Source organism: Triticum aestivum, chromosome 5A (assembly GCF_018294505.1).
Source record: "Triticum aestivum cultivar Chinese Spring chromosome 5A, IWGSC CS RefSeq v2.1, whole genome shotgun sequence".
Classification (NCBI taxonomy): domain Eukaryota; kingdom Viridiplantae; phylum Streptophyta; class Magnoliopsida; order Poales; family Poaceae; genus Triticum; species Triticum aestivum.
The window spans coordinates 315854656-315926744 of NC_057806.1; the positions used below are offsets into that span (position 1 = coordinate 315854656).

The following is a 72089-nucleotide window of genomic DNA, read 5'->3' on the forward strand; positions in this document are numbered from 1 at the left end:
TACCTATCACCTGTATTACTATGAAACCCTTGGGAGTTACTTCTACGTTTGCTTATTATGCCATGCTATGCTAGTAGACGTGGATTGGGTGAGTGATATCCATGACAGATGTGAGTTTGTTAATTTTTAATGGTTTATCTAAGGTGGCAACTTAAACACACATCTGGGTGGATTGAGGCACCTGATGTCTATCAGGACTTGCCTGTTTTTTTCGGACCGCCACCCAGGCTCAAAGGGATCATAAGATAATTCATGCTAGAAACTTCCGTGTGCAGCCACATGCTACTATGGGCTCTGGCATAGTTTACTAAGTTGTGCGAACTCTTACGGGGTGGACTAGCATATGTAGGGGTTGTAGGTGGTACGGTCTACCCCACATGTAAGGTGCTAGTGCTTCTGAAAGACTATGTCTCGATCATCCGTCTTCTCAAACACCATGTAGTGCGAGAAAACAAACGGAGGCGATCGAGTCATGTGGGGAAAAGTGCGCAAACCTCTGCAGAGTGTACAGACTAATCATGATTAGCCGTGTCCCCGGTTATGGACAACTTGAGTATCTAGTACTTGAATATCATGTGAATCTCAACATGTTACTTCTAATTAATGTTGTTGGGTTTTAATTGTTCACTTAATTGGGATCGGAATGCTGTCAACCATTCTCGATGTTTCACAACCACCATGATAGTTAAATAAATTTATTCCTTTGCAGTAGGGGAAAACTGGCTTTACGCAAAACTGTAACCATAGAGCTTTCCACCAGCCATATATGCATATAGTATAGCTATTTCATTCCATTACTCTCTATGTGTTACTTTGCCAGCATATTCCATGTGCTGACCCGTTTTCGGGCTGCAACTTCTCATGTTGCTGACTTTTCAGACGACGAGTAAGGTGCTTTTAGGTCGTGGTTCTATACTCAGTGATGCCGCTGGAGTTGATGGACCCATTTATCTTCCGAGTCTTCCGCTGTTATCATTATTAGATGGCCTTAAGCCATTTTTATTGTAATAAGTTCTCTTTGAGACAATGTTGTAATAAGTGTGTGATTGCCACTCTGCTATAAATCCTTCGATGTACTGTGTGGTGTCGGCATTACTTATCCAGGGATGACTCCTGAGCACAGAGCACTTGATCCATTCGGATTGGGTCGCTACATACCACATCATCTGATGCAAGTGCTTATGAAGTCATTGACTGAAGGAGAAGCTCCAAGGACAACATTCCTTGTGAAGGATTTGCTATATGTTCCAAAACAATGTATCTCATTCTGGCCAAAACCCTCAGCCCCATCAAAGGTCACAACTCCAACACTGCAGAAATTGTGGGAGTCATGAAGAATCTGATGTTCCACATCATACATGGTACTCCCATCAACATCCATTTTTTCTTCATGAGGACTTTTGTCACAGTGGCACATTCACCTTTTGATCTGAAGCCGTATGCTCCATCGATCATGAGATTCATCAGATCCCGGTCTTCAATTCATTACAAGGCTGATTGTCAGAATCATCTAAGCTATCTGCCACAAGTTGAAGTTCTTTAGAGCACTATCTCCTTAGTCCTGGCAAGGGCAAGGCTGTAATTGATGAAGGAATTCGTCCCCTTGATGGACAATTTTGCCAGCCTGTCTCAAATTCCACTATTGATGAAACTGCAAGCCAAGACACAACTGCAAAAGCTTCAAGACCATCTTATTCACCAGAAGGTCCATGTGTCATGACTGACCGTGAACTCCTCATAAGCTTGCACCAGAAAGTTGACAAGAATCATCGATGGGTTAAGCGTCAATTTGCTGCAATTCAAGCCAATATGGCTGTGACGCATAACGCCGACCGCAAGAACCATTACTATGCCCATGAGATCTTTGACATAACATGGGCCATACTCTCGCACCTAAAGACAGATGCAGAACTGGCTACAATGGATTTTCATATGAACTTTGATTGGGCCGATCCGCCCAGCAAGAAGTTCAAGAAACTCAAGTTCCTCCTCTCATGCCGAGCTCGGAGTCTTCATCGTGTTTTATTGATGAACATGAAGTTGTTGAAGACACTGCTGCTGGCCCCACTGCTTCATGCGACCCCAACAACATTGGCGCTCCCTTGACTTCGTCATGATGATATTCTTTAGGGGCGTTAGTGTTGGGGAACGTAGTATTTCAAAAAAAATCCTATGATCACGCAAGATCTATCTAGGAGATGCATAGCAACGAGCGGGGAGAGTGTGTCCACGTACCCTCGTAGACCGAAAGCGGAAGCGTTAAGTAACATGGTTGATGTAGTCGAACGTCTTCGCGATCCAACTGATCAAACACCGAACGTACGGCATCTCCGCGATCTGCACACGTACAGCTCGATGATGTCCCTTGTACTCCTGATCCAGCTGAGGCCGAGGGAGAGTTTCGTCAGCACGACGGTGTGGTGACTGTGATGATGAAGTTACCGGTGTAGGGCTTCGCCGAAGCACTACAACGATATGACCGAGGTGTGTTTCTATGGAGGGGGGCACCGCACACGGCTAAGAGAAACTTTGGTGTGTCTTTGGGGTGCCCCCCTCCCACGTATATAAAGGGGGGAGGGAGGAGGAGGCCGACCAAGGGAAGGAGGCGCGCCAGGGGGGGCAATCCTACTCCAAGTAGGATTCACCCCCCCTTTCCTATTCCAACTAGGAGAAGGGGGAAGGAGAGGGAGGAGAGAAGGAAAGGGGGGCCGGCCCCCCTAGTCCAATTCGGTTTGGTCTAGGGAGGCATGCGCCACCTCCTGGCCTTCCTCCTCTCTTACACTACTAGGCCCATGATGCCCAATAACCCCCCGGGGGGTTCCGGTAACTCCCCGGTACTCCAGTAAATACTCGATACATCTCGGAACCATTCCGGTGTCTGAATATAGTCATCCAATATATCAATCTTTATGTCTCGACTATTTAGAGACTCCTCGTCATGTCCGTGATCACATCCGGGACTCCAAATTACCTTCGGTACATCAAAACACATAAACTTATAATACCGATCGTCATCGAACGTTAAGCGTGCGGACCCTATGGGTTCAAGAACTATATAGACATGACCGAGACTCATCTCCGGTCAATAACCAATAGCGGAACCTGGATGCTCATATTGGCTCCTACATAATCTATGAAGATCTTTATCGGTCAAACGGCATAACAACATATGTTGTTCCCTTTGTCATCGTTATGTTACTTGCCCAAGATTCGATCGTCGGTATCATCATACCTAGTTCAATCTCGTTACCGGCAAGTCTCTTTACTCGTTCCGTAATGCATCATCCTGTAACTAGCTCATTAGTTACATTGTTTGCAAGGCTTATAGTGATGTGCATTACCAAGAGGGCCCAGAGATACCTCTCCGACAATCGAAGTGACAAATCATAATCTCGATCTATGGCAACTCAACAAACACCATCGGAGACACCTGTAGAGCATCTTTATAATCACCCAGTTATGTTGTCACGTTTGATAGCACACTAAGTGTTTCTTCGGTATTCAGGAGTTGCATAATCTCATAGTCATAGGAACATGTATAAGTCATGAAGAAAGCAATAGCAGTAAACTAAACAATCATAGTGCTAAGCTAACAGATGGGTCAAGTCAATCACATCATTCTCTAATGATGTGATCCCGTTCATCAAATGACAACTCATGTCTATGGCTAGGAAACTTAACCATCTTTGATTAACGAGCTAGTCATGTAGAGGCATACTAGTGACACTCTGTTTGTCTATGTATTCACACATGTACTAAGTTTCCGGTTAATATAATTCTAGCTTGAATAATAAACATTTATCATGATATAAGGAAATATAAATAACAACTTTATTATTGCCTCTAGGGCATATTTCCTTCAGTCTCCCACTTGCACTAGAGTCAGTAATCTAGATTACACAGTAATGATTCTAACACCCATGGAGTTTTGGTGCTGATCATCATTTGCTCGTGAGAGAGGCTTAGTCAACGGGTCTGCAACATTCAGATCCCTATGTATCTTGCAAATCTCTATGTCTCCCTCCTTGACTTGATCGCGGATGGAATTGAAGCGTCTTTTGATGTGCTTGGTTCTCTTGTGAAATCTGGTTTCCTTTGCCAAGGCAATTGCACCCGATGCACTAGGTATGACACCTTCATCCAGACTCCTTCATTTGCTGCTTCCGAAGCAGCTATGTACTCCGCTTCACACGTATATCCCGCCACGACGCTCTGCTTGGAACTGCACCAACTGACAGCTCCACCATTCAATGTAAACACGTATCCAGTTTGTGACTTAGAGTCATCCGGATCAGTGTCAAAGCTTGCATCAACGTAACCATTTACGACGAGCTCTTTGTCACCTCCATAAATGAGAAACATATCATTAGTCCTTTTCAGGTATTTCAGGATTTTCTTGACCGCTGTCCAGTGATCCACTCCTGGATTACTTTGGTACCTCCCTGCTAAACTAATAGCAAGACACACATCAGGTATGGTACACAGCATTGCATACATGATAGAACCTATGGCTAAAGCATAGGGAATGACCTTCATTTTCTCTCTATCCTCTGCAGTGGTCGGGCGTTGAGTCTGACTCAACTTCACACCTTGTAACACAGGCAAGAACCCTTTCTTTGCTTGATCCATTTTGAACTTCTTCAAAACTATATCAACGTATGTGCTTTGTGAAAGTCCAATTAAGCATCTTGATCTATCTCTATAGATCTTGATGCCTAATATATAAGCAGCTTCACCGAGGTCTTTCATTGAAAAATTCTTATGCAAGTATCCTTTTATGCTATTCAGAAATTCAGTATCATTTCCGATTAATAATATGCCATCCACATATAATATCAGAAATGCTACAGAGCTCCCACTCACATTCTTGCAAATACAGGCTTCTCCAAAAGTCTGTATAAACCATATGCTTTGATCACACTATCAAAGCGTATATTCCATCTCCGAGAGGCTTGCACCAGTCCACAAATGGATCGCTGGAGCTTGCACACTCTGTTAGCACCTATTGGATCGACAAAACCTTTTGGTTGCATCATATACAGCTCTTCTTTAAGATATCCATTAAGGAATGCAGTTTTGACATCCATTTGCCAAATTGCATGGTCATAAAATGCGGCAATTGCTAACAAGATTCGGACGGACTTAAGCATCGCTATGGGTAAGAAGGTCTCATCGTAGTCAACTCCTTGAACTTGCCAAAAACCTTTCGCAACAAGTCGAGCTTTGTAGACAGTAATATTACTGTCAGCGCCAGTCTTCTTGAAGATCCATTTATTCTCTATGGCTTGCCAATCATCGGGCAAGTCAACCAAAGTCCACACTTTGTTCTCATACATGAATTCCATCTCAGATTTCATGGCCTCAAGCCATTTTGCGGAATCTGGGCTCATCATCGCTTCCTCATAGTTTGTAGGTTCGTCATGGTTAAGTAACATGACCTCCAGAACAGGATTAGCGTACCAGTCTGGTGCGGATCTTACTCTGGTTGACCTACGAGGTTCGGTAGTAACTTGATCAGAAGTTTCATGATCATCATCATTAGTTTCCTCACTTACTGGTGTAGGAATCACTGAAACTAATTTCTGTGATGAACTACTTTCCAATAAGGGAGTAGGTACAGTTACCTCATCAACTTCTACTTTCCTCCCACTCACTTCTTTCGAGAGAAACTCCTTCTCTAGAAAGGATCCATTCTTAGGAACGAATATCTTGCCTTCGGATCTGTGATAGAAGGTGTACCCAACAGTCTCCTTTGGGTATCCTATGAAGACACATTTCTCCGATTTGGGTTTGAGCTTATCAGGTTGAAGCTTTTAAACATAAGCATCGCAACCCCAAACTTTGAGAAACGACAACTTGGGTTTTTGCCAAACCACAGTTCATATGATGTCATCTCAATGGATTTCGATTGTGCCCTATTTAACATGAATGTAGCCCTCTCCAAAGCATAACCCCAAAACGATAGCGGTAAATTAGCAAGAGACATCATAGATCGCACCATATCTAATAAAGTGTGGTTACGACGTTCGGACAAACCATTACGCTGTGGTGTTCCAGCTGGCGTGAGTTGCGAAACTATTCCGCATTGTTTCAAATGAAGACCAAACTCGTAACTCAAATATTCTCCTCCACGATCAGATCATTGAAACTTTATTTTCTTGTTATGATGATTTTCCACTTCACTCTGAAATTCTTTGAACTTTTCAAATGTTTCAGACTTATATTTCACCAAGTAGATATACCCATATCTGCTCAAATCATATGTGACTGTCAGAAAATAATGAGCATCAACACTCATCGGACCGCATACATCAGTATGTATTATTTCCAATAAGTCTGTTGCTTGTTCCATTGTTCCGGAAAACGGAGTCTTAGTCATCTTGCCCATGAGGCATGGTTCACAAGCATTAAGTGATTCATAATCAAGTGGTTCCAAAAGCCCATCAACATGGAGTTTCTTCATGCGCTTTACACCAATATGACCTAAACGGCAGTGCCACAAATAAGTTGCACTATCATTATTAAACTTATATCTTTTGGCTTCAATACTATGAATATGTGTATCACTACTATCAAGATTTAGTAAAAATAGACCACTCATCAAGGGTGCATGACCATAAAAGATATTATTCATATAAATAGAACAACCATTATTCTCTGATTTAAATGAATAACCATCTCGCATCAAACAAGATCCAGATATAATGTTCATGCTTCACGCTGGCACCAAATAACAATTATTTAGGTCTAAAACTAATCCTAAAGGTAGATGTAAAGGTAGCGTGCCGACGGCGCTCACATCGACTTTGGAACCATTTCCCACGCTCATCGTCACCTCGTCCTTAGTCAATCTTCGCTTAATCCGTAGCCCCTGTTTCGAGTTGCAAATATTAGCAACAGAACCACTATCAAATACCCAGGCGCTACTGCGAGCATTAGTAAGGTACACATCAATAACATGTATATCAAATATACCTTTCACTTTGCCATCCTTCTTATCCGCAAAATACTTGGGGCAGTTCCGCTTCCAGTGACCGGTCCCTTTGCAGTAGAAGCACTCAGTCTCAGGCTTGGGTCCAAACTTGGGCTTCTTCACTTGAGCATCAACTTGCTTGTCGTTCTTCTTGAATTCCCCTTCTTCCCTTTGCCCTTCTTCTTGAAACTGGTGGTCTTATTGACCATCAACACTTGATGCTCCTTCTTGATTTCTACCTCTGCGGCATTTAGCATCGCGAAGAGCTCGGGAATTGCCTTATCCATCCCTTGCATATTATAGTTCATCACGAAGCTTTTGTAGCTTGGTGGCAGTGATTCAGGAACTCTGTCAATGACACTATCAACCGGAAGATTAACTCCCAGCTGAGTCAAGTGATTGTGGTAGCCAGGCATTCTGAGTATGTGCTCACTGACAGAATTGTTCTCCTCCATTTTGCAGCTGTAGAACTTATTGGAGACTTCATATCTCTCAATCCGGGCATTTGCTTGAAATATTAACTTCAACTCCTGGAACATCCCATATGCTCCATGACGTTCAAAATGTCGTTGAAGTCCGGTTCTAAGCCGTAAAGCATGACACACTGAACTATCGAGTAGTCATCAGCTTTGCTCTGCCAGGTGTTCACAACATCTGGAGTTGCTCCTGCAGTGGGTTTGGCACCTAGCGGTGCTTCCAGGACGTAATTCTTCTGTGCAACAATGAGGATAATCCTCAAGTTACGGACCCAGTCCGTGTAGTTGCTACCATCATCTTTCAACTTAACTTTCTCTAGGAACGCATTAAAATTCAACGGAACAACATCACGTGCCATTTATCTACAACAACATAGACATGCAAAATACTATCAGGTACTAAGTTCATGATAAATTAAAGTTCAATTAATCATATTACTTAAGAACTCCCACTTAGATAGATATCCCTCTAAGCATCTAAGTGATCACGTGATCCATATCAACTAAACCATGTCCGGTCATCACGTGAGATGGAGTAGTTTTCAATGGTGAACACCACTATGTTGATCATATCTACTATATGATTCACGCTCGACCTTTCGGTCTCAGTGTTCCGAGGCTATATCTGCATATGCTAGGCTCGTCAAGCTTAACCCGAGTATTATGCTTTTGCAAAACTGGCTTGCACCCGTTGTATGTGAATGTAGAGCTTATCACACCCGATCATCACGTGGTGTCTCGACAAGACGAACTGTAGCAATGGTGCATACTCAGGAAGAACACTTATACCATGAAATTTAGTGAGAGATCATCTTATAATGCTACCACCGTACTAAGCAAAATAAGATGCATAAAGGATAAACATCACATGCAATCAATATAAGTGATATGATATGGCCATCGTCATTTTGTGCCTTTGATCTCCATCTCCAAAGCACCGTCATGATCACCATTGTCACCGGCTTGACACCTTGATCTCCATCGTAGCATCGTTGTCGTCTCGCCAACTATTGCTTCTACGACTATCGCTACCGCTTGGTGATAAAGTAAAGCAATTACATGGTGATTGTAATTCATACAATAAAGCGACAACCATATGGCTCCTGCCAGTTGTCGATAACTCCGTTACAAAACATGATAATCTCATACAATAAATATAGCATCATATCTTGACCATATCACATCACAACATGCCTTGCAAAAACAAGTTAGATGTCCTCTACTTTGTTGTTGCAAGTTTTACGTGGCTGCTACGGGCTTAGCAAGAACCGTTCTTACCTACGGTATAAAAACCACAATGTGGTATAGTGATTGCTTTTTGATCTTCAAAAAGAACCCTGTTCATTGAATCCGATTCAACTAAAGTTGGAGAAACATACACCCGCCAGCCACCTGTATGCAAAGCACGTCGGTAGAACCAGTCTCATGAACGCGGTCATGTAATGTTGGTCCAGGCCGCTTCATCCAACAATACCGCCGAATCAAGAAACAACTAGTGACGGAAAGCAATATGTATATACCCATGCCCACAACTCCTTTGTGTTCTACTCATGCGTATAACATCTACGCATAGACCTGGCTCTGGTACCACTGTTGGCGAACATAGAATTTCAAAAAATTACCTACGGTCATGCAAGATCTATCTAGGAGAAGCATATCAACGAGCGGGGAGGGTGTGTCCACGTACTCTTGTAGACCGAAAGCGGAAGCGTTAAGTAATGCGGTTGATGTAGTCGAACGTCTTCGCGATCCAACCGATCAAGCACCGAACGCACGGCACCTCCACGATCTGCACACGTACAGCTCGATGACGTCCCTCGTACTCTTGATCTAGCTGAGGCCGAGGGAGAGTTTCGTCAGCACGACGGTGTGGTGACTGTGATGATGAAGTTACCGGCGTAGGGCTTCGCCTAAGCACTACAACGATATGACCGAGGTGTGTTTCTATGGAGGGGGCACCGCACACGGCTAAGAGAAACTTTGGTGTGTCTTTGGGGTGCCCCCCTCCCAGGTATATAAAGGGGGAGGGAGGAGGAGGCCGACCAAGGGAAGGAGGCGCGCCAGGGGGGGCAATCCTACTCCAAGTAGGATTCGCCCCCCCTTTCCTATTCCAACTAGGAGAAGGGGGAAGGAGAGGGAGGAGAGAAGGAAAGGGGCCGCCCCCCTAGTCCAATTCGGTTTGGGCTAGGGGGCACACGCCGCCTCTTGGCCTTCCTCCTCTCTTACACTACTAGGCCCATGCGGCCCAATAACCCCTCGGGGGGTTCCGGTAACTCCTCGGTTCTCCGGTAAATACTCGATACACCTCGGAATCATTCCGGTGTCTGAATATAGTCATCCAATATATCAATCTTTATGTCTCGACCATTTAGAGAATCCTCGTCATGTCCGTGATCTCATCCGGGACTCCAAACTACCTTCGGTACATCAAAATACATACACTTATAATGTCGATCGTCATCGAACGTTAAGCGTGCGGACCCTACGAGTTTGAAAACTATGTAGACATGACCGAGACTCATCTCCGGTCAATAACCAATAGCGGAACCTGGATGCTCATATTGGCTCCTACATAATCTACGAAGATCTTTATCGGTCAAACGGCATAACAACATACATTGTTCCCTTTGTCATCGTTATGTTACTTGCCCGAGATTCGATCGTCGGTATCATCATACCTAGTTCAATCTCGTTATCGGCAAGTCTCTTTACTCGTTCTGTAATGCATCATCCCGTAACTAACTCATTAGTTACATTGCTTGCATTACCGAGAGGGCCCAGAGATACCTCTCCGACAATCGAAGTGACAAATCATAATCTCGATCTATGGCAACTCAACAAACACCATCGGAGACACCTGTAGAGCATATTTATAATCACCTAGTTACGTTGTGACGTTTGATAGCACACTAAGTGTTCCTCCGGTATTCGGGAGTTGCATAATCTCATAGTCATAGGAATATGTATAAGTCATGAAGAAAGCAATAGCAATAAACCAAACAATCATAATGCTAAGCTAACGGATGGGTCAAGTCAATCACATCATTCTCTAATGATGTGATCCCGTTCATCAAATGACAACTCATGTCTATGGCTAGGAAACTTAACCATCTTTGATTAACGAGCTAGTCATGTAGAGGCATACTAGTGACACTCTGTTTGTCTATGTATTCACACATGTACTAAGTTTCCGGTTAATACAATTCTAGCATGAATAATAAAGATTTATCATGATATAAATAAATATAAATAACAACTTTATTATTGCCTCTAGGGCATATATCCTTCAGTTAGTTCTCAGTTGTGTCTCATTTTGGTCATTTGATGACAAAGGGGGAGACGTCTGAGTTAGTCTTCAAGCGGGTCGTTATATGAGCTATTTTTTGCTGAGTTACAACTCTTGAACTTCATTTGATTTGATGTTTGATGAGTTGTAACTTAACTAACTATTTGTGGTATGACTCTTATGCTACTTCATTACGCATGCTCTAATCTTCAATATATCTACCCAAGCATGCACAATCTCGTCAGACACCATTTTTTCATCATCAATCATATTCTTGAAATATCTTATCATATGATCATGCATGATTGGATTCCAAGATATGGGGAAGATCTCCACAATTTCAACCTGTCATGTGCATTTGCAATCCAAATCAAATTCATCATATGCACATCTTCAAGGGGAGTTCCTCAATATCATGTAACCAATTTCTTCATACTTTGTATTTACACTTCAATTATTTACTCCCATTGAAAAGCTAACCAATTTGTCATCAATCACCAAAAATGGGGAGATTGTAGGCGCATCAAGTGCCCCCTCAGTGGTTTTGGAGTATTGAAGACAAATAGGTTGAGGGACTAACGTATTTGTGAGTGTACACAGGAGATATAGTCCCTGAAGATTTGGTTTAACACATGGAAGACGACCCCTAAAAATGGATTTCTTCAAGTGAAGAATTTGGTGATGAAATTGGTATGGCCTTTGAATAAATTGATGTGAAGACTTGAAGCTTGAAGACTTTTGTTTTCGTAGTTTCTCTCTTCTTGTTTTGAGTCATAGGAAAAAATGTATTGTTAAATGGGGTCTACGTGAATCATAGTTCACATTTCCAAAGTGATGCTCAAACCTATACATACACAAGCCGCTTCGAGTGAAGCCTTTGGAAATCTCCAGAACAGCTGACGTATTTGCTAGCGAGAGTGATGAAGTTCATCTGGTCGCTGACGAATTTGGTCAGGCTGAGGAGTTAGGATTTTGGCAGTGTGATCTACCTAAAAGTGAAGAAATTGAGTGCCCCAGCGAATTTGAGAGTTCAAATTTTGACCGTTGCTGCTCCGTGGGCCAGCTATCGAGCGGATGCTTATCTTGACGACTGTCATATCAGATAAGGGCGTTTATGACAATTCATGTCGGGTTGCCACTTGGCTATAAATAGCCATCCCCACAACCACTTGTTGGTTGACTGCTCAGAGAGAACTTGACACTTGTCATTTGAGAGCAACCCATCCTCTAATGACTTTGAGAGAATCCTAAGTGAGGAAAACCCAGAGCCAAAGTGATTAAGCATCACTGAAGAGATTGATTTGTGTGATCCAATGCCTTTCACCTTTGAAGACTGTCATTCTTCCAGATGGTTAGGCGTCATGTTCTAAGCACCCAAGAGTCATTGTGGTGTGCCGGTGAACAAGTCTGTGAAGATTTTGGAAGTCTACGTTGAAGACTTACCACGAGTGATTGGATGAGGTCTAAGTGACCTTAGCTCAAGAGGAATACAGTGAGGACTGTGTGTCCTCTGAGTTCGTCTTAGCCCCCTCAACCAGACGTACAACTGATACAACAACTGGAACTGGTCTACCAAATCGTCGTGTCTTCACCGAGCCAACCTGGTTTCAAATTCCTCACCCACCCCCTTACTTTATTCCGCTGCTGAAGAATTTGTGATCTACTTTCTGAAGAACTTGAACTAAAGACTTTCATTATGTTGTATTCTATTTCTTCAGTTCATCTTCCTCATGCTTGTATGACTATATGATTGCATGTTCTTCATCTGTATATATCTTGAGCCGCCGGCCCTAGGCCTCTACTCCTCTCTCCCCCCTCCCGCCGCCGCCAGAGGCCATGCTAGCGTAGCCTGGCCAGTGATGGTGGTGGCGGGGCCCTCCCCCTCGTGCGATGGTGGCGGTCTCCTATCATCGGTGACGACTCATGGATTGGCAGTGCACCGGCTGCAAGGAGCAGTGGGCACCCGGCGGCGAGTGTGGTGGCAATGACAGCGTAGGCGCGTTATCCCCGCGGTTGAGGAGCACCTGTGGCGGCGGCCCAGATCGCGGGCCTCGTCCGTGGGCCGGCAGATCTGGAGGGCGTCTACAGGCGGGCATGGTGGGCCTGACGGCGCCGGCTTAGGGACCATGGTGATGCCATGGCCGGTCAGGCGGCGGCGGCTTGGATCCATCATCCAGTCCTCGGCAGAGATGGCGGCGATCCGTGCACGGGATGCTTGATGGAGGTCCATCGGACAGATCCGGGTGAAAACTTGCTTTCGGCTTACTGCCAAAGCCGGCGGTGACGACGCTATTTTGCGACATTCCCTTCTTGAAGGCATCGTCGAGGAGAGTTTTAAGGTCACTGTCTGCTACCTCTGGGGGTAACCCTAGATCAGTAGATCGGAAGACAGCGGTGTTCTTATGTCGTTTCCCCCTTGGGGCGTCGTTCTTGGAGGTGTGCACGGGCTTGAGGGACCAGTGGACCACATCTTTGGTGGAGCGGTGCTTTATCCTATACATTAATGGCGACGGATCTCGACGGCGTGGCGCAGTGCAGATTCGGCGTCCGATGTACGAAGATGGACTCGCGCAGGAGGACGACGCTGTCTGGCGTCGTGGTGGCGTCGATGGCAGAGAGACCTAACACGGTAGATGCAACAATACAACTCTGAAGATGGATTGGTGGCAGGTGGATGCGGCGGCATCATACCCGGTAGGCGTCCTGGTTGAGGAGTGCGCCGGACTGGTGGGTGCCCCATACCCGGCAGGCATCCTAGTTGGGACCTCATGTCTTAGATGATAGGTTTGGCTGCGAGGTTTGTTTGGTATAAGGCCCAGACTATCAACATCCCTACATCTACTAGATAGGAATAGCGACAGATGTTGCCTAGACGGTGGCTTTAGTCTTACTGTTGTATGACTTTGTAAGGTCTTATGTGAATAATTAATAAAGTGGCTGCATGCATTGTCCAGATGCAGAGGTCGGGGGTTCTCCCCCATTTCTAAAAAAATTTGTATCTTGTATGTATGCTTTTCATTTCTATGATGACTTAGTTTTCTAGCGTTTCTATTTCTTCACTCTGATCTTTGTCAAATTCATTAGACGAATTTCCAAAATTCTCCCATCCCCCCCTCCTCTGGGAGTAAACATGCGCTTTCAGGATCATACTAACCGGCATGTAATCACCCACATGGGCCGCGTCTGACTTCTTTGGCAAGACCATGATGTTATGAGGTCACACAATCGCCCCAAAGGATTGCCAGCTGAAAGATGGTCAGCGTGATATCTACTTGATAATAACCCAACATGACTTGAAGGAGGGCACAATGAAGTCATCTAGTCCGGTAGCCTTGATAGATGAGAGGATAACACATCATGATAATACCCCCAACATGACTTGAAGAATGGCACAATGAAGCCATCTAGTCCGGTAGCCTTGATAGATGGGAGGGATAATACATCATCCTCGGTTTCATGATCATCAAAATTTGCCTCAAGATCCGAGAGGTCGTGGACCAGGATGTCCAAATTATCCTAGATCAGGCTAGCCTTCCTCCCGATGGGCGTCCCGAGAAGCTCAAGTGAGAGTGCGGGGCCTTCTCCTTGTCCTCGGTGATCGCAATGTCCATGTCAGAATGAATGGTATGAATGAAGTTCTTATACTTGTGACCATTGACCCTCGCATGAAACAGCTTCTGAATTTACGCCCCTACTCGATCCGAATGTGACGTGGTCGTTGCCCAAATTGATCCAAGTGAGATGGGATCGTTATTGTAACTTGATCTTTTGGATGAACAACATACCCTAATAAGAAGACTTTAGGATGCGCCTTAGGTCGCCCTCAACTAGATGCCTAGAGGAGCAACATACCCAAATTAGGAAGACTTCCTTTATGCCTGAGGTCACGCTCGGACAATCATAGGGATATGTGGTTCTTAGCAAGGTCCAGGCACCAGATCACCTTTTTTTCATAACGAGCCGAGTCTTTAGGACACCCACTCACTCATGCTCTCACTTCTTGATGGCCTTGGTCGTACGACAAAGCTTAATATGGACGCGGCGGATGACATCTCATATGTTTCTATTTGACAGTGTCGATGTTGTTCTTTTTCATTTTGAACTTTTTGATTTTGGGTAAAACCTATATGCACTATATTAGTATGTTTTCTATGAAGTTTTCAAAAGTTTGACTTAGGATAAAACTGTATGCACTGTGTTTTTTTAGAATAAAAAGTAGTAGGAGTAGTACATATGGGTGGATATCAAGTGATGCCACCTTTCACATGCTCCCATGTTATACATTTTGAAAAATCACATTTAGATGTTTCAAAAATTTCTGAAAAAACTTGGGGATGTCCACAAGACATGTCTATAACCTCTAAAAAATTTAGATTATAATTCAAAATATACATCAAGAAACAAAAAAATACAAATCTATATGTGAATAGAGTCATTCCTGACACAGGTAATGTTTTGTCTTCTTTTGACAATATTCATTCTAGATTTGTCTTTTTTGTTTCTCAATGAGTATTTTGAATTTGTATCTGAATTTATTAGAGTTTGTAAACATATGTCTGGTGAACATCTACAAATTTTTCCAGATTTTTTTGAAACATCTAAATGTGATTTTTTTTTTCAAAAGTTGGAGCATGGTAGCATACAAGAAATTGATAAATACACATATAGGCGAACCAACTTGTGGTTGGATGGTTAGAGGGACTGTGGTATCTCCATCCCATCAAGGTTCAAATTCTGGTGCTCGCATTTATTTCTGTATTTATTTCAGAATTTTCGGTGACGCGCATTCAGTGGGAGGAGACGTTCCCGTCGACGATGAGGCGCCTACGGTGACTTTGTAAAATCTCAAGATGATAAGCCGGCTCAGTCTTTCGGAGGTGCTCATAGGGGTAGGGTGTGCGTGTGTGCGCTCATAGGGGTGAGTATATGCGCATGTATATGAGCGCTTGTGTCTGTACTGATGTTCAAAAAAAAGATAAATACACACATATGTATGACCAATTAAATGTTGGGGACTGATCGGCCAGCTATATGTATGGTCCAGCTAAGACGAAGGCGTGGGATGAGTTTACGTGCAAATCCTTAGTCTGGTCATAGTGGGGAGTAACTTAGGCTGGTCATTGTAGGTCCGAATCGTAGTCTTGGAGCGTACACTATCACGTGGAAACTTACCTCCTCCAAGAAATTTACGGTCAAGTCCCTTTATGACAAATTGACCGAGGGCACATCGCTAGACATAGCTAGAGGGTTATGGAAGGCCGCGTATCCCTCTTAAAATCAAGATATTTATGTGGCAAATGTTCTGCAACCGCTTACCAACCTCGGATAATGTGGCCAAGTGTAACGGGCCGACGGATGGAACTTGCACCACTTGCGATTTAGGGGAAAACGCAAATCATGTGTTCTCCAGGTGTGCTCTCACTAGATTCGCGTGGAGTGCGGTTAGGGATGCTTTCAAGCAAAACTGGAACCCACAATCTAGTGTTGACCTACTTACATTGATTTCGGCGCAAAGAGGGGGCCAATGCAAGGATAATTTGGAGATGCGTTGGGCCGCTACTTTGGTCGGTCCGGAACAGAATTATGACTGAACACAAGTTCCCGGCTCACCCTGCTGATATTATCTTCAAATGTCACATTTTTTCTTCAGGTTTGGGCGCCGTTGAGGAAGACGCGTGACGCGGATCGCATGAACGAGATCATGGAGCAGATCAAGACGACTAAGGAGTGAAGGAAATATGCCCTAGAGTTAATAATAAAGTTATTATTTATTTCCTTATTTCATGATAAATGTTTATTATTCATGCTAGAATTGTATTAACAGGAAACTTGATACATGTGTGAATATATAGACAAACAGAGTGTCACTAGTATGCCTCTACTTGACTAGCTCGTTGATCAAAGATGGTTATGTTTCCTAGCCATAGACATGAGTTGTCACTTGATTAATGAGATCACATCATTAGGAGAATGATGTGGTTGACTTGACCCATTCCATTAGCTTAGCACTTGATCGTTTTTGTTTACTACTATTGCTTTCTTCATGACTTATACATGTTCTTATGACTATGAGATTATGCAACTCCCAAATACCGGAGGAACACTTTGTGTGCTACCAAACGTCACAACGTAACTGGGTGATTATAAAGGTGCTCTACAGGTGTCTCCGATGGTACTTCTTGAGTTGGCATAGATCAATAATAGGATTTGTCACTCCGATTGTCGGAGAGGTATCTCTGGGCCCTCTCGGTAATGCACATCACTATAAGCCTTGCAAGCAATGCAACTAATGAGTTAGTTGCGGGATAGTGCATTACGAAATGAGTAAAGAGACTTGCTGGTAACGAGATTGAACTAGGTATTGGTATACCGACGATCGAATCTCGAGTAAGTAACATACCAATGACAAAGAGAACAACGTATAGTGTTATGCGGTTTGACCGATAAAGATCTTCGTAGAATATGTAGGAAGCAATATGAGCATCCAGGTTCCGCTATTGGTTATTGACCGGAGACATGTCTCGGTCATGTCTACATAGTTCTCGAACCCGTAGGGTCCGCACGCTTAAAGTTCTGCGACGATCGGTTTTATGAGTTTATATGTTTTGATGTACCGACGGTAGTTCGGAGTCCCGGATATGATCACGGATATGACGAGGAGTCTCGAAATGGTCGAGACATGAAGATTGATATATTGGAAGCCTACATTTGGACATCGGAAGAGTTCCGGGTAAAATCGGGATTTTACCGGAGTACCAGAGGGGTTACCGAAACCCCCCGGAGGCTAATGGGCCTTGTTGGGCCATAAGGGAAAGAGAGAGGGGCCGGCCTAGGGCAGGCAGCGCCCCCCCTCCCCTCTGATCCGAATTGGACTAGGAGAGGGGGGGGGGCGCCCCCCTTTCCTTCTCTTTCTCTCCCTTCCTTTCCCCCTTCTAGTAGGAGTAGGAAAGAGGGGAATCCTACTCCTACTAGGAGGAGGATTCCTCCTCCTGGCGCACCAACAAAGGCTGGCCGGCCTCCCCCTTGCTCCTTTATATACAGGGGCAGGGGGGCACCTCTAGACACACAAGTTGATCACAAAGATTTCTCCCAGCCGTGTGTGGTGCCCCCTCCACCATAATCCACCTCGGTCATACTCTAGCGATGCTTAGGCGAAGCCCTTCCACGGTAGCTTCATCAACATCGACACCACACCGTCGTGTTGACGAAACTCTTCCCCGAGCTCTACTGGATCGTGAGTTCGCGGGACGTCACCGAGCTGAACGTGTGCTGAACGCGGAGGTGCCGTACGTTCGGTACTAAGGATCGGTCGATCGTGAAGACGTACGACTACATCAACTGCGTTGTCATAACGCTTTCGCTTAACGGTCTATGAGGGTACATGGACGACACTCTCCCCTCTCGTTGCTATGCATCACCACGATCCTGCATGTGCGTAGGAATTTTTTTGAAATTACTACGTTCCCCAACAGTGGCATCCGAGCCTGGTTCTATGCGTAGATGTTATATGCACGAGTAGAACACAAGTGAGTTGTGGACAATACAAGTCATACTGCTTACCAGCATGTCATACTTTGGTTCGGCGGTATTGTTGGATGAAGCGGCCCGGACCGACATTACGCGTACGCTTACGCGAGACTGGTTCTACCGACGTGCTTTGCACATAGGTGGCTGGCGGGTGTCAATTTCTCCAACTTTAGTTGAACCGAGTGTGGCTACGTCCAGTCCTTGAGAAGGTTAAAACAACACTAACTTGATGAACTATCGTTGTGGTTTTGATGCGTAGGTAAGAACGGTTTTTGCTCAGCCCGTAGAAGCCACATAAAACTTGCAACAACAAAGTAGAGGACGTCTAACTTGTTTTTGCAGGGCATGTTGTGATGTGATATGGTCAAGACATGATGCCATATTTATTGTATGAGATGATCATGTTTTGTAACGGAGTTATCGGCAACTGGTAGGAGCCATATGGTTGTCGCTTTATTGTATGCAATGTAATCGCCCTGTAATTGCTTTACTTTATCACTAAGCGGTAGCGGTAGTCGTAGAAGCAATAGTTGGCGAGACGACAACGATGCTACGATGGAGATCAAGGTGTCGCACTGGTGATGATGGTGATCATGATGGTGCTTCTGAGCTGGAGATCACAAGCACAGGATGACGTTGGCCATATCATATCACTTATATTGATTGCATGTGATGTTTATCCTTTATGCATCTTATTCTGCTTTGTTTGACGGTAGCATTATAAGATGATCTCTCACTAAATTTCAAGGTAAAAGTGTTCTCTCTGAGTATGCACCGTTGCCAAAGTTTGTCGTGCCGAGACACCACGTGATGATCGGGTGTGATAAGCTCTACGTTCATCTACAACGGGTGCAAGCCAGTTTTGCACACGCAGAATACACAGGTTAAACTTGACGAGCCTAGCATATGCAGATATGGCCTCGGAACACTGAGACCGAAAGGTCGAGCGTGAATCATATAGTAGATATGATCAACATAGTGATGTTCACCATTGAAAACTACTCCATCTCACGTGATGATCGGACATGGTTTAGTTGATTTGGATCACGTGATCACTTAGATGATCAGAGGGATGTCTATCTAAGTGGGAGTTCTTAAGTAATATGATTAGTTGAACTTAAATTTATCATGAACATAGTACCTGATAGTATTTTGCTTGTCTATGTTGATTGTAGATAGATGGCCTGTGTTGTTGTTTCGTTGAATTTTAATGAGTTCCTTGAGAAAGCAAAGTTGAAAGATGATGGTAGCAATTACACAGACTGGGTCCGTAACTTGAGGATTATCCTCATTGTTGCACAGAAGAATTACGTCCTGAAAGCACCGCTGGGTGTCAGGCCTACTGCAGATGCTGCTGAGTTAAGAACGTCTGGCATAGTAAAGCTAATGACTACTCGATAGTTCAGTGTGCCATGATTTACGGCTTAGAACCGGGACTTCAACGACGTTTTGAACGTCATGGAGCATATGAGATGTTCCAGGAGTTCAAGTTAGTATTTCAAGCAAATGCCCGGATTGAGAGATATGAAGTCTCCAATAAGTTCTATAGCTGCAAGATGGAGGAGAATAGTTCTTTTAGTGAACATATACTCAAAATGTTTGGGTATCATAATCACTTGACTCAACAAGGAGTTAATCTTCCTGTTGATAGTGTCATTGACAGAGTTCTTCAATCACTACCACCAAGCTACAAAAGCTTCATGATGAACTATAATATGCAAGGGATGAATAAGACAATTCTCGAGCTCTTCGCAATGCTAAAGGCAGCGGAGGTAGAAATCAAGAAGGAGCATCAAGTGTTGATGGTCAACAAGACCACCAGTTTCAAGAAAAAGGGTAAAGGGAAGAAGGGGAACTTCAAGAAGAACAGCAAACAAGTTGCTGCTCAGGAGAAGAAACCTAAGTCTGGACCTAAGCCTGAGACAGAGTGCTTCTACTGCAAACAGACTGGTCACTGGAAGCGGAACTGCCCCAAGTATTTGGTGGATAAGAAGGATGGCAAGGTGAACAAAGGTATATGTGATATACATGTTATTGATGTGTACCTTACCAGAGCTCGCAGTAGCACCTGGGTATTTGATACTGGTTCTATTGCTAATATTTGCAACTCGAAACAGGGACTACGGATTAAGCGAAGACTGGCTAAGGACGAGGTGACGATGCGCGTGGGAAATGGTTCCAAAGTCGATGTGATCGCCGTCGGCACCCTACCTCTACATCTACCTTTGGGATTACTTTTAGACCTAAATAATTGTTATTTGGTGCCAGCGTTAAGCATGAACATTATATCTGGATCTTGTTTGATGCGAGACGGTTATTCATTTAAATTTGAGAATAATGGTTGTTCTACTTATATGAGTAATATCTTTTATGGTCATGCACCCTTGAAGAGTGGTCTATTTTTGTTGAATCTCGATAGTAGTGATACACATATTCATAATGTTGAAGCCAAAAGATGCAGAGTTGATAATGATAGTGCAACTTATTTGTGGCACTGCCATTTGGGTCATATTGGTATAAAGCGCATGAAGAAACTCCATACTGATGGACTTTTGGAATCACTTGATTATGAATCACTTGGTACTTGCGAACCATGCCTTATGGGCGAGATGACTAAAACGCCGTTCTCCGGAACTATGGAGCGAGCAACAGATTTGTTTGGAAATCATACATACAGATGTATGTGGTCCGATGCATATTGAGGCTCGCGGTGGGTATCATTATTTTCTCACCTTCACAGATGATTTGAGAAGATATGGGTATATCTACTTAATGAAACATAAGTCTGAAACATTTGAAAAGTTCAAAGAATTTCAGAGTGAAGTGAAAAATCATCGTAACAAGAAAATAAAGTTTCTACGATCTGATCGTGGAGGAGAATATTTGAGTTACGAGTTTGGTCTACATTTGAAACAATGCGGAATAGTTTCGCAACTCACGCCACCCGGAACACCACAACGTAATGGTGTGTCCGAATGTCGTAATCGTACTTTACTAGATATGGTGCGATCTATGATGTCTCTTACTGATTTACTGCTATAATTTTGGGGTTATGCTTTAGAGACGGCTGCATTCACGTTAAATAGGGCACCATCAAAATCCATTGAGATGACACCTTATGAACTGTGGTTTGGCAAGAAACCAAAGTTGTCATTTCTTAAAGTTTGGGGTTGCGATGCTTATGTGAAAAAGCTTCAACCAGATAAGCTCGAACCCAAATTGGAGAAATGTGTCTTCATAGGATACCCGAAGGAAACTGTTGGGTACACCTTCTATCGCAGATCTGAAGGCAAGACATTCGTTGCTAAGAATGGACCCTTTCTAGAGAAGAAGTTTCTGTCGAAAGAAGTGAGTGAGAGGAAAGTAGAACTTGATGAGGTAACTATACCTGCTCCCTTATTGGAAAGTAGTTCATCACAGAAACCGGTTCCTGTGACACCTACACCAATTAGTGAGGAAACCAATGATGATGATCATGAAACTTCAGATCAAGTTACTACCGAACCTCGTAGGTCAACCAGAGCAAGATCCGCACTAGAGTGGTACCGTAATCCTATTCTGGAGGTCATGTTACTTGACCATGACGAACCTACGAACTATGAGGAAGCAGTGATGATCCCAGATTCCGCAAAATGGCTTGAGGCCATGAAATCTGAGATGGGATCCATGTATGAGAACAAAGTGTGGACTTTGGTTGACTTGCCCGATGATCGACAGGCCATTGAAAATAAATGGATCTTCAAGAAGAATACATACGCTGATGGTAATGTTACTGTGTACAAAGCTCGACTTGCTGCGAAAGGTTTTCGACAAGTTTAAGGAGTTGACTACGATGAGACCTTTTCACCAGTAGCGATGCTTAAGTCCGTCCGAATCATGTTAGCTATTGTCGCATTTTATGATTATGAAATTTGGCAAATGGATGTAAAGACTGCATTCCTGAATGGATTTCTGGAAGAAGAGTTGTATATGATGCAACCTGAAGGTTTTATCAATCCAAAGGGTACTAACAAAGTGTGCAAGCTCCAGCGATCCATTTATGGACTGGTGCAAGCCTCTCAGAGTTGGAATAAACGTTTTGATAGTGTGATCAAAGCATATGGTTTTATACAGACTTTTGGAGAAGCTTGTATTTCCAAGAAAGTGAGTGGGAGCTCTGCAGCATTTCTAATATTATATGTGGATGACATATTGTTGATTGGAAATGATATAGAATTTCTGGATAGCATAAAAGGATACTTGAATAAGAGTTTTTCAATGAAAGACCTCGGTGAAGCTGCTTATATATTGGGCATCAAGATCTATAGAGATAGATCAAGACGCTTAATTGGACTTTCACAAAGCACATACCTTGATAAAATTTTGAAAAGGTTTAAAATGGATCAAGCTAAGAAAGGGTTCTTGCCTGTATTACAAGGTGTGAAGTTGAGTAAGACTCAATGCTCGACCACTGCAGAAGATAGAGAGAAAATGAAAAGTGTTCCCTATGCTTCAGCCATAGGCTCTATCATGTATGCAATGCTGTGTACCAGACCTGATGTGTGCCTTGCTATTAGACTAGCAGGGAGGTACCAAAGTAATCCAGGAGTGGATCACTGGACAACGGTCAAGAACATCCTGAAGTATCTGAAAAGGACCAAGGATATGTTTCTCGTTTATGGAGGTGACAAAGAGCTCATCGTAAATGATTACGTTGATGCAAGCTTTGACACTGATCCAGACGATTCTAAATCGCAAATCGGATACGTGTTTATATTGAATGGTGGAGCTGTCAGTTGGAGCAGTTCTAAACAAAGCGTCGTGGCGGGATCTACATGTGAAGCGGAGTACATTGCTGCTTCAGAAGCAGCGAATGAAGGAATCTGGATGAAGGAGTTCATATCCGATCTAGGTGTCATACCTAGTGCATCGGGTCCAATGAAAATCTTTTGTGACAATACTGGTGCAATTGCTTTGGCAAAGGAATCCAGATTTCACAAGAGAACCAAGCACATCAAGAGACGCTTCAACTCCATCCGGGATCAAGTCCAGGTGGGAGACGTAGAGATTTGCAAGATACATACGGATCTGAATGTTGCAGACCCGTTGACTAACTCTCTTCCACGAGCAAAACATGATCAACACCAAGGCTCCATGGGTGTTAAAATCATTACTGTGTAATCTAGATTATTGACTCTAGTGCAAGTGGGAGACTGAAGGAAATATGCCCTAGAGGCAATAATAAAGTTATTATTTATTTCCTTATTTCATGATAAATATTTATTATTCATGCTAGAATTGTATTAACCGGAAACTTGATACATGTGTGAATACATAGACAAACAGAGTGTCACTAGTATGCCTCTACTTGACTAGCTCGTTGATCAAAGATGGTTATGTTTCCTAGCCATAGACATGAGTTGTCATTTGATTAATGGGATCACATAATTAGGAGAATGATGTGATTCACTTGACCCATTTCATTAGCTTAGCACTTGATCGTTTTTGTTTACTACTATTGCTTTCTTCATGACTTATACATGTTCTTATGACTATGAGATTATGCAACTCCCGAATACCGAAGGAACACTTTGTGTGCTACCAAACGTCACATCGTAACTGGGTGATTATAAAGGTGCTCTACAGATTGTCGAAGAGGTGTCTCTGGGCCCTCTCGGTAATGCGCATCACTATAAGCCTTGCAATCAATGCAACTAATGAGTTAGTTGCGGGATAGTGCATTACGAATCGAGTAAAGAGACTTGCCGGTAATGAGATTGAAGTAGGTATTGGGATACCGACGATCGAATCTCGAGCAAGTAACATACCGATGACAAAGAGAACAACGTATACTGTTATGCGGTTTGACTGATAAAGATCTTCGTAGAACATGTAGGAACCAATATGAGCATCCAGGTTCCACTATTGGTTATTGACCGGAGACATGTCTCGGTCATGTCTACATAGTTCTCAAACCCGTAGAATCCGCACGCTTAAAGTTCTATGACGATCGGTTTTATGAGTTTATGTGTTTTGATGTACCGAAGGTAGCTCGGAGTCCCGGATATGATCACGGACATGACGAGGAGTCTCAAAATGGTCGAGACATGAAGATTAATATATTGGAAGCCTATTGGACATCGGAAGAGTTCTGGGTAAAACCGGGATTTTAGCGGAGTACCAGAGGGGTTACCGGAACCCCCCGGAGGCTAATGGGCCTTGTTGGGCCATAAGGGAAAGAGAGAGGGGCCGGCCTAGGGCAGGCAGCGCGCCCCTCCCCTCTGGTACGAATTGGACTAGGAGAGGGGGGCCCTTTCCTTCTCTTTCTCTCCCTTCCTTTCCCCCTCCTAGTAGGAGTAGGAAAGAGGGGAATCCTACTCTTACTAGGAGGAGGATTCCTCCTCCTGGCGCACCAACAAGGGCCGGCCGGCCTCCCCCTTGCTCCTTTATATACAGGGGCAGGGGGGCACCTCTAGACACACAAGTTGATCACAAAGATGTCTCCCAGCCGTGTGTGGTGCCCCCTCCATCATAATCCACCTCGGTCATACTGTAGCGGTGCTTAGGCGAAGCCCTGCCACGGTAGCTTTATCAACATCGTCACCACACCTTCGTGCTGACGAAACTCTTCCCCGAGCTCTACTGGATCTTGAGTTTGCGGGACGTCACCGGGCTGAACGTGTGCTGAACGCGAAGGTGCCGTACGTTCGGTACTGTGGATTGGTCAATCATGAAGACGTACGACTACATCAACCGTGTTGTCATAACGCTTCCGCTTAACGGTCTACGAGGGTACGTGGACGACACTCTCCCCTCTCGTTGCTATGCATCACCATGATCCTGCATGTGCGTAAGAATTTTTTTGAAATTACTACGTTCCCCAATGGTGGCATCCGAGCCTGGTTCTATGCGTAGATGTTATATGCACGAGTAGAACACAAGTGAGTTGTGGACGATACAAGTCATACTGCTTAACAACATGTCATACTTTGGTTCGACGGTATTGTTGGATGAAACGGCCCGGACCGACATTATGCGTACGCTTACGCGAGACTGGTTCTACCGACGTGCTTTGCATATAGATGGCTGGCGGGTGTCAGTTTCTCCAATTTTAGTTGAATCGAGTGTGGCTACGCCCAGTCCTTGAGAAGGTTAAAACATCACTAACTTGACGAACTATCGTTGTGGTTTTGATGCGTAGGTAAGAACGGTTCTTGCTCAACCCGTAGCAGCCACGTAAAACTTGCAACAACAAAGTAGAGGACATCTAACTTGTTTTTGCAGGGCATTTTGTGACGTGATATGGTCACACTGGTCGTAACATAGGCAGTAACATCACACATATCTAGATAAAATAGATGATGTGACGAGCAATAAGTGAAGAAAGAGAGGCATGTAGTAACATAGCTAGTTACTACTCCCTCCGTTCGGAATTACTTGTCTCAGAAATGGATGTATCTAAAACTAAAATACGTCTAGATACATCCATTTCTGCGACAAGTAATTCCAAACGGAGAAAGTACTAGTATAAGTAACATCACACATATCAAGGCATGATGAGTCTATAACATAATACATGAAGTGTTGCATGTTACCACACATATGTTACTCCCTACTAGAGAGGTAGTAGTAACATAGAGTAGTAGTATGAGCATGTTACTACTCTATGTTACTATCCATTATGGCTAGTCTTACTCCCACTACGACTAGCCTTACTCACTACCAGTATAAGTAACATCACACATATCTAGATATGATGAGTCTATAGCATAATAAATGAAGTGTTGCATGTAACCACACATATATTACTCCCTAGTAGAGAGGTAGTAACATAGAGTAGTAACATGGGCTTACTATTCTATATTACTACATAGAGTAGTAACCTGGGCTTACTATTCTATGTTACTACCCACTATGATTAGTCTTACACCCATATATGTTACTCCCCATTAGAGAGATAGCAACATAAGTATGTTACTGCTTTATGTTACTACTCATTATGACTAGACATAAACGAAATGAGAAAGTTTCGATAAAGAAAATGAGGGAAGAAAACAAATCGGAGGAAGACGTGCGTATGTGGATCGATCCGAGGAAATCGGAGGATGGGTGCGGGAGCTGGATTGCGAAATTTTCGGCCGCAGCCCACGCCTCGAATGCACGGAAGTAGTATTTTCTGGAACTGATAAAAAGTACTACTCCGTACAACTTTATAATATATGTATGACTAATTAAATGTTCGGGACTAGCCGCCCTCATATGCGGGCAATGACTTCTCTGCAGGGAGAGGGAGGGGTTCGATCATCAATGAATCTCGTCGTGGGCCGTCACCCAACGTGTTCAACTGCTGCGTCGGACGGCCAACGTGCGTACTGACGAGAGCTAGCGACAGTGCCACGATCGGCGAGGTCCAGGCGTCTACGTGCCAGCGCCCAGACCGCGCGCTGCAACCGTGGAACGCCACAGGTTAAGGTTAGCTTGAACCGCGGGGCGTGTAAACGCTGGTGACCAATGGCCGGGCACATATGCCCGATCTGCCCGTCCTGCTCCCCCCTACCAACCAAGAAGCAGAAGGTGCCACAGGGGTAAACTCGTCCTCGCGTCGCATCTACCAGTACCAAGCACGCACGCCCCCGGCACCAGCGAACTCTCTCTCTCTCTTGCCGCCTCCTCTATAAAGACGGCTGCCCGTTGTTAGGCCTGGCTGCGTGTGTCAAATCCGCGCCTTGATCAGATTCTCTCCAAGATTCTACTAGGATAGACGTGGCTGATTCACTGGGCCTTTCAGCCAATGGAGAAGAGGGGGGAGGAGAGCCAGGCCCCGCTGCTGGAGCCCAGGCCGGCGGCGGCGGAGAATGGCGGGAGTGACATGGTCGGCGAGGGAGGGGCGGAAGAAGAGGGGGTGGGGCTGGGGCGTCAGCTGCTGGAGGAGAACCGGAAGCTGTGGGCGGTGGCGGGGCCGTCCATCTGCACGCGCTTCTCCACCTTCGGGGTCACCGTGATCAGCCAGGCCTTCATCGGCCACATCGGCCCCACCGAGCTCGCCGCCTACGCCCTCGTCTCCACCGTGCTCATGCGCTTCAGCAACGGCATACTGGTAATCACCTTCCTGCTTTGCTTCTTCCTTTTCTTTTTCCGAACATCATGATTTTGCTTCAATCTGACAAAGAATTAAGGCTTGACCATAACTGAAGTGCTTAAGTTTTTAGTATACTTGTATATACAAAAAACTGATTAAATTTGTAGAACCAAACCAGGAGCGCGCCCCTGCTTCAGTCTGTAGACAGTTTCAACATCATCATTAACATACAAACAACGGGGCAGAATAAGAATTAAGAACAGTGTTTCCTCGCAAAAATAGAACACGGTTTCTCTATGTGCAAGTAGCGCATTTTGATACCGATGATGTGACACGACATGATATTGATAGGAAATGTGCGGGCAAACATATACGCCAACTGTATCGTGGTCCATGCTTGGCACCGTATTCTTCATTTTTGGCAAATCAAACTCCAGTTTGCTGTCGACTTGTACACCAAAAGTAAAGTAGTTCTGGTACACGCAGTACTTTCAAGTCACTGCTCATGTCAAAGCGGGACAAACCCCATATGATTTTTCTTTGGGCGAAAACAACCCCATTGGATTTTTCTGTCATTTTCCATCCCGAGCCGGTCTAAGTTACTACTTAATACCATTTGCTCTTTGTCCGGTAGACCAGTGGCATTGCACCGGTTCAGACATTTCAGAGTCTTCACTGCATCAGAAGCAAATTTGTATCAAACCAGAAAAGGCTGATGATCTCAAACACAACTACTAATAACGTAAGTGAACTGAATGCAGCTCGGCATGGCGAGCGCGCTGGAGACGTTGTGCGGGCAGTCGTACGGGGCGAAGCAGTACCACATGATGGGCATCTACCTGCAGCGGTCCTGGATCATCCTCAGCGGCTGCGCCGTGCTCATGCTCCCCATCTTCATATTCACCGAGCCGCTGCTCGTCTTCATCGGCCAGGACCCAACGATCAGCGCCGTCGCCGGCACCATCTCCATATGGTACATCCCCGTCATGTTCGCCAGCGTCTTCAACTTCACGCTCCAGATGTACCTGCAGGCGCAGAGCAAGAACATGATCATCACCTACCTCGCCTTCGTCAACCTCGGCCTCCATCTGTTCCTCTCGTGGCTCCTGACCGTCAAGCTGCACCTTGGGCTCGCCGGGGTCATGACCTCCATGGTCATCGCCATGTGGATACCTGCGTTTGGGCAGCTCATCTTCGTCCTCTTCGGTGGCTGCCCTCTCACGTGGACGGGCTTCTCCTTCACAGCACTCACCGACCTCGTCCCTATCTTCAAGCTCTCTCTGTCCTCTGGTGTGATGCTCTGGTATGAACAAACTTGAGCTTTCACTATATATACTATTTCAGCTGCCAAAGTGTACCTACTCACCAAGTGTGGGTCGACATTTTATACTTCACCGTCCTTGTCAATAATGCATGTTTTTCCCTATTTGTCTTTTCAGTTTGGAATTGTGGTACAGCACCATACTGGTCCTCCTAACCGGGTACATGAAGAATGCAGAGAGTGCACTTGACGCTCTTTCAATATGGTAATACATACTTATTACTCTTTACTTCACAGTTCATCATTTCATATTATCATTGCATTGTTTCATATTGTTTCCCTGCCATTGCATATCAACTAATTAGGTACTGTGGTTTCTATCTGTGAAATCTGCAGCCTTAACATCAATGGTTGGGAGATGATGATCTCTATCGGCTTTTTGGCTGCAACAGGGTAACTTGTTGATTTAGAGCTCTCTGTTACTCGTATCATGTGACTGAATCAGTTTTCAGATTTTTGATGATAATGATTTTGTGTCTTATAGAGTGCGTGTGGCAAACGAGCTCGGAGCTGGAAGTGCAAAAAGGGCCAAGTTTGCCATCTTAAATGTCGTCGCGACTTCTTTCTCAATAGGCCTTGTGTTGTTCGTCTTCTTTCTTTTCTTCCGTGGGAAGCTTTCCTACATATTTACCACGAGTGAAGAGGTGGCTGCCTTAGTTGCTGACCTGTCGCCTCTTCTGGCCTTCTCCATCTTGCTGAACAGTGTTCAACCAGTGCTATCAGGTTTGCTTTAGCATTTGACTGAATTCCAAATCTTCTAGTTTGCTTACTTTTTTCAAAACGAGGCAAACGATTTGCCTGTCATACTAATGAAAGGTCCATTTGGTTTACTGATACTATAACTTCGTTTGATAGGTGTTGCCGTTGGTGCCGGTTGGCAAAGTGTCGTTGCCTATGTTAACATCGCAACATATTACTTGATTGGTATCCCTCTTGGAGCGATCCTAGGTTATGTTCTTGGATACCATGTGAAGGTACGATAATTATTTTAGACATTGCTGTTGTACCTATCAGTCGACTACTAGTTACAAATTAAAATCATTGTCCTTGTGTCTCCTGGATCAGTGTTCTGGTCCTAACTCTCATTGGTTGTTGTTACAGGGCATTTGGGTTGGCATGCTGCTCGGGACACTGGTTCAAACAATTGTACTTCTGTTCATAACAATTAGGACCGACTGGGATAAACAGGTTAGCTTGGTTAACTGTTCGTTCATCACTGTAATCAAACATTGCTAAGTAAAGTCTTCATATGACTTATCTACTGAATAGAATTCTTCATGAGTAGGAGATGTACTCAGTTATGGTTTCTATTCTATTTTTTCAGGTGGAGGTTACTCAGGAGAGATTGAAGAGGTGGTACATGGACGGGAACAATGGAAAGTCAGATTCAAGGTCAAGTCCATGAGATTAGGAATCCGGCACAAGTAATGAATCGCCATCAAGGTAGAACATGCATACTCTGCTTGATCGGAGTTCGCGGCGTTTCAGAGGTTAACTACGGTTCTTTCAATATGTGAAGAATGAATGGATGGAACATTTGTAGGCGCAGATGTGTCGGAGGTTGTTCCTCAAGATCGAGCAAAAGGTAACAGTGAGTCAGTAACGCAGGCTCCACTAGAGAATGGAGAACATACTATCTCTGTTTCTGGATATTAGACATTTTGGCAGTTCAATTGAAACTGCAAAAGCGTCTTATATTTAGGAAGAGAGGGTGTATTACTCAAGGGACACTTGATTTTCTGTAATTTCTACCACTGCTTCAGCATGTAAAATATGCCTTGGATTGCTGTGGGCTGGTGGCACTAGTGTTGTTTTGGATTGATTGATTTTGGTTGTGATTAGTAACATGGTGTTTGTATATCCATTGCATTCGCTTGGTCTTGTCATCAGGTATCTTGGTGTAATTATGAAACAATCAGTTAGGCGTAAAGATTATCCGAGATTTCTCTCTGACGGACGAACTTTGCTAAACGTACACGCTGATTTTACAGATTATACCGGGGAGGGCTGACGTGAGATTAGAAGAAATATATTGACCAATTTCTTCTGCTCCTTGTCCGGTTTGACACTGTTACTTATCAAAAAGGGCTACAATAGATCCCCTACACTTATGGGTTGTCAGATACCCTGTCCTTAGAGCCACATACTGATGAATCTGAACTGGAGATTCAGAAGATTATCAATTTGCAACACATCATAAATAATCTGCCAGTTGCATTTAGTGAGTGAGTATATAGGTGTCACAAATTAAAACATTTTCATTGTGAATGTGTTAGTGAGAGTGGATGTGACCCATAGGTCCACTCAGCCACCCAAGAAGAGGAGAAATCTGGACACAATAGGACAAGGCTTCACAAAAGTGTCTAAAAGCAACGAGGTTCGTGACAGTAAATGCATGTCAACTTCCTATTAATATGAACATAGGGTTGAAGAACACCTAAGGGATGTTGAACATTCGGGACCCGGTGCGAGTGTGTGCACAAATTTTTGTGCGGGGACATCGGAAGACCTGGCGTCAATTGTTGTGGGAAATCGAGTCAAAAGGTATTGAATAAATCTTCACTATTTATGTGGATTCAAGGAGAATTATATAATAGAAATACTATATTTTATCGACTCTTGATTTTCCTTCAGAATTGCAAAAGAGTTTGGATTGGATCCAAAACCTAAGTCCATGCATGGTTGAGTGCCGTGAGCGCTTAGGTTGACCCAAAGTAAGGTAGAAATTGAGGATAAATTGTGCTCGCTCTCAAGAAGATGAGTGTTGACTTGATCAGTAATACCCACTCCTCTGAATTTGTTCACTGAGGGGAGCAAAATGAGTTTTTTTGTTCATGAGAAGAACGAACACAATGAGGTGGTAAGACATGAAGCGAGGCTTGTAGCACATGGATTCACGCAGAGACCCATCGTCGTTTTAAGATGAAACATATTCTCATGTTATTAGCGGAATGATGTTCTGATATTTGATATTATTGCAATGAATATTAATTTTGTATATCCAACTGATGGATGTCTTGACTGCATAGTTGCATGAGTCACGTGATTCGGATATACCTATGATAGTTCCTGGGGGAACGAAGATACTTAATTGAAAAGCTAATTGCAACATGTATTGTGTAAAGCTTCAAAAGTCATTATATGGCTTAAAGCAGTCAGGATGAATGTGGTATAACTGACTGAGTGGGTTCCTTTGTTAGAAGAGTTACTCACAAAATGATGATTCCTCATGTATGCATCAAGAAATTCAAAAAAGGACTTTGCGTCATTTGTGTATGTTGATGATCTGATTATCATTGGCACTACACAAGAAATACATCACAAGCAAATTATCTTAAGACGTAGTTTCAGATAAAATATTTGGTTGAGACCTAACTTTGATTGAGTTTGGAACTTGAGCGTATTCCTTCAAGAGTACTTGTTTATCGATCTGCATTTATCCAAAAGATTGTTGAAAAGTTCAACATGGATAAATCACACCATCAAAAAAACTAGACCGTGAGATCTCTTGATTAATACAGATAAATACTCATTTATACCTAAGGGCGGTCATGAAGGGGTATTGGAACTGAGTCTCCATATCATGGTGCAATGAAGCACTAATGTATCTAGCAAACTGCACCAGGTATGAAATATTATTAGAAGTGAATTATCAGATAGATACAATGCATCACCAATGGAAAGGTGTTGGGTTGGTACGAAGAATATTTTTGGATATCTTGTAGAGGCCAATGATCTTGGTTTATGTGAAAAATCAAGATATGATCATGGTTGGATATCATGATGTTGGCTATATATCAGATCTCCATAATCCCATATCATTTTTGGGCGTTGCGCCCATGACAACTTCATGCTAGTGCAACAAACAATGAGACAACTACACAGGCTTAGGTTAGCGCGGGTGGTTCTCAAGCTCGACATCGTGTGGGCATTTGATTCGGTATCTTGGCCATTTCTCCTTGAGGTTCTAGAGCACCTTGGTTTTGGGCCTTGCTGGTGCAAGTGGATCTTCATCCTCATCTCCACCGCCTCTACTTGGGTCTTGATGAATGGTACTACCAGGCCACCAATCCTGCACATGTGTGGTCTCTGCCAGGGTGGTCCCTTATCGTCGATGTTCTTCACCATGGTCATCAATGGGCTTAACTCCCTACTCCAGCACACTATTCAGATTGGAGTTCTCCGGCACCTTACCCCTCGTTACGCAGCATCCAACATATCTCTTTCCATAGATGATGTGGTCATCTTCTTCCTCCCTAACACCGACGAGTTGCAGGCAGTTTGTGCACTACTCAATACCTTTGGTACGACATCCAGTTTGTGCATCAACTATAATAAATGCTTGGCTACGCCAATCTCTAGTGCTCGCAAGTGGTCTTAGAAGACATTGCGACGACCCTTTATTTCCCCGTCACATCCTTCCTGGTGCAATATCTTGGACTTTTGCTCTTTATCGGTAAGGTTCCCTCATCGCAGCTGTTCCCGCTAGCTGGCAAGCTTCGCAAGAAATCGGCGACTTGGAAGGCATCCATGTTCTCCCGTGTTGAGCGGCTGGCGCTTGTCTGGCATGTGCTTTCCGCCATGCCAGTCCAGATTCTTCTTGCCATGGCCATCTCACCTCCCATCCTCAAGAAGGTTCACCAAGTTATTCGTTACTTCCTATGGCATGGTCGTGACGTCAGAGTGGCGCTTTCCTAGTGAATTGGCCCAAGGTTTGCTGCCCTCTCGAGCTTGGAGGCCTTGGTGTCCGAGACCTCCAACGTACAGGTGTCTCGCTTCGCGTTCGATGGATCTGGCTGCATGATACTGATCCATCACATCCTTGGCATCACCTGACGCTACTGCATGATCGGGAGGTCCGCAAATTTTTTCGTGCATCAACCACCTGAACACTCGGGGATGGTCATGTTGGAAATATGCCCTAGAGGCAATAATAAATTAGTTATTATTATATATCCTTGTTCATGATAATCGTTTATTATCCATGCTATAATTGTATTGATAGGAAACTCAGATACATGTGTGGATACATAGACAACACCATGTCCCTAGTAAGCCTCTAGTTGACTAGCTCGTTGATCAATAGATGGTTACGGTTTCCTGACCATGGACATTGGATGTCATTGATAACGGGATCACATCATTAGGAGAATGATGTGATGGACAAGACCCAATCCTAAGCATAGCACTAGATCGTGTAGTTCGTATGCTAAAGCTTTTCTAATGTCAAGTATCATTTCCTTAGACCATGAGATTGTGCAACTCCCGGATACCGTAGGAGTGCTTTGGGTGTGCCAAACGTCACAACGTAACTGGGTGGCTATAAAGGTACACTACGGGTATCTCCGAAAGTGTCTGTTGGGTTGGCACGAATCGAGACTGGGATTTGTCACTCCGTGTAAGCGGAGAGGTATCTCTGGGCCCACTCGGTAGGACATCATCATAATGTGCACAATGTGATCAAGGAGTTGATCACGGGATGATGTGTTACGGAACGAGTAAAGAGACTTGCCGGTAACGAGATTGAACAAGGTATCGGGATACCGACGATCGAATCTCGGGCAAGTACATACCGCTAGACAAAGGGAATTGTATACGGGATTGATTAAGTCCTTGACATCGTGGTTCATCCGATGAGATCATCGTGGAACATGTGGGAGCCAACATGGGTATCCAGATCCCGCTGTTGGTTATTGACCGGAGAGTCATCTCGGTCATGTCTGCATGTCTCCCGAACCCGTAGGGTCTACACACTTAAGGTTCGGTGACGCTAGGGTTATAGAGATATTAGTATGCGGTAACCCGAAAGTTGTTCGGAGTCCCGGATGAGATCCCGGACGTCACGAGGAGTTCCGGAATGGTCCGGAGGTAAAGAATTATATATAGGAAGTGCTATTTCGGCCATCGGGACAAGTTTCGGGGTCACCGGTATTGTACCGGGACCACCGGAAGGGTCCCGGGGGTCCACCGGGTGGGGCCACCTGCCCCGGGGGGCCACATGGGCTGTAGGGGGTGTGCCTTGGCCTATATGGGCCAAGGGCACCAGCCCCAAGAGGCCCATGCGCCAAGAGATGGGAAAAAGGGGAGAGTCCTAAAGGGGGAAGGCACCTCCGAGGTGCCTTGGGGAGGATGGACTCCTCCCCCCCTTGGCCGCACCCTTCCTTGGAGGAAGGGGCAAGGGCTGCGCCTCCCCCTCTCCCTTGGCCCTATATATAGTGGGGAAAAGGAGGAGCAAACATACCTAAGGCCTGGCGCCTCCCTCTCCCTCCCGTGACACATCTCCCTCCTCCCGCAGCGCTTAGCGAAGCCCTGTTGGAATCCCGCTACTTCCACCACCACGCCGTCGTGTTGTTGGATCTCCATTAACCTCTCCTCCCCCCTTGCTGGATCAAGAAGGAGGAGACGTCGCTGCTCCGTACATGTGTTGAACGCGGAGGTGCCGTCCGTTCGGCGCTAGGATCATCGGTGATTTGAATCACGACGAGTACGACTCCATCAACCCCGTTCTCTTGAACGCTTCCGCGCGCGATCTACAAGGGTATGTAGATCCACTCCTACCTCGTTGCTAGATGACTCCATAGATAGATCTTGGTGACACGTAGGAAAATTTTGAATTTATGCTACGTTCCCCAACAGTGGCATCATGAGCTAGGTCTATTGCGTAGTTACTATGCACGAGTAGAACACAAAGTAGTTGTGGGCGTTGATTTTGTTCAATATGCTTGCCGTTACTAGTCTTATCTTGATTCGGCGGCATCGTGGGATGAAGCGGCCCAGACCAACCTTACATGTATGCTTACGTGAGACCGGTTCCACCGACAAACATGCACTAGTTGCATAAGGTGGCTGGCGGGTGTCTGTCTCTCCCACTTTAGTTAGATCGGATTCGATGAAAAGGGTCCTTATGAAGGGTAAATAGCAATTGGCGTATCACGTTGTGGTCTTTGCGTAGGTAAGAAACGTTCTTGCTAGAAACCCATAGCAGCCACGTAAAACATGCAAACAACAATTAGAGGACGTCTAACTTGTTTTTGCAGGGTATGCTATGTGATGTGATATGGCCAAAGGATGTGATGAATGATATATGTGATGTATGAGATTGATCATGTTCTTGTAATAGGAATCACGACTTGCATGTCGATGAGTATGACAACCGGCAGGAGCCATAGGAGTTGTCTTAATTTATGACCTGCGTGTCAACATAAACGTCATGTAATTACTTTACTTTATTGCTAACCGTTAGCTGTAGTAGTAGAAGTAATAGTTGGCGAGACAACTTCAAGAAGACACGATTATGGAGATCATGATGATGGAGATCATGGTGTCATGCCGGTGACAAGATGATCATGGAGCCCCAAGATGGAGATCAAAGGAGCTATATGATATTGGCCATATCATGTCACTATTATTTGATTGCATTGATGTTTATCATGTTTATACATCTTATTTGCTTAGAACGACGGTAGTAAATAAGATGATCCCTCATTAAAATTTCAAGAAGTGTTCTCCCCTAACTGTGCACCGTTGCTACAGTTCGTCGTTTCGAAGCACCACGTGATGATCGGGTGTGATAGATCCTTACGTTCACATACAACGGGTGTAAGACAGTTTTACACATGCAAAACACTTAGGATTAACTTGACGAGCCTAGCATGTGTATAGACATGGCCTCGGAACACAGAAGACCAAAAGGTCGAGCATGAGTCGTATAGAAGATACGATCAACATGAAGATGTTCACCGACGTTGGCTAGTCCGTCTCACGTGATGATCGGACACGGCCTAGTTGACTCGGATCATGTAATCACTTAGATGACTAGAGGGATGTCTATCTGAGTGGGAGTTCATAAGATGAACTTAATTATCCTGAACATAGTCAAAAGGATTTTGCAAATTATGTCGTATCTCACGCTTTAGTTCTACTGTTTAGATATGTTCCTAGAGAAAAATTAGTTGAAAGTTGATAGTAGCAATTATGCGGACTAGGTTCGTAAACTGAGGATTGTCCTCATTGCTTCATAGAAGGCTTATGTCCTTAATGCACTGCTTAGTGTGCTGAACCTCGAACGTCGTCTATGGATGTTGCGAACATCTGACATACACATTTTGATAACTACGTGATAGTTCAGTTAAACGGTTTAGAATTGAGGCACCGAAGACGTTTTGAAACGTCGCGAAACATATGAGATGTTTTGAGGGCTGAAGTTGGGATTTCAGGCTCGTGCCCACGTCAAGAGTTATAAGACCTCCGACGATTTTCTTAGCCTGCAAACTAAGGGAGAAAAGCTCAATTGTTGAGCTTGTGCTCAGATTGTCTGAGTACAACAATCATTTGAATTGAGTGGGAGTTAATCTTCCAGATAAGATAGTGATGTTTCTCCGAAGTCATTACCACCAAGCTGCTAGAGCTTCGTGATGAACTATAATATATCAGGGACATATATGATGATCCTTGAGATATTCGCGATGTTTGACACCACGAAAGTAGAAATCAAGAAGGAGCATCAATTGTTGATGGTTGGTGAAACCACTAGTTTCAAGAAGGGCAAGGGCAAGAAGGGATACTTCATGAAACAGCAAATCAGTTGCTGCTCTAGTGAAGAAACCCAAGGTTGAACCCAAACCCGAGACTAAGTGCTTCTGTGATAAGGGGAATAGCCACTGGAGCAGAATTACCCTAGATACTTGGTAGATGAGAAGGCTGGCAAGGTCGATAGAAGTATATTGGATATACATTGTGTTGATGTGTACTTTACTAGTACTCCTAGTAGCACCAGGGTATTAGATACCGGTTCGGTTGCTAAGTGTCAGTAACTCGAAATAAAAGCTACGGAATAAACGGAGACTAGCTAAAGGTGAGCTGACGATATGTGTTGGAAGTGTTTCCAATGTTGATATGATCAAGCATCGCACGCTCCCTCTACCATCGAGATTGGTGTTTGCGTTGAGCATAGACATGATTGGATTATGTCTATCGCAATACGGTTATTCATTTAAGGAGAATAATGGTTACTCTGTTTATTTGAATAATACCTTCAATGGTCGTGCAACTAAAATGAATGGTTCATTGAATCTCGATCATAGTGATACACATGTTCATGCCAAAAGATATAAGATAGTAATGATAGTACCACCTACTTGTGGCACTGCCACGTAAGTCATATCGGTATAAAACACATGAAGAAGCTCCATGTTGATGGATCTTTGGACTCACTCGTTTTTGAAAGGTTTGAGACATGCGAACCATGTCTAGTGGTGTATATGCATGAAGAAACTCCATGCAGATGGATCATTTGGACTCACTTGATTTTGAATCACTTGAGACATGCAAATCATACCACATGGGCAAGATGACTGAAAGCCTCGTTTTCAGTAAAATGGAACTAGAAAGCAACTTGTTGGAAGTAATACATTTTGATGTGTGCAGTCCAATGAGTGCTGAGGCGTGTAGTGGATATCGTTATGTTCTTACTTCACAGATGATTTGAGTAGATGTTGAGTACATTTATTTGATAAATCACGAGTCTGAATTATTGAAAGGTTCAAGTAATTTCAGGGTGAAGTTGAAAGATCGTCGTGACAAGAGGATAAAAGATCTATGATATGATCATAGAGATGAATATCTGAATTACGAGTTTGGCACATAATTAAGACATTGTGGAAATTGTTTCACAACTAATACAGCCTGGAACACCATAGTGTGATGGTGTGTCCGAACATCATAACTGCACCCTATTGGATATGATGCATACCATGATGTCTCTTATTGAATTACCACAATAGTTTATGGGTTAGGCATTAGAGACAACCGCATTCACTTTAAATAGGGCACCACATAATTCCGATGAGATGACACCGTATGAACTATGGTTTAGAGAAACCTAAGCTGTCATTTCTTAAAAGTTTGGGGCTGCGACGCTTATGTGAAAAAGTTTCAGGTTGATAAGCTCGAACCCAAAGCGGATAAATGCATCTTCATAGGACACCCAAAACAGTTGGGTATACCTCCTGTCTCAGATCCGAAAGCAATAAGGGATTGTTTCTAGAATCGGGTCCTTTCTCGAGGAAAAGTTTCTCTCGAAAGAATTGGGTGGGAGGGTGGTGGAGACTTGATGAGGTTATTGAACCGTCTCTTCAACTAGTGTGTGGCAGGGCACAGGAAGTTGTTCCTGTGGCACCTACACCAATTGAAGTGGAAGCTTATGATAGTGATCATGAAACTTCAGATCAAGTCACTACCAAACCTCGTAGGATGACAAGGATGCGTACTGCTTCAGAGTGGTACGTAATCCTGTCTTGGAAGTCATGTTGCTAGACAACAATGAACCTACGAGCTATGGAGAAGTGATGGTGGGCCCGGATTCCGATAAATGGCTCGAGGCCATATAATCCGAGAGAGGATCCTTATATGAAAACAAAGTGTAGACTTTGGCAGAACAGCTCGATGGTCGTAAGGCTGTTGAGTGCAGATGGATTTTAAAAGGAAGACGGACAATGATGGTAAGTATTACCATTAAGAAAGCTCGACTTGTCATTAAGAAGTTTCCCGACAAGTTCAAGGAGTTGACTACGATGAGACTTTCTCACTCGTAGCGATGCTAAGAGTCTGTTGGGATTATATTAGCGATTACTGCATTATTTATGAAATCTTGCAGATAGGATGTCAAAACATTGTTTCCTCGACGATTTTCTTGAGGAAAGGTTGTATGTGATACAACCGGAAGGTTTTGTCAATCCTGAAAGATGCTAATAAGTATGCAAAGCTCCAGCAATCCTTCTAAGGACTGGAGTAAGCATCTCGGAGTTGGAATGTACGCTTTGATGAGATGATCAAAGATTTTGGGTTTATACAAAGTTTATGAGAAACTTGTATTTCCAAAGAAGTGAGTGGGAGCACTATAGAATTTCTGATGAGTATATGTTATGGATCAGAAATGATGTAGAATTTCTGGAAAGCATATAGGGTTATTTGGAAAGTGTTTTTCAATGGAAAGCCTGGATTAAGCTACTTGAACATTGAGCATCAAGATCTATAAGGATAGATCAAAACGCTTAATGGTACTTTCAAATGAGCACATACCTTGACATGATCTTGAAGGTGTTCAAGATGGATCAGTCAAAGAAGGAGTTCTTGCCTAAGTTGTAAGGTATGAAGTTAAGACTTAAAGCTCGACCACGGCAGAATAGAGAGAAAGGACGAAGGTCGTCCCCTATGCTTAAGACATAGGCTCTACAGTATGCTATGCTGTGTACCGCACCTGAAGTGTGCCTTGCCATGAGTCAGTCAAGGGGTACAAGAGTGATCCAAGAATGGATCACAGTACATCGGTCAAAGTTATCCTTAGTAACTAGTGGACTAAGGAATTTTCTCGGTTATGGAGGTGATGAAGAGTTCGACGTAAAGAGTTACGACGATGCAAGCTTAACACCCATCCGGATAGCTCTGAGTAGAGATACCGGATACGTATAATGGAGCAACAATTTAGAATAACTCCAAGTAGAACAGTTATTTGAAATGGCTCCAAATAGAGCGTGGTAGCTGCATCTAGGAGATGACATAAAGATTTGTAAAGCACACACGGATCTGAAAGGTTCAGACCTGTTGACTAAAACCTCTCTCACAAGCAACATGATCAAACCCAGAACTCTGTGAGTGTTAATCACATGGCGATGTGAACTAGATTATTGACTCTAGTGCAAGTGGGAGACTGTTGGAAATATGCCCTAGAGGCAATAATAAATTAGTTATTATTATATATCCTTGTTCATGATAATCGTTTATTATCCATGCTATAATTGTATTGATAGGAAACTCAGATACATGTGTGGATACATAGACAACACCATGTCCCTAGTAAGCCTCTAGTTGACTAGCTCGTTGATCAATAGATGGTTACGGTTTCCTGACCATGGACATTGGATGTCATTGATAACGGGATCACATCATTAGGAGAATGATGTGATGGACAAGACCCAATCCTAAGCATAGCACTAGATCGTGTAGTTCGTATGCTAAAGCTTTTCTAATGTCAAGTATCATTTCCTTAGACCATGAGATTGTGCAACTCCCGGATACTGTAGGAGTGCTTTGGGTGTGCCAAACGTCACAACGTAACTGGGTGGCTATAAAGGTACACTACGGGTATCTCCGAAAGTGTCTGTTGGGTTGGCACGAATCGAGACTGGGATTTGTCACTCCGTGTAAGCGGAGAGGTATCTCTGGGCCCACTCGGTAGGACATCATCATAATGTGCACAATGTGATCAAGGAGTTGATCACGGGATGATGTGTTACGGAACGAGTAAAGAGACTTGCCGGTAACGAGATTGAACAAGGTATAGGGATACCGACGATCGAATCTCGGGCAAGTACAATACCGCTAGACAAAGGGAATTGTATACGGGATTGATTAAGTCCTTGACATCGTGGTTCATCCAATGAGATCATCGTGGAACATGTGGGAGCCAACATGGGTATCCAGATCCCGCTGTTGGTTATTGACCGGAGAACGTCTCGGTCATGTCTGCATGTCTCCCGAACCCGTAGGGTCTACACACTTAAGGTTCGGTGACGCTAGGGTTATGGAGATATTAGTATGCGGTAACCCGAAAGTTGTTCGGAGTCCCGGATGAGATCTCGGACGTCACGAGGAGTTCTGGAATGGTCCGGAGGTAAAGAATTATATATAGGAAGTGCTATTTCGGCCATCGGGACAAGTTTCGGGGTCACCGGTATTGTACCGGGACCACCGGAAGGGTCCCGGAGGTCCACCGGGTGGGGCCACCTGCCCCGGGGGGCCACATGGGCTGTAGGGGGTGTGCCTTGGCCTATATGGGGCAAGGGCACCAGCCCCAAGAGGCCCATGCGCCAGGAGATGGGGAAAAGGGGAGAGTCCTAAAGGGGGAAGGCACCTCCGAGGTGCCTTGGGGAGGATGGACTCCTCCCCCCCTTGGCCGCACCCTTCCTTGGAGGAAGGGGCAAGGGCTGCGCCTCCCCCTCTCCCTTGGCCCTATATATAGTGGGGAAAAGGAGGAGCAAGAAAACCTAAGGCCTGGCGCCTCCCTCTCCCTCCCGTGACACATCTCCCTCCTCCCGCAGCGCTTAGCGAAGCCCTGTTGGAATCCCGCTACTTCCACCACCACGCCGTCGTGTTGTTGGATCTCCATTAACCTCTCCTCCCCCCTTGATGGATCAAGAAGGAGGAGACTTCGCTGCTCCGTACGTGTGTTGAACGCGGAGGTGCCGTCCATTCGGCGCTAGGATCATCGGTGATTTGAATCACGACGAGTACGACTCCATCAACCCCGTTCTCTTGAACGCTTCCGCGCGCGATCTACAAGGGTATGTAGATCCACTCCTCCCTCGTTGCTAGATGACTCCATAGATAGATCTTGGTGACACGTAGGAAAATTTTGAATTTATGCTACGTTCCCCAACAGGTCACACTTGCAAGTTCTGGACTGGTCATTGGCTAAACGGCCAATCTGTTGCTCTGAAGGCTCCTTTCCTCACGGCCTTGGTCCCACACGACAAAACGCCGCTGCACTCTCTAAGGTGCTCTCTTTAACCGGACTTGGATTCTGGACATCCATGGGGCCCTTGGACTGGCTGCTCTTATCGAATACATCGACGTTTGGCGGCTACTACAACAGGTGACTCTTACGGACCTACCCGACTCTTTGCTATGGCGATGGACGAGTTCTGGTACCTATATCGTGGCCTCCTGCTACATGGAGCTTTTCCTTGGTAGCACTACGTCCCCTTTTCTAGAGGCTGATCTAGAGGAGTTGGGCCCCCTTGAGCGTGATTTTTCTTCTTTGGCTGGCTGCTCGACATCGTTGTTGGACGGTAGATCGACTTGCTCGCCATAGGTTGCCTCATGACCACGTCTTCATCCTATGTCTTAAGATCCGGAGACCCTGGACCACCTTTTGGTTGATTGCGTTGATAACCCACAAGTATAGGGGATCTTTTGTAGCCTTCTTCGATGAATAAGAGTGTCGAACCGAACGAGGAGCTAAAGGTAGAACAAATATTCCCTCAAGTTCTATCGACCACCGATACAACTCTACGCACACTTGACGTTTGCTTTACCGAGAACAAGTATGAAACTATTTTGCAAGGATAAAACTACGAGTACTTTGCGAGAATAAAACTATGAACAAATTGCAAGGTAATAAAAGTGGATAGCTTTTGTCAACAAGAAAGTCATTTGTCCCTAGACAATCGATAACAAGTATCGGTAATCATTCTTGTAATTTTATATGAGGGAGAGGCATGAGCTAACATACTTTCTCTACTTGGATCATATGCACTTATGATTGGACCCCTAGCAAGCATCCACAACTACTAAAGATCATTAAGGTCGTGAAACCCAACCATAGCATTAAGTATTAAGTCATCTTTACTTCCATACGCCATAACCCACTTATCCGTGTTTAGGCTGTTGTCACCCCCGCAACACCGACAATAAGCAAACCATGAACATATTGCAACACCCTACAGCGGGGGGCCCTCACGTTTGCACGAGACAGAGGGCACCGTAGGACAGCACCATAAATAAAATATACAATCATACCAACCAAGATCACGATTAACCCACATGACAAAACGGATCTACTCAAACACCATAGGATAGCCAAATATCATTGGGAAATAATATATGGAGTTGATCACCATGTTTAAGTAGAGATTACAGTGGCAATAAGGGGTGTTACACCACTGCATAGAGGGGTAGAGAGTTGGTGTTGACGGTAGCAAGATTGTTGATGTAGATCGCCTTCACGATCCTAGCCCCGGCGGCACTCCGGCGCCACCGGGAGAGAGGGGGAGAGAGCCCGCCTCATTCTTCTTCTTCCTTGGCCTCCCCCTAGATGGGAGGAGAGTTCTCCCTCTGGTCCATGGTCTCCATGGCGGCGTAGGGGTGGGAGCCCCTCCGAGATTGGATCTCCCTCTCTGTTCTCTTCTGTTTCACATTCTCAGATTTGGCCAAAAACCGTTTCTTATATTACGGGAGATTCGTAACTCCGATTGCATTGATATTTTAACACGATTTTTTTTCCGGATATAAGCTTCCTTGTGCCCGAAGTAGAGCCCCAACTGATGTTCAAGGAGGGCACAACCCACCACCACACGCCAGGGGCCTCTGGCGCGCCCTGATGTCTTGTGGGCTGTGTGGGCCTCCGTTTGTGGTGATTCCAACTCCCAAAAATCGCATATGTTCCAAAATAATTCACCGTAAAATTTTATTGCATTTGGACTTCGTTTTATATGGATTTTCTATGAGACAAAAAACATGCAAAAAACAGGAACTGTCACTGGGCACTGGATCAATAGATTAGTCCAATAAATCATATAAAAAGTTGCCAAAAATATGTGAAAGTTGTATAATATTGGCATGAAACAATAAAAAATTATAAATACGACGGAGACGTATCATGCGTCTTTGCCAGAATAATCTGGCATGATGTGTTATCTTGGTGTTGTCTAACCATACCCCCTTGGATGGTGCTATTGGGTTCCTCAAGTGGCTTTCATTGGCGTTGGATTTGTTAGATTGCCTTGCGCAAGGGCCTTGCCATGCTTTCCATTCTCACGACATGGTCTATTTGGAAGCACCAGGACGCATGTATCTTCGATGGCATGCAACCCTCCTCAACACGCTTACTGGCCACCATCCAAGACAACGCACACGAGTGGGCTCCTGCCGAACTGAATGCAATCAACCCTGTAATCTTAAGTTGTGTATTTGGGGTTGAGCATCCCCCTCTTCTCCTGCTCCCATCGTGTCCATCTACGCCTCTCTGTGTACATAGTTGGGTACGAACCCTGTAACTTCTAACTTCTCTATCAATGCAATGATGTGATCTTGAGCGTATTCCAAAAGAAGAAGAAAATCCCATATCAAAAACTAGTTTTATCTTCTCGAATGAAGTTACAACCTTCTCTTGGAAGTCAAGAAGACAAATTTTAGTGGTTGCATCCACTAATGATTCCAAAATCATTGATTTATATGAAGCAACATGTGAATTTTGTGACTTCGTAGAGTGATGAACTTCGTTAAAAGTTCAACTGAGATCGGTTGGTAGGAACCACCCACCATTATCTATGAAGGTAATGTTGTTTGTATTAGGTAGATGCAGACATGTTATAAAGAGCAATATTAGTATGTGTACTACTATGAAATTAGTTGCAAAGAATTGGGAGCTAAATATTTTTGCAAAAGAAGTCATGTGATAATCTCAATGTTTTGTTCATAAAGTATTTACCAAGTCCTTCATTCCAGAATATGTTAATGGAATTGGTATGAGATGACTTCGTTATTTGCAAGGTTCAGGGGGAGTGCGCTCCTGGAGGATAACTTGTTTGAGATCCTCGAATCTTTGAATTACACTCTCTTCATCTATGAGGTTTTTTCCTAGATGGTTTCTCATGGAAAATTTACAATGAGGCAACAGTAATACAAGCATTGTGATATGTCATTTTCTCCTTATTTCCCACTCTGTTTTTGGAAGAAGTTTTTCACATACACTCCTCATATCTTTCTTGTTGGGTTTTTGGAGGAGACTTTAAACAAGATGATAATCATAAGAAAAAGCACTAATTAGGGGTGTTAAGGGTTAATTAACATCCATCAATTAGGGATAATCCCTGCTTTCCCACTAACCACCAACAATTGTTATTTGGGCAGCAAATGTGACTATTCGCTCGCGTCCTTTCAGTGAAAGAAACCTCTTGTAACACCCTTTGGGAGGGTATACAACTGCAAATACCTAGATCAATGAATAAGAAAACAATGTTCACAATTGCTTCTCTTTCACGTTATTTCTAAATAGTATTATGCATGTTGCCACCATTGTCGTGGGCGGTAGAATATTGCCATGTCAGCGCCCGCATGCAAGCGTAGACCAGGGTTCACTGCCGTTGACCATGGTGATAGCCCATTAACCCTACCATTCTCGTGTATGACAATGGTCTGTTGGGGAACATAGCATGTAATTTAAAAAATTCCTACACTCACGCAAGATCTATATAGGAGATGCATATCAACGAGAGGGGTAGAGTGTGTCCACGTACCCTCGTAGATCGAAAGCGGAAGCGTTTGATAATGCGGTTGATGTAGTCGAACTTCTTCTCGTTCCGACCGATCAAGCACTGAATGTACGGCACCTCAGAGTTCTGCACACGTTCACCTCGATGACATTCCTCGAATTCTTGATCCAAAAAAGTGTTGAGGGAGAGTTACGTTAGCACGACGGCATGGTGACGGTGATGGTGAAGTGATTTGCGCAGGGCTTCGCCTAAGCACTACGATAATATGACCGAAGGCGTAAACTGTGGAGGGGGCACCGCACACGGCTAGGAATCAATGTTGTGTGTTCTAGCGGTGCCCTCCCCACATATATATAGGTGGGAGAGGGAGAGGGGCTGCAAGGGGCGCCCCAAGTTGGATTAATCCTACTTGGGCGCCTCCTCCAAGTTGGCCTCCCCCCTTCCATATCCATCGGAGGGGAAGGAAAGAGAGGGGGGAGGGGAAGGAAAGGGGGAGGCCGAATCCTCCCCTTTCCTTCTCCCTTCACTTCCTTTCCTTCTCCTCCTATTCAGCCTATAGGGGCGCACCAGCCCCTTTTGGGGCTGGTCTGTCCAACTCTTGGCCCATTAGGCCCATATAACTTGCCGGGGGTTGTCCGAAACCCCTTCCGGTGACCTGATACATACCCGGTACCCCCAGAACACTTCCGGTATCCGAATACTATCGTCCTATATATGAATCTTTACCTCTCGACCATTTTGAGACTCCTCGTCATGTCCGTGATCTCATCCGGGAGTCCTAACAACATTCAGTCACCAAATCACATAACTCATATAATACAAAATCGTCATCGAACGTTAAGCGTGCGGACCCTACGGGTTCGAGACTATGTAGACATGACCGAGACACCTCTTCGGTCAATAACCAGCAGTGGAACCTGGATGCTCATATTGGTTCCCACATATTCTATGAAGATCTTTATCGGCCGTACCGTAATGACAACATACGTTATTCCCTTTGTTCTCGGTATGTTACTTGCCCGATATTCGATCGTCGGTATCTTCATACCTAGTTCAATCTCGTTACCAGCAACTCTCTTTACTCGTTCCATAATGCATCATCCCGCAACTAACTCTTTAGCCACATTGCTTGCAAGGCTTATTATGATGTGCATTACCAAGAGGGCCCAGAGATATCTCTTCGATACTCAGAGTGACAAATCCTAATCTTGATCTATGCCAACCCAACAAATACCTTCGGAGATACCTGTGGAGCATCTTTCTAATCACCCGGTTACGTTGTGATGTTTGATAGCACACAAGGTATTCCTCCGGTATTCGGGAGTTGCATAATCTCAGAGCAAAGGAATATGTATAAGTCATGAAGAAAGCAATAACAATAGAACTTAACGATCATTATGCTAAGCTAACGGATGGGTCTTTTCCATCACATCATTCTCCTAATGATGTGATCTTGTTCATCAAATGACAACACATGTCTATGGTTAGGAAACTTAACCATCTTTGATTAACAAGCTAGTCTAGTAGAGGCTTAGAAGGGACACTGTGTTTTGTCTATGTATCCACACATGCATCAAGTTTCCGGTTAAAACAATTCTAGCATGAATAATAAACATTTATCATGATATAAGGAAATATAAATAACAAATTTATTATTGTCTCTAGCGCATATTTCCTTCAGTCTCCCACTTGCACTAGAGTCAATAATCTAGTTCACATCGCCATGTGATTTAACACCAATAGTTCACATCTTTATGTGATTAGTTCACATCGCAATGCGACTAACACCCAAAGGGTTTACTAGAGTCAATAATCTAGTTCACATCGCCATGTGATTAACACCCAAAGAGTACTAAGTTGATATCATGTTTTGCTTGTGAGAGAAGTTTAGTCAACGGTGATAACCCACAAGTATAGGGGATCAATTGTAGCCTCTTTCGGTAAGTAAGAGTGTCGAATCCAATGAGGAGCTAAAGGTAAAACAAATATTCCCTCAAGTTTTATTGACCACTGATACAACTCTACACACACTTGACGTTCGCTTTACCTAGAACAAGTATAAAACTAGAAGTACTTTGTAGGTGTAACGGGATAGGTTTGCAAGAATATAAAGAGCACATAAATAAAAACTAGGGGCTGTTTTAGGTAAATAAGCAATAAAGTTAGTATAGCGAGTGTGGAGAAGTGGTGGTAGGAGTTGCGAAATTATCCCTAAGCAATTGACTACTTTACTAGACCGATAGCAAGTTTTATGTGGGAGAGGCCACTGCTAGCATGTCATCCCTGACATGGAATTCTATGCACTTATGATTGGAACTATTAGCAAGCATCCGCAACTACTAACGTTCATTAAGGTAAAACCCAACAATAGCATTAAGATATATTGGTCCCCCTTCAATCCCGTATGCATCAATTTCTATGCTAGGTTGAAGCTTCTGTCACTCTTGCCCTCCAATATATAGTCCTATCAACATACAACTAACCCTATGGTGTGATCCACGTGCGCACTCATATGATGGGCACCAACGGATAGCAACATAACCGCAAGCAAATTAAACCAATCATAGCAATTCACCAATTACCGATAGGACAACGAAAATCTACTCAGACATCATAGGATGGGAACACATCATTGGATAATAATATGAAGTATAAAGCACCATGTTCAAGTAGAGGGTACAGCGGGTTGCGGGAGAGTGGACTGATGTAGATAGATGGGGGAAGGTGATGAAGATATTGGTGAATATGACGGAGGTGTTGGTGTAGATCGCCATCACAAGATGATAGCCCCGATGGCGTTCCGGCGCCACCGGGAGAGAGGAGGAGAGAGATCCCCCTTCTTCTTTTTCTTCCTTGACCTTCTCCCTAGATGGGAGAAGGGTTTACCCCCTGGTCCATGGCCTCCATGGCCGGCGAGGTGCGGCGGCGGCGGCGCTAGGGTTGCGGCGGCGGTGGGCTCTCATGGGCTGGGGCGTGGCCTCGGCCGGCTTTTAAAGCCCGTTCGGCTCAGGCATGGCCCGTTAGGTCGGTTTGTTTTTTTAAATGGTTCCGCTGAGAAAAATCCTAATTAATTAAATAAAAATCTAAAAATGCCAAAACAAATTTTCACCGTCTAAATAAAATATTTCAAACAAAGTGAACATTTTTCTGGACTAAAAATGCAATTTGAAAAATGCATATTTTTATAATTCAAATAAAATAGCAACAAAATCCAAATAAAATATTTATTTGATTTTAATAATTTTCTTCCAATATTTCATTTATTTTGGAGAAGTCATATTATCCCCTCTCATATATTTTTAATATGAAATATTTTTGGAGAGAAAAATAATAAAACCAAAATGATCCATTTTTTTTAATATTTGAGAAAAATTCGAATATGAAAATAATAAAATCCCCAACTCTCTCTGTGGGTCCTTGAGTTGCTTAGAATTTTAGGATCACAAAACCAAAATGCAAATTAAATATGTTATGCATATGATGACCTATGTATAACATTCCAAATTGGGAATTTGGGATGTTACAAACCTACCCCCCTTAAGGTGAATCTCGCCCTCGAGATTCGCGTTGGCTAGAAAATATGTGTGGGTGGTCTTTCCGTAGATCATCCTCTCATTCCCAGGTGGCTTCATCCTCGGTATGGTGGCTCCACTGAACTTTGCAAAACTTGTTAACCTTACTGCGAGTGACTCGGCTGGCAAACTCGAGAATCTTCACTGGTTTCTCCTCATAAGTCAGATCACTATCCAGTTGAATTGCTTCCAGGGGCACTGTATCCCTCAGAGGAATATCAACCATCTCTGCATGACACTTCTTCAACTGGAAAACGTGAAACACATCATGAACTCCTAATAGTCCTTCGGGTAATTCCAACTTGTAGAAAACCTCTCCCATATGTTCCAAAACTCGGTATAGTCCTACAAATCTTGGGGCTAACTTTCCCTTAACTCCAAAACGTTTAACTCCTCACAGAGGTGACACACGAAGATATGCTCTGTCTCTGATTTCATAGACTACCTCCTTACGTTTTGAGTCTACATAACTCTTCTGCCTGGACTGAGCTACCTTCAGTCTATCTCGAATCAACTTAACCTTCCCTTCTGACTCTTTAATCAGATCCGGTCCAAACAACTGACGGCTTCCAACTTCATCCCACATCAACGGCGTCCTGCACCTCCTTCCATACAAGGCTTCAAAAGGTGCCATCTTCAGACTAGCTTGGTAACTGTTGTTGTATGAGAACTCTACGTAGGGCAAATTATCATCCCAACTAGATCCATATCTAGCGCACAAGCCCTCAACATGTCCTCCAGAATCTGATTGACTCTCTCGGTCTGTCAATCTGTCTGTGGATGAAAAGTTGTATTGAACTCTAGTCTGGTGCAGCTGGTGCCAAAACTTTGAAGTAAACTGTGTTCCCCTATCTGATATAGTCCGCGAAACTCCATGCAGACATACGATCCTGGTCATATATATCTTGGCCAACTTTGCACTTGTATAAGTGGTTTTCACTAGGATAAAGTGGGCCACTTTGGTCAGACGATCCACTACTACCCAAATAGAATCATATCCCGATCGGGTTCTGGGCAATCTGGTAATGAAATCCATGCCAAGCTTGTCCCACTTCCATTCGGGAATCGACATAGGTTGTAGTGATCCTGCTGGCTTCTGATGTTCTACCTTCACTCTCTGACATACATCACATACGGCTACATACTCGGCAATATCCTTCTTCATACCAGTCCACCAGAAACGCTCCTTCAAATCCAAATACATCTTGGTGTTTCCGGGGTGTATCAAGTATGGCGAGTCATGAGCTTCCTGAAGTATCAACTTCCTGATCTCTGCATTATTGGGTACATAAACACAATCCTCAAACCACAAGGTGTCGTGCTCATCCTCACGAAAACCCTTGGCTTTTCCTTTGCTCATCTTATCCTTTATCTCGGCAATTGCCTTATCATCCTTTTGAGCTTCTCGAATTTTCCCCAATAGTGTTGACTGAATTTCTAATGCTGCAACAAAACCTCTAGGGACTATCTCCAAACGTAGCTCCCTGAGATCTTCGGTTAACTCCTTTAGAAATCCTCCACTTACGAGGGTATTGGCGTAACTCTTCCGGCTCAAGGCGTCTGCTACGACATTGGCCTTGCCTGGATGATAGTGCAACTTCATATCATAATCCTTTATGAGCTCCAACCATCTCCTTTGCCTGAGATTCAGCTCCTTCTGTGTGAAAATGTACTTCAAACTCTTATGATCCGTGTACATGTCACAATGATTACCAATAAGGAAATGTCTCCAGGTCTTGAGCGCATGCACCACTGTTGCTAACTCCAAATCATGCGTGGCATAATTCAACTCATGTGGTCGAAGCTGTCGTGAGGCATACGAAACAACTCTCCCGTCCTGCATAAGCACGCCTCCAAGTCCTAAGCGAGATGCGTCGCAATACACTTGCAAATGCGTATATCCGGCAAAATTAGCACTGGGGATGTAACCAGAGGTTTCTTCAACTCTTGGAAACTTGCCTCACATTCATCTGTCCACTTGAACTTGGTGTCCTTTTTCAACAACTCCGTCATAGGCTTCGCAATCTTATAGAAATTCTCAATGGATCTCCGATAATATCCCGCGAGTCCAAGAAAACTGCGGATCTCTCCAACTGAGGTGGGTGCCAACCACTCAGTGACTGACTGAACCTTAGTAGGGTCTACTGCTATACCTTCTCCTGATATAACATGTCCAAGGAATCCAACTTCCTTCAACTAAAACTCACATTTGCTAAACTTGGCGTATAACTGATGTTCCCTGAGCTTCTCAAGAACTATTCGAAAATGCTCCTTGTGTTCCTCTTCATTCTTCGAGTATACCAATATGTCATCAATGAACACCACAACAAAGTTATCCAAGAACTCCATGAACACCTTATTCATCATACTCATGAAATAGGCAGGGGCGTTCGTCAATCCAAATGACATAACCGTGTACTCATATAGCCCATACCTTGTGGTGCAGGTTGTCTTAGGTATATCCTGTTCTCGGATCTTCAGCTGGTGGTATCCTGATCGAAGATCGATCTTGGAAAATACTTTAGCTCCTTGCAGCTGGTCAAGTAAATCATTAATCATTGGCAGTGGGTACTTGTTCTTGATCGTCACTTCATTCAATGTACGATAATCAACAACCATTCTCAAGGATTTATCCTTCTTCTCAACCAAGAGAACTGGGGCTCCCCATGGTGACGAGCTTCGTCGGATGTAACCTTTTTCCAATAACTCCTTAATCTGTTTCTTAGTCTCCTCCAGATCATTCGCAGGCATCTGGTATGGTCCCTTCGATATTGGTCCGGTGCCTGGCAACAACTCTATCAAAAACTCAATGTCTTGATCCGGCGACATGGTCGGTAGTTCCTCTAGAAATACATTCGGGTAATCCTTCACTACCGGCACTTCCTCCTGAACAACTCTCGTGAGAGAATTTACGTGGGTCCTCTTTGGTGTATGCCGGGATACATACTTAATCCTTTGTCCCTCCGGTGTGGTGAGTAGAATTGACTTCCTGGCGCAATCAATGTTTCCTCCATACATCGATAGCCAATCCATTCCCAATATCACATCCAATCCTTGTGACTCCAAAATTCTCAAGTCAGAGGGAAAACATGCCTACCTATGGTTAATGGCACCTGAAAACATCCTTGGCTTGCCATGTGCTCCGCTCCTGGCGAGCTTACTAACATAGGTGTCCTAAGAACTTTGGTGGGCAACTTATACTTATCCACAAATCCCCTTGAAATGTATGAATGCGATGCACTAGTATCAAAAGAACGATTGCAGTAAACGACTTAACCAAAAACTTACCTATTACTGCATTGGGCTGCTCTTCAACCTCCTCCACGTTCACGTGGTTCACCTGTCCCCTATTGAAAGGGTTGGGCATCTTCCCAGAGCTTCCATTGCCATTTCCATTCTTTGCGTCAGAACACTCGGTGGCATAGTGTCTAGTCTTCCCGCACTTGAAACAAGTATTGTGACTTAAATCCTTCTTGGTGGGCGTGCTTGGGTTAGAGCGGTTCTGATTGCTGCCTGCTCCATTCCCGTTTCCATTCTTGGGGCCACTGCGGTTATGCGAACTGCCTCCATTGTGGGTATGGCCTCCATGGTTATGGGTAAATCCTCCCGAGTTCAGGGTGAAACGAGGCTTCTGATGAGCTCCTGAATTGTACTTCCCTTGTCCATACTTCCTCTTGCAACTCTCAATTTGCTGCTACTTCCCTTCAATCATAAGAGCCTTATCTACCAACTCCTGGTAGTTGTTAAATGTTGCCACCATCAAATGCACACTCATTTCATCATTCAGTCCTTCCATAAACTTCTCTTGCTTCGCGGCATCTATGGCCACATCATCCCAGGCATAGCGAGCTAACTTGCTAAACTCCTCCACGTACTGCCGTACAGTACGGTTGCCCTGGCGTAAGTTGTGAAACTCACGCTTCTTCATGCTCATAGCTCCATTTGAGACATGAGCAGTGCGGAATGCTTGCTGAAACTGCTCCCAAGTAACATTGGCTATAGGGAAGGTGGCTGTGTAATTCTCTGATAGAGGCTAAGGTGTCCCGATGTTTCGATGAGATGGTGGCTATCGTTTTCTATGGGAGTCGACCTTGACAGTCCGACTACGAACGTGCGAGACGTCGCGCCTTAGCAATCGCTAAACCAACTTCCGAGGGTTATTGACCACGCCGGAGCACGATCAACCTGACCACGAGGGTCTGTTTCCTGCGAGCAAACGAAGAACAAGCAAAAAACTGAGATTGCAATCGGGATATTGCGAATATAAGATGAAAGCTTTATTGATCAAGGTGGGGTTCTGTGACGTCTTGGTCTGGTCGTTGGACACAAACGAAGTACGCGAAGTTGCAGCTATGGCGAACTTTTAATCTAAACAAAACCCAAAGTCTAAACGACGCCCTAAGGGCTGTATATATGGAGGAAGAGGGGGGGGAATTTCGTGGCCCTTGAGGGTGGGGTCCGAAACCAACCCTAACTCTTGTTTCCCCACACATACGGACTCTAAAAATAGCCTATACTTAAGTATTTCGAAATTACATGGGCATGGCCCATTAATAAGGTGACGCGGCACCTAGAATAGCCTATGGACGAATATTATGAAGTGGCATCTTGTATATTTCGTCCAAGGCTTTAAAGTCCTGAAATCATCACTTGTAACTCCGTTCTTGATCCCCTTGCGCATGCCATCAACTCCATGTGTGTTCTTGCTCCAATGTTCATCCTTCTCCAAGCTAGGCCCTTCATTTGTAAGCAAAACAAATGTATCCAATTTAGGCAGCATCATAATCTCATGAACATTAGAATCATTACCAAGAAACGAAAGTACCTGGTAATTTAATTAGCGTGCGCGAGCTCTAGTAATTGGTCCAGTATATCTAACAGTAGGGGCTGTGGGTGTAACAATGGTATTGATGTCCTCATCATCCTCCCCTTCTTGAAATGAATTCGTCCTCGATGGAAGCGCGTCTTCCTCACCCAAATAAGGCTTCAAATCTGCAATGTTAAAAGTGGGACTAACCCCAAAATCTACAGGTAGCTCAAGTTTATATGCATTATCATTTATTTTCTCTAACACCTTAAAAGGACCATCAACACATGGCATTAGCTTTGATTTGCGCAGATTAGGAAATCTATCTTTATGCAAATGTAACCAAACAAGATCTCCAGGCGCAAACACAACATGTTTTCTACCCTTATCTCCAGCAAGTTTATATTTAGCATTCATATGCTCAATGTTTTCCTTAATTAACTCATGCATTTTTAAAATCAATTCAGAACGTTCTTTAGCATCAAAATTAACCTTCTCTGAAGATGGAAGAGGCAACAAATCAATAGGTGCACGAGGTAGGAAACCATACACAATTTCAAAAGGGCACATCTTAGTAGTAGAATGCAATGAACGATTATAAGCAAATTCAATATGAGGCAAGCATTCTTCCCACATTTTCTTGTTATTCTTCAAAACAGCCCTAAGCATAGTAGACAATGTTCTATTGACTACTTCAGTTTGTCCATCAGTTTGGGGGTGACAAGTAGTACTAAAAAGCAGCTTAGTCCCCAACTTAGCCCATAAACATCTCCAAAAGTGGCTAAGAAATTTAGTATCACGATCTGAAACAATAGTATTTGGCACACCATGTAAGCGAATAATTTCACGAAAGAACAAATCAGCAACATTAACAGCATCATCGCTTTTATGACATGGTATAAAGTGTGCCATTTTCGAGAACCTATCCACGACAACAAATATGCTATCCCTCCCCTTCTTTGTTCGAGGTAAACCTAAAACAAAGTCCATAGATATATCCTCCCAAGGAACACTAGGTACAGGCAAAGGCATATATAAACCATGAGGATTGAGTCGTGACTTAGCTCTTTGACATGTAGTGCAGCGAGCAACAAAACGCTCAACATCCCGTCTCATCTTTGGCCAAAAGAAATGTGTAGCAAGTATATCCTCCGTCTTCTTGACGCCAAAGTGTCCCATTAATCCTCCTCCATGCGCCTCCTGCAACAACAAAAGACGAACGGAGCTAGCTGGAATGCATAGCTTGTTAGCACGAAACACAAATCCATCGTTAAGAACGAACTTGTTCCAAGTTCTCCCTTCCTTACAATTCTGCAATACATCTTTAAATTCAGCATCATGAACATATTGATCTTTGATGGTCTCCAAACCAAATATTTTAAAGTCAAGTTGTGAAAGCATAGTATAACGACGAGACAAGGCATCAGCAATAACATTTTCTTTACCCTTCTTGTGTTTAATGACATAAGGGAAAGTCTCAATGAATTCAACCCATTTAGCATGTCTACGGTTCAGTTTTGCTTGACTTTTAATGTGTTTCAAAGATTCATGATCAGAATGTATAACAAATTCCTTGGGCCATAAATAATGTTGCCATGTTTCTAAGGTCCGAACAAGAGCATATAATTCTTTATCATAAGTAGAATAGTTCAGACTAGGCCCACTCAATTTTTCAGAAAAGTATGCAACAGGTTTTCCATCTTGTAATAACACACCTCCTAATCCAATTCCACTAGCATCACATTCAAGCTCAAAAGTCTTATTGAAATTAGGAAGTTGGAGTAAAGGAGCATGTGTCAACTTATCTTTCAATACCGTGAAGGCTTCTTCCTGTGCGGTACCCCAAACAAAAGGCACATCCTTCTTTGTAAGCTCGTTGAGAGGTGCAGCAATGGTGCTGAAATCTCTCACAAAACGCCTATAGAAACCAGCGAGGCCAAGGAAACTCCTCACTTGTGTGACCGTTTTGGGCTGCGGCCAACTCTCAATAGCTTCAATCTTGGCTTTATCAACTTCAATTCCCTGTGGAGTAACAACATAGCCAAGAAAAGATACTCGGTCGGTGCAAAAGGTGCACTTTCCAAGGTTTCCAAACAAACGTGCATCACGTAGAGCAATAAAAACAGCACGTAAATGTTCCAAATGTTCCTCCAAAGATTTGCTATAAATCAATATGTCATCAAAGTAAACTACCACAAATCGTCCAATGAAAGCACGTAAAACTTCGTTCATTAACCTCATGAAAGTACTAGGTGCATTAGTTAACCCAAAAGGCATGACTAACCACTCATATAATCCAAACTTAGTTTTAAATGCTGTTTTCCATTCATCTCCCAATTTCATACGAATTTGATGGTATCCACTACGCAAATCAACTTTGGAGAATATTGTAGAGCCACTCAATTCATCAAGCATATCATCTAGCCTAGGAATAGGATGACGATAACGAATAGTAATATTATTAATGCCTCTACAATCAACGCACATACGCGACGTACCATCCTTTTTCGGCACTAAAATGATAGGAACAGCACAAGGACTAAGGGATTCGCGTATATAACCTTTGTCGAGCAGTTCTTGTACTTGACGCATAATCTCCTTCGTCTCCTCTGGATTGGTACGGTATGGTGCACGGTTGGGTAGCGAAGCACCGGGAATTAAGTCAATTTGATGCTCAATCCCTCGAATAGGTGGTAATCCCGGTGGCACGTCTTGTGGAAAGACGTCAGCGAACTCCTGCAAAATGTTAGTGACAGCAGGGGGCAAAGAGGAAGGCACGTCCTCGAATGAAAATAATGCCTCTTTGCACACAAAAGCATAGCAAACAGATTTGCTGAAATCTAGCTCATCAATATCAGATTTGGTGGCAAGTAAACATGCACTTTTCAATTTAATTTCAGAAACAACAGTAGATGGTTTATTATTAGGCTTCATTTGGTGCTCAAATTCTTTTGCCACAATCTGATTTTCACTCTTATTTGTCTCCTGTTTTGCTTTATTAGCTCTATTAATATCATCTTTCAAAATGGAATCAGGAGTCATAGGAAGCAAAGTAATATTTTTATCGTTATGAACAAGAGTATACTGATTGTTTCTACCATGGTGTACAGAATTTTTATCAAATTGCCATGGTCTACCAAGTAATAAGGAACATGCTTGCATAGGTACCACATCACAATCAACATAATCAGCATATGTAGAGATACTAAAATGCACACGAACAGTACGTGTTACCTTAACCTTGCCGCTGTTGTTGAACCATTGGATGTAGTAAGGATGTGGATGTGGTCTTGTGGTGAGAGATAGCTTCTCCACCATCTCCATGCTAGCCAAGTTATTGCAGCTCCCTCCATCTATGATCACGCGAACAGAACGTTCCTTCACAACTCCCTTTGTATGGAACAAATTATGCCTCTGATTTTGCTCAGCTTGTGTAACCTGCACACTCAAAACACGTTGAGCAACTAAACATTCATACCTGTCAGCATCTTCAGGAGCCATGTATTGCGTCTCATGATCAGAATCGTCTCCACCGTGTTCTTCACGTGTAATAAGAGCCAAAGTCTCCTCATCATAGTCACTAGCGGACTCATACCCACCATCCTCAGTAACAATCATCACACGCTTAGATGGGCATTCTCTCGCATAATGACCTCCACCCTTGCAACGTCGACAAATAATATCATGTGTTTGCCCTGTTGATGCCATGGATGAAGAAGAGCTCTTTGCAGGCCCAGAAGGTGTGCTCTTGGCAGATAGTGGTGATTGTGCCTGCTTTATTGTATCACGGTTGGAGGTGGCAGCCGACGGAGGCGCCGGTGTAGCAGAACGTGTGGAAGTAGATGATGCACGTGGTGTCCATGATGAAGGTCGACCTGCAGAAAAGTTAGTCCGCGCCAATGCCTGTCGATCCTGCACTTCACGTTCAGCTTTACAAGCAAGATGGAATAAACGAGTGATATTAGTATACTCCTTATACTCTAGAATCGTCTGAATCTCTCTATTTAATCCACCCATAAAACGTGCAAGCATAGCTTCATTCTCCTCAACAATACCACATCTAATCATGCCAGTTTGTAATTCCTGATAATATTCTTCTACAGAATTTTTTCCCTGTCTTAAGCGCTGCAATTTTTGAAGTAATTCACGTTGATAATATGGTGGAACCCAACGAGTACGCATAGCAGTTTTCAAAGCAGCCCAAGTAGCCGGAATAGGATATAATCTACAATGCTCAGACCACCAAACACATGCAAAACTAGTGAATGCACAAACAGCAGCAGGAACACGTCTCTCCTCGGGATATTGTAAACATGTAAATCGTTGTTCAGTTTCTAACTCCCAAGTAAGATATATATCAGGAACATATCTACCCTCAAATGGTGGAATATTCAATTTTAGTTTAGGGAGATGGTCATGATCTCGTACCTGAGGGTGAGCCCTACCATTGCCATTATTTGCATGTGGACGACCTGGTGGTTGCTGTGCTGGTGGTGGCACGTAGTTCTGATTTTGATCAACCTCATCCTCATAATCTCCCACATAATCATCCTCCTCCACATCAGCAGTAGGAGCCACAGAAGTATCAACAGCAGCACCAGCAGTTTGGCCCGACTGAAGAGGGACACGGCTCGCTCGGCGGAGGGCTGTTTCCCGACGTGGAGGTAGTCGGTGTTGTTGCTGTTGTTGCAGAGGTGCGGCAGGAGCAGCCGGTGGTGGTGGTGGAAAACGCGAAAGCAATTCAGCAAACTTGTTATCGAGCTTTGTTTCAAACGTCTTCTCCATGCCATCTATCTTCTCCATGGCCTCTTCAAATCTGTTTATCACATCTTGCACCTGTACACTCATCATTTGCTGAAACGTATCATGAAGCTCCTTGTTCGTCAAGTTCTCCCAGTCAGTCTCGTCGGCTTGTGATCCTGGCATGGTTAGCAGCAATAGAAACACACAAGAATATGATCCTACAGACTACTAACAAGTGGTGGTGGTGGCGGGTGTCACAAATCCGTCAAGCAAATCTCAAATTCTTACCAGTTCTTACCCAGCAGCAGGCGGTGATCGGCAACCGTTGTAGTCAAAACTCTCAAAAGCTTGGATAGAGCGATTGCCAGGGAGAGTCAAACGCACGACGTAGATGTATGTGGAGCTGGGAAGGCTTATAGTATGGTAGCAAAAAGGGTCAGCAATAATCAATTCAGAGATGCAAAGTTGAATAAACGCTCAACGACGGTACTGTGCTGGTCCTAGGCTAGACCGTGCTAGAGACGCGAGCCTAGAACACTAACAAAATCACGGCGCTGCACGTAAATAAGGGAAAAGCACACTCTGGAACTCTTTTTTTCGCTCTTTTTTTTGCGCTCCTTTTTTTGCGCTCCTCTTTTTTTTGCGAAAAATCACTATAATGGCGAGTGTCTCAAAACTCTTCCCTCGTCAAACTGATAGGATGGGCACGAATTTTTTTTCACTTTTTTTCGGAAATCAGGGCAGCGACGACGAAAAAGTGCGACAAAAAATCACTATGATGGCACGTGGCTCAAAAGACTCAGAAAAGCCTAAAAATAGGATAGGGAAAAAAATTGCCCGTGAAAATTTTGGCCTAAAAACTGCCCGGGGGTCTCCAGACTCTTTTTTTTCCGAGACCTACGCAGGCAAGGAAACACGAATCGGAATTTAGATTGATCTCAAGAACAAACCTAATATGAGAAGAACTCGGATTGGTGGTGGATATATGGTTGTGGTATATGGCAGCGGTGGTGGTATATGGTAGCGGTGGTGGTATATGGATACAGATTGGTGGTGGTATATGGATACGGATTGGTGGTGGTATATGGATATGGATTCAGAGCGGTGGCGGATAAGCAAAAGTGGTAGATGGGCGATGATGATGGTGCGGCGGCGGCGTGACAACTTATGACCAGAACTCGAAACTCTAAAAGACTAGACTCTAAGACCAGCAACTTGACACGACGATGCAACCGCAAATTCAACAAAGCAAAAACCCTAAAAAGATTATGCAAAGGCTCAGATTGGTTCGGATATGATGAACTAACCCTAAATTTTTTTGTGGCTTTTTCGTGGACTGTAGGTATGAAGAACAGACTCGATCTAATCTACGAAAAACTGTAAAATCTCACCGAGCAACCTGGAAATCTGATACCACTTGATAGAGGCTAAGGTGTCCCGATGTTTCGATGAGATGGTGGCTATCGTTTTCTGTGGGAGTCGACCTTGACGATCCGACTACGAACGTGCGAGACGTCGCGCCTTAGCAATCGCTAAACCAACTTCCGAGGGTTATTGACCACGCCGGAGCACGATCAACCTGACCACGAGGGTCTGTTTCCTGCGAGCAAACGAAGAACAAGCAAGAAACTGAGATTGCAATCGGATATTGCGAATATAAGATGAAAGCTTTATTGATCAAGGTGGGGTTCTGTGACGTCTTGGTCTGGTCGTTGGACACAAACGAAGTACGCGAAGTTGCAGCTATGGCGAACTTTTAATCTAAACAAAACCCAAAGTCTAAACGACGCCCTAAGGGCTGTATATATGGAGGAAGAGGGGGGAATTTCGTGGCCCTTGAGGGTGGGGTCCGAAACCAACCCTAACTCTTGTTTCCCCACACATACGGACTCTAAAAATAGCCTATACTTAAGTATTTCGAAATTACATGGGCCTGGCCCATTAATAAGGTGACGCAGCACCTAGAATAGCCTATGGACGAATATTATGAAGTGGCATCTTGTATATTTTGTCCAAGGCTTCATGCACTCCTTATGGCGGCTTTAAAGTCCTGAAATCATCACTTGTAACTCCGTTCTTGATCCCCTTGCGCATGCCATCAACTCCATGTGTGTTCTTGCTCCAATGTTCATCCTTCTCCAAGCTAGGCCCTTCATTTGTAAGCAAAACAAATGTATCCAATTTAGGCAGCATCATAATCTCATGAACATTAGAATCATTACCAAGAAACGAAAGTACCTGGTAATTTAATTGGCGTGCGTGAGCTCTAGTAATTGGTCCAGTATATCTAACAGTAGGGGCTGTGGGTGTAACAATGGTATTGATGTCCTCATCATTCTCCCACCATGAGGCTGTAGGTCCATCCAATTGGTGTGCGGCAAAACGCACCTTCTCAGCATCTGTGTAACCTGCAGTGGTCAACTCCCTTCCAATCCTGCGTAGCCAGTCATCAGCAACTATGGGCTCGATGCTACCGTAAAACACCGGTGGCTATAACCTTAGAAAATGGGCTAAGTTGTCAACTGGAGGTGGTGGCAGTGGGTTGTTGTTATTGTTGTTGTTGTTGCCTTGGTTCCGAACTTGCAACTGCATCGGTGTATTCTGCTGTTGAATCAACTGAGTGAGCTTCGGTTGGAAAGCAAATCCGGGGTCACGTCTCAGAGGCATCTGATGGGTTTAGAGGGGAGAGATTAGAATAGAATGAGGTCTAGTGAGAAAACACTACCCATATGCACATGAGACAAACACAATCAATATCACTTCAAAACAATTCAAGCAAGGGCATACATCGATCTAACTATCGTTATAGTGCTCGGACTACTAATATATACATGGGGAAAATACTACTAATAATATGGTGGTCCACTAGAAATTTTGATCGGTAGAAGGCTCCATGATATTTTCTCCAGCTTCGTCTTCACAATCATCATCACTAGGGGCGGAGTTAGTGTTGTCAATTATGATGTAGTCCTTGGGATGGTCGTCATCTCCTCCTGGCGCAGGGTCTCCCATGAATACTCCTAGCTTCCTTGTCAGGTCGTCATTCATCTCCACTAGTACGGTGATTTCCTCCTTGTATCCGTCGTGTGTAGACTTGAGTTCCTCTTCTAGCTCCATGTTCCTAGTCATCAACTTCTTCAGGTCTATCATGCTTGCGCACATTTGGTTCTCCTGGTGTCGAATGTGCTGGTTTAACTCCTGGATGTAAGCTGCAATGGACATGCCCTTTCTGGTGCTGATCATCTCCCATTGCTCATCTCGGCGCGCACATATCTGGTAGGTAGTGTCACTACAAAAAAAGACACATCCGTGACATTTTGGGCCAAACGAATTTTTTTTCTGTCATACATATGACACTTCTATGACGATAATTGTGACAAAACCCGGTATCATCATAGATGTGGTGGGCTCCTACTTCTATGACAAAAAATCATGACAGAAAATGGGCTTTTCGTCCTGGGCGGGCCGGAGACGCAGCTGCATGACATTCTTTGGGCCATCCATGACGGAGAAAACCATGGTAGAAGCGAGGGCGAGGAAAATTTCGTGGAGTTCCTAGTTACGGTGGGAGGTCAGGTCGGGGGCCGAGTGATGCGCGTTTCTCTCGTACACGTACGCGCGTGTGTGCGAGGCGTTGGCTCTAACTGAACCCGAGCGAGGCGTTGGGCTCTAACTGAACCCGAGTGATTGCACTGCAGGCTATGCGTTACTGAACCCGAGCGATCGATCGATGGCTGTTAACTGAACCCGATCGAGCGATTCCTTCGCTACTGCTGCTAACTGAAGCCGATCGATGCTGCCTCTGGATGAACAGTGAGCGTTGCGGGGGGGGGGGGGGGGGGTTGGATGACAGTTCCCAGTGGGGGGTGGATGAACAGGACCACGTGGTGTTGCCTCTGGATGAACAAGACCCTGATCGATCGTGTCGGTTGGGGCTGGATGAATAGGACCCCGTGGAGGGCTGGATGAACAGGACCACCCCGTGGAGGGCAGGATGAACAGTAGACGGTGGAGGTCAGGATGAACAGTAGCCCGTGGAGGGGTGGTTGAACAGGAGCCCCTGGAGAGGGTTGGTTGAACAGTAGCCGGTGGAGTAGCGCGCGGTGGAGGCTGGATGAACAGGAGCCCGTGGATGAACAGTCGCAGGTGGAGGCTGGAGGAGGTCAACGATGGATGAACAGTAGCTCGTGGAGGCTGGAGGGGGTCGACGGTGGAGATGAACAGTATCCCGTGGAGTCCCGTTTTGCGGTACACCACACCCCTCCCGATGAACAGGACCCCCGTTTCGACCGTAGGAGGTCCGTTTCGTCTGTTTTGCGGTACGCCACACCCCTCCCGATGAACAGGACCCCCGTTTCGATCGTAGGAGGTCTGTTTCCTCCGTTTTGCAGTACGCCAGACCCCTCCCGATCAACAGGACCCCGTTCCGAACGTAGGAGGTCCGTTTCCTCCATTGTGCAGTACGCCAGGCCTCGTTTCCATCGCCTGTTCCGTCCAAGCCCTCCCGATGAACACGACCACGCATTCCATTCCAACCCAACCGGTTGGCTCCCACATGTTCTGTTGCCTCCCGATGAACACGATGCATTCCATTGCCCCCATGAACACGACACATTCCGTTGCCTTCCCATGAACACGACGCATTTTTTTAACTCCCCATGAACACGACGACGACGTTGTTTCTCCGTTCCGACCCAGCCACGTACACGAGCCCTCGCCGTACGTATGCGCGAGTAGGCGTTCGAGACCCCACCCGTATGTACACATACGTGGCCGTATTTTCTTTCTTGCACCCTGGCCGCTGTACGTACGTGTACATGCTACGTGCGCGCCTCTACTACGACACGTGCGCGCCTCTACTACGACACGTGCGCGCCTCTACATCGACCAGTATGTACGTACACGTTCACGATCAGAATGACAACGCTACGTATGCTTCGACCAGGTGGGTCCTGACTGTCAGGCACTTCCTTGCCTGCGAAGATGTAGCTGGTGGGTCCCAGCAGTCAGGGGGCAAATCTTTTTTTTGCCCGAACGCACTTCCTTGCGTGCGAAGATGTAGCTAGTGGGTCCCAGAAGTCAGGGGGAAATGTTTTTTCACGAAATACAGTGGCCCGTCCGGTGGGTCCCAGCTGTCAGGTGGAGGAATCATTATTTTCCACGTAATAAGGAGGCACTTCCTTGCTGCGGCCGTGGACCCAGCTGTCAGCCTCTCCACATACAGTCCATGTCCGATGGAAGTCGTTCCTTGACCACGTTGACCACGCCGCGCCGAGAGCACCAGGGCGGTGGACGACGGCGAGGCCTAGGAAGGGGACGACACGGAGGCAGGGAAGACTCAGTAGTTCTTTCCCACGCGGAAGGGGGGTACAACTGTACGAGGGTTTACCGGTTCGTCTGCCGTCGCCGGAGAATAACAGCAGGTGCGGGTGAGTAGAGGGATGGCTAGGCCAGCGATGGGGGTACGGTCGGGCGGTGAGGCCTGCGCGGCAGCACAGCCGACAGCGAGGAGGAGGGAGCAGGCAGTCCCACCGGCGCTTGTTTGAGCGGCTGGAGCAGGAAGAGCAGAGATTGAAGAAGCACGACGGCCATTGGATGGACATCCAACAGTCAATGCTTGTGCGTCAACCTTTTTTTAGGAAAGCCTCAAATCTGTGGAAAACAGCATACAGCCCATCTGCCATTATTTCTAATAATTTACAGCCCATTTGCTAATTCTTAAGGTTTTTTTGGAGCCCATATTCTTTTTGTTAGCATTACAGCCCATATTGTGGCAACGGTTAAAAAATTATAGGAAATTTTGCATATTTCGGTGCGGTCCGAACTGTTTTTAATCCCGAAATTTGGACTCACATTCAAATTGATTTTAAAAATAAATGTATATCAATATAAAATCCAACAAATTCTCCACGCATAAAAATTAATGTAATTTAAAATCTTGAAATGAAAAAAAGATATTTGAAACAAATTGCCGGTTTGATGTGTTTTAAAAATGTACAACCCATTTCTCATTACGGATGGGCCATTTTCTCGGCCAGCCGAATGAAAGCTCTCCTCGTCTTGAAAGATTTGCAGCCCAACAGGCCTGACAAAGCGACTTACTTGGCAAAACACAAAAAAACTGGGCCGTGGCCATGGACCCAGTTGTTAGCCTCTCCACGTATAGTACTCTTCCGATGGAAGTCGTTCCTTGACCATGTTGACCACGACGCGCGGAGAGCACCACGGTGGTGGACGACGGCGAGGCCTAGGAAGGGGACGATGCGGAAGTGGAAGCCCGCGTAGAGAGGACTACGAGGGTTCACTGGTTCGGCTGCGGTGTGAGGCTGCCGTCGCCGCAGGGCCTGGCCAGCGGTGGGAATAGTAGGGGGCAGTGAGGCCTCTGCGATAGCACAGCCGGCCACGGGAGGCAGGAGCATGCGGCACGACCGACGCTGCTTTGGGCGGCTGGAGCACGAAGACCAAAGGTTGAAGAAGCACTACGGCCGTTGGATGGACATCGTACAGTCACTGGAGCTAGAATCCTTCATATTGACTAAGTTGGCAAAGCCCTTCGGCCCCGTCAACTTAGTAGGCCCACAAGTCATCCTCCCAGCAAGGTGGGCCCCAGCTAGCCGGGGGAGTATTCATTTTTTTGTGCGTAATAAGGAGGCACTTCCGGTGGGTCCGAGCTGACAGCGGGGGGGGGGGGGGGGGGGGGGGGGGGGCGTTTTACGGTGGCCCGTCCGGTGGGTCCCAGCAGTCAGGGGGAAATGATTTTTTTCACAAAATACTGGTGGCCCGTCCGGTGAGTCCCCGCTGTCAGGTGGAGGAATAATTATTTTGCACATAATAAGGAGGCACTTCCTTGCTGCGGCCGTGGACCCAGCTGTCAGCCTCTCCACGTACAGTCCACGTTCGATGGAAGCCGTTCCTTGACCATGTTGACCACGCCGCGCCGAGAGCACCAGGGCGGTGGACGAGGGCGAGGCCTAGGAAGGGGACGACGCGGAGCCGGGGAAGACGCGGCAGTGGATGCCCACGCGTAGAGGAGTACGAGGGTTCACTGGTTCGCTGCGGTGTGAGGCTGCCGTCGCCGCAGAATAACAGGGGGTGTGGGTGAGTAGAGGGATGGCCTGGCCAGCGGTGAGAGTAGTAGGGGGCGGTGAGGCCTCTGCCGCATCACAGCCGGCCATGGGAGGCAGGAGCACGAGGCACGACCGGCGCTGGTTTGGGCGGCTGGAGCAAGAAGACCAGAGGTTGAAGAAGCACTACGGCCGTTGGATGGACATCTTACGGTCACTGGAGCTAGAATCGTGCATATTGACTAAGTTGACAAAGCCCTCCGTCCCGGTCAACTTAGTAGGCCCACAAGTCAGCCTGCCACTAAGGTGGGTCCCAGCTAGCAGGGGGGTATTCATTTTTTTGCGCGTAATAAGGAGGCACTTCCGGTGGGTCTGAGCTGACAGTAGGGGGAACGTTTTTTTTGCAAAATACGGTGGCCCGTCGGGTGGGTCCCAGCAGTCAGGGGCAAACTTTTTTTTTCGTGATATACTGGTGGGCGTCCGGTGGGTCCCTGCTGTGAGGTGGAGGAATAATTATTTTCCGTGTAATAAGGAGGCACTTCCTTGCGGCTGTCGTGGACCCTGCTGTCAGCCTCTCCACGTACATTATTCTTTTGATGGAATTCGGTCATTGACCACATTGACCACGCCGCGTCGACAGCACCACGGTGGTGGACGACGGCGAGGCCTAGGAAGGGGACGACACGGAGCCGAGGAAGACGCGGCAGTGGATGCCCACGCGGAGAGGAGTACGAGGGTTCACTGGTTCGGCTGCGCTGCCGTTGCCGCATAATAACAGGGGGTGTGGGTGAGTGGAGTGGAGGGATGGCCTGGCCAGCGGTGGGAGTAGTATGGGGGCGGTGCGGCCTCCGCGGCAGCACTGCCGGCCACGGGAGGCAGGAGCATGCGGCACGACCGGCGCTGCTTTGGGCGGCTGGAGCAAGAAGACCCGAGGTTGAAGAAGCACTACGGCCGTTGGATGGACATCGTATGGTCAGTCAAGCTAGAATCGTGCATATTGACTAAGTTGACAAAGCCCTTCGTCCCCATCAACTTAGTAGACCCACTATACTGGGTCCCAGCTAGCAGGGGGAGTATTCATTTTTTGTGCGTAATAAGGAGGCACTTCCTTGCGTGCGAAGATATAGCTGGTGGGACCGAGCTATTAGTGGCGGTAACGTTTTTTTCGCGAAATACAAAGGCCGTTTCGGTGGGTCCCAGATGTCAGGTGGAGGAAATCATTATTTTGCACGTAATAAGGAGGCATTTCCTTGCGTGCGGCCATGGACCCAGCTGTCAGCCTCTCCACATATAGTCCACTTCAGATGCATGTCGGTCGTTCACCACGCTGACCACGCCACACCGAGAGCACCAGGGCGGTGGACGACGGCGAGGCCTAGGAAGGGAACGACACGGAGGCAGGGAAGACTCGACCGTTGTTTTTGTTTTCCACACGGAGGGGAGTACGACTGTATGAGGGTTTACTGGTTCGTCTGCCGTCGCCGGAGAATAACAGCAGGTGTCGGTGAGTAGAGGGATGGCTAGGCCAGCGATGGGAGTACGATGGGGGCGGTGAGGCCTGCGCGGCAGCACAGCCGGCCGCGGGGAGGAGGGAGCAGGCAGTCCCGCCGGCGCTTGTTTGAGCGGCTGGAACAGGAAGAGCAGAGATTGAAGAAGCACGACGGTCGTTGGATGGACATCCAACAGTATATAGGCCATCTGTGGAAAGCCTCAAATCTGTGGAGAACAGCATGCAGCCCATCTCCCATTATTTCAAATAATTTAAAGCTCATTTGCTAATTCTTACGAGTTTTTTTGGAGCCCATATTCTTTATGTTAGCATTACAGCCCATATTGTGGCCATGGTTCAAAAATTATACGAAATTTTGCATATGTCGGTGCGGTCTGAACTGTTTTTAATCCCGAAATTTCGAGTCACATTCACACTGATTTTAAAAATAAATGTATATCAATATAAAATCCAATAAATTGTCCACCCATAAAAATCAATGCAATTTAAAATCTCAAAATGAAAAAAAGATATTTGAAAATAATTGTCGGTTTGATGTGTTTTAAAAATGTACAACCCATTTCTCATAACTGATAGGCCATTTTCTTGGCCAGCCGAATGAAGCTCTCCTCGTCTTGAAAGATTTGCAGCCCAGCTAAGGATGGCAATGGGTCGGGTTTGGATCGGGTTGAACAATCTCAAATCCATATTCATGTCCGTGAAGACAATCTTTGCCCGCCCATGAAAAAATCCATGGGTGAAAAATTGTGTCGATGTCCAAATCCGATGGATATCCATACCCATTGGATATCCATTGGGTCCTCTCGAGACATATAAATAAGACATAACACAATATTAACATAAACTCTTCTATTCTTCACCTCGTGGTAGGCTAGGCTTCACTTATGGTAAATCAACATCCACTAATAACCTAAGATCATTTAGTATTTTTCTAACAGATGAGAATGATGAGTCATTTAAGAAGGAGGTAAAAATAAGGGACGAGGTGTTGGAGTATGTTACAGAGGGGATTGAATGTCAACTAAAAAAGTTACGATGGGGATTGTGTAATTTCTTATGCATGTTTTAGATAAAAAAGTGTAAAATTGCTGTGGGACATATGACCGTGGGGCAGGGATAACAGATTTCCCCCCATTAAGTCATACTATCGGGTCGGGTTTGGGTATATCCATGGGTACAAGATTATATCCATGCCCAATCCGCGAACAATCGGGTTGGGTTTGGGCGCCGCCCATGGACACAAAAGCATATCCAAACCCTATCCATTCGGGTCGGATATCCATGGATATCCATGTCCATGGATAAAATTGCCATCCTTAAGCCCAGCAGGCCTGATAAAGCGACTTACTTGACAAATCACAAAAGAACTGGGCTAGCCATTTTGAAAAAAAAAACTACTGGGTTGGTCTGTGGTAAACATAAAAGAAAAGGTTGTCTAGACAGGCCAGAGTGTCCCGCACAGCCCAGTTGACACCCTACTTCCATCTGAAAAACAAATTAGATAAATGTCACTCCAATTATGGTGATTCGTAAAAATGCCACTGCAATTTCCAAACTTTGAAAAATGCCACAGCAATTTTTGCAAACTTTGAAAAACGCCACTGCAGTTTGCAAACTTTGAAAAATGCCACTCTAGACTTCGAAAAATGCCACTAGAAATGGCATTTTTCAAAGTTTGGAAATTGTAGTGGCATTTCTCGGATACACCAGATTTGGAGTGGCATTTATCAAATTAACCCAAAACAAAAATAACTGGGCAAGCTGTTGGGTCCCTGGTGTCAGCCGCTCATTGTGCAATTCTCTCGTTTATTGACTACGTTGACAATGGCATGGGACCCAGATGTCAGAAATCCACTAGGAGGAGCCATTTTTTATTGGCTTGAAATAAGGAGGCACTTGCTTGCGTACTGCCATGACCTTGGCGGGTCCCTGCTGTCATCCTCTCCATGTACAGTACCAGTTAGTCATGCTTCAATCAAAACTGATTGGCACACCATTAAAAAATAAAGGTCGATAACTAATGCGGCACTTCGGGCCAACACGGCCAGATCGCATTTTGCGCGAGAAATTACACACCCTGTTTTGTTGACATGTGGTCCCGTTCCAACATATCAGTGAGACGACGGCGAGTAGTAGGAGTATTTCCAAACGGACGTGTAGGCCGGGGCGCCTCTTCATGAACCGTGGCAAACTCGCAACCGTCCACCGACTCTTTGCCTTTCCCTCTCGATTTGGAACTGCTGTCGCACGCTCTTCCTCTCCCTCCTCCATTTTTCTTCAGCCCTTCACCCTTTCTTTTGCCATTGCTCGATCGTCTTCTCCATGGAGGGAACAGGCCGGAAACGACCCCGTTATTCTTGCCCCGATCTGAAAGATGACGTGGTGGAGGAACTCATTGATCGATGCAACGTCATCACCTCGGCTAGCATGGCAGGTTCGTTCAAGCCCATTCTCGACTCAACTAATAACATCATTACAAAGAACCCAAGAGTCAAGGAGCGGTTTGATCTCCCCTATCTTCTTCACCGTGACCCTGATGACTGGCGCCGGCACGACGGAGGCCTCGCCCTGTGCCAGTTGATGCTGCTTGATAATGATACGTATGATGTTAAGATGCCATCGCTTGAGGGCAAGGCTTGGGCGGGCGCAAATGGAGATTGGGTTGTTTACATTGGGTCCAACTGCGAGTGGGAACTTGTGAATGTGTACACTCGTCACTGGGTTCCACTTCCAAAAATCTCAGCACACTGCCCAGAGGTTGAGCACACCGGTAATGTACGCAAGTTCAAATACAATCATGGTGACTGTCTTCTACGGAAGATAGCAATTTGTCGAGTTCCCAACCGCTCTTGGAATTACAACAACTATCAAGTTGTTGCTATCTTCGACAAGCTTGTTGCCGTCCTTCGTGGTTCGACTCGATGGATATTGCTCAAAAATCAGTTTCTGTACACGGATGAGTACTGTGATGCAATTCAATACGAGGGCCTTGTGTTTGCTGCCACCACTCGTGGCACTGTTTTTGCATGGCATCCTAGTAGTTTCGGTACGTTTGTCTTCCACCGTAATTATAATTGTTTCATCCACATGCGTGCAGGTTAGCAAGTTTCCCTTTACTAATTAACCTTCTTGTGTTTCCAAGGTCCTGTGAACATCCCACCACCTATACTTGAAAATTTTTATAACCAAGGGGGAGATGACGATGGTGATGATCACGAGCATAAGGACGAGCAGCGCCGATATACTCTGTGGCGCCTGGCAACTAATTCCAATGGATCACCTCTTCTTGTGTGTATACAGCCCACTGATGATGTTACTGCTAAGGAAGCAGGTGTCTCCCATGGTCGCACTCTCTGGACCTATTCCAACACCCATTGCATGGTATTCAGGATGGATACTAGTGTGCTAGCGCCAACTCCTTCTCCCTGGCACAGAATTGATAGTCTTGGAGAAAACTCGCTCTTCCTTGGACAGAACTATCCGATGATGGTGAAAGGCGATCCAACTGTTGTTGACACATTTATGAGAAGCAACTGTGTCTATACCTCGGACATTTGGGTGGTTCCCTACCCTGGTACAGATATAGTAGGCCGCTCCAGCCTAGATGATCAGTCCTGCGTTGGTCTCCAGATCGACAACGGATGCCCCGTCCCAGAGAATCACTTGTGGTTCAAAGCAAGCGTTTCCAACGCCACGGAATGGTTGAGTTGAAGTTCATTTCATGGCTTGTTATTTGTTGTGTGGTGAAAATTTTAGTATTTATAATGTATCCTCGTTGTCGATGTGGGTTGATGACCTGTTGTATGTAATAAAATGATATGCCTGTGATAAACTTACTAAATTTATGAATGGCTTTCGAGTCACTTCTCTAAATTTGTACTACTAGCTTCACATGCTTCGCGCGTCGGGCGGGTTTTTACTGTAGCCATATGTTAATGTGTTCGTTGTACGTAACCAGCACCTCGAATCCTCGATACTAGTATACTATATACTAGTAGGAGTAAGTAGTAGGAGTAGTAGGGTGGCATGGGCCAGAACAAGCATTCACGTCCAGGAGTACGGCACACGCCACCACCACGACATCCATCTGACACCATATTATTTCTTGGAGTCCTTGCTAGAGCAATCTCTTCAACCTCGTCGTTTCTCTAACTTCAGCCATCGCGCGGCGGGCAAGGTGGGGGTTTGCCGATAGTCGGTTTCCTTAATTGCGGTCCCACTTGTAAGGCCAACTCCAACGCACGGCCCCAAACGGACCTCCGTTTTGCATGAACTCCAACGATAATTTTGACTAGAAAAGCAAGACCAAAGAAAACAAGAACCACAAGAATACATTTTACTACTCCTGTAAGTTGGATTAGTGCCTTATCGATGCATTCATTGTTGATCTGTGGAGGCTCGATCTTGTGTGCTTCTTTCTTCTTCGAGTGTAAAGAAGTAGACGTTGCTTCCTCACATCTAGTCTCATGTCCAGCCTCTATTCTAGTAGGAGTATCAACAAGTGAACTAATCTCATCCAAGAGCAGAACCGAATATTTGGTCGGGTTCTTCCTCCTTTTGCCGACACGTGGGACATCCAGCATCCAGGTCGTGTCATGAAAGAAAATAGAGTGGTAGTTGAAGCCACGAGATGTGCATCTTGGGCTAAACTATAAATAGAATCTTACTACTCTTGAGTAACTCCAAAAGCAGCCACCGAAG

At 44.9% G+C, this 72089-nt stretch overlaps 1 protein-coding gene across 2 annotated transcripts; it reads left to right on the forward strand.

The window, feature by feature from the left end:
* The first annotated feature begins 26924 nt into the window (after positions 1-26924).
* LOC123103118 (protein DETOXIFICATION 21) lies at positions 26925-30499 on the forward strand. 2 transcript variants are annotated; one of them, XM_044524612.1, is made up of 9 exons: positions 26925-27338; positions 28082-28623; positions 28760-28846; positions 28978-29034; positions 29126-29364; positions 29497-29615; positions 29743-29829; positions 29966-30084; positions 30161-30499. In XM_044524612.1, exons 1-8 carry the CDS (start codon positions 27033-27035, stop codon positions 30044-30046), a joined length of 1518 nt encoding a protein of 505 aa, XP_044380547.1. In that variant the 5' UTR covers positions 26925-27032; the 3' UTR covers positions 30047-30084; positions 30161-30499. The 2 variants fall into 2 exon arrangements, with proteins under 2 accessions (XP_044380547.1, XP_044380546.1); XM_044524611.1 differs by having other exon boundaries at positions 30185-30499.
* Positions 30500-72089: the final 41590 nt, after the last annotated feature.

Bases quoted from the DNA above. Each gene is read 5' to 3' on its own strand.
- LOC123103118 (XM_044524612.1), top strand. From the start codon at position 27,033: ATGGAGAAGAGGGGGGAGGAGAGCCAGGCCCCGCTGCTGGAGCCCAGG. The intron at 28,624-28,759 runs GTATGAACAAAC...TTGTCTTTTCAG, and splicing joins TCCTCTGGTGTGATGCTCTG to TTTGGAATTGTGGTACAGCA. The intron at 29,035-29,125 runs GTAACTTGTTGA...TGTGTCTTATAG, and splicing joins GGCTTTTTGGCTGCAACAGG to AGTGCGTGTGGCAAACGAGC.